Here is a 66,952-nt window from a genome sequence, read left to right on the forward strand (position 1 = left end):
AATTTAAACAGAATTTACAATAAAGGAAGTGTAAACATTAGGTAACTATTTACAGGAAGTGTTTAGGGAGGCAGTGTAAGTCACATGCAGGGAGATGTGACTAGGGCTGCATAAACAAAGTGATTTAATGGGACACTATAGTCACCAGAACAACTACAGCTTAATGTAGTTGTTCTGGTGAGTATAATCAATGCCTTCAGGCATTTTAATGCAAACATTGCCCCTAGGGACACCTCCAAGTGGCCACTCCTCAGATGGCCACTGGATGTGCTTCCTGGCGCAGTGCTGCACAGTATGCAGCACTGCCGTTCAGCATCTACACGCTTTGCATGGGGACGCTGAATTTTCCTCATAGATGCATTGATTCAACGCATCTCTATGAGGAGGTGCTGATTGGCCAAAACGGTGTTTGGCCCCGCTCCCTTGCTTATTTTAGCCAATCCAATGCTTTCCCTGTGGGAAAGCATTGGATTGGCTAAAAATTGGCAAATCTGATGATGTCACCAAGGGACGAAGCTAGCGCCGGCAGACCCGCGCGTCGCTGGAAATAAGGTGAGTTTTAATTCCTTTTAAGGGGGCTAAGTGGGGGGAAAGCCACCTAAATAGTGGGTTAAACTTTCTAGGGTCAGGAATACATGGTTGTGTTCCTGACCTTAGAGTGTTCCTTTAACTCTTAAATGACAGAGAATTGAGCAGTGATGCTGCAGGAGCATGTTCTGTACACCAAGAGCACTTCTTCATTAAGATAAAATTGTTCTGGTGACTGTAGTGTCCCTTTAAGCCAAATAGTTATCGCCTCTCTATCTATTCTCCCAACTTTGCAATTTTGTCTGACAGACACTTTAAGCACCATCACAAGTTTACATTAATGCAAAGTTGATAATGCAGAGAGTACCTGTGCTGGAATGGCCTAGAACTGCAGCAATTTGTAAAAATCCCACAGCTATAAGCCAGTCTCTGAGAGCTGCCAAACTGGCAATAAACGTGCTTGCTGTCTAAACCACAACTTGTTACAAGGTATGTAAGCATGGTGAGCACAAATCATGCACGACTTGGTCTGAGCTCACTGATCCACAGAGAGAGACATTCCCATTAAAATGAAAAAATGTGGGTGAAAAGAAATATACAAATTCTCATACCATTATCTTTTACATATTATTAAAATGAATTCTTACTAACGTTGAAAACATTTTTTTGCTTCCATCCTTCCCCAAACTATTTTTTATTTATTTTTATTTTTGCGTGATCCTATTTGGATATACATACAGAAGAATATTTTTTTTATTTTTTTTTTATTGCTATGGTAACCTGTAATTGTGTTTGTATTATAGTGGTTTGTTTGAAGTTTAATTGGATCATATCACTTATTAATGGGAATGCTATATATTCACTGTGTGCATATTGGGAGCCAGGCTTTACAAAGACTAACGTGGTTGAAACGTTGACTGGTCCATCCGTGGTGATGGAAGAAAGTTCACTTTGTAAAATATTTACTATTGTGTTTTTATCCTGTGTGATGAGCAGACATGCTCCTGGGTTGTTAAGGACTTCATATCTCAGTAAAAGCTGCTGAATAGGTGTTTCACGATAAGTATCATATTTGTTTAATTTAAAAAAAATAAAAGAATTTTCATGCATTATTAATGTATTGCATTAAACATAGATAATCATTTTCCTTTCATGGTTACTCTTTTACCATTGCAATTCCTTTATTGGTTTTCCACAATCTAATTTGGGTTAATGAATAAGTCCTTATGTCATTGGAGGTTGTAGCTCTGGCAAGCTCTCGCAGGGCTTGGTCAAAATATAGCGTTACACTTTAACTCTCCCAGCTCCCAGCAGTAAGGGATGTAAAGATCGTTCTCCTTCCTGGAAACATATTTTTGGGGGGGAGGAGGGAGAAAGGATGCCTCTTTGTGATGAGCTTTACATTCTTATACGATTATTCAGACATCAACTAAAAAGTTTGTTCTAAGTTATTATTATTATTATTATTATTATGTTATTATTTATTAGCATTTGAAATGCATTGTTGTGATTGCTTACATTGACAGCGTACCAGATGTTTACTCTGGCTATGCATGATGGGAAGCGTAGTCCACTTAGGTCATCCACTACTGATGTATAATAATCACCTGTGCACAAACTTGAGATAATCTCATTAACCCAAATCTTTTACTCTTATCGTAAGATTGTGGTACAGCATGTCAACTTTGAAGGGCTTGGAAGGACGAAAGATGACCTTGTTATGTATGAAATTGCTGATGTCTTTAAGGCGAAAAATCTTATTGATGTGAGTATTCCAGAGGTGCTCTATTTGTAGTTTAAAGTGATACTTTAAATCAAGTATGAAGATCAATATATACATATTACTGCACTATAGCGGATTTTTTTATATTTTTAATCCAGTTAGTGGTGCACATTTTACCAAACTATGTTCTACAGTTTAAGCCTAAAACAGATATTGTGACTTTATTGTATGACATCACTCGTTCCTATATCTATTGATTTCCGCTCGTATCAAGGGGATCGGTTTATAAATATGTGTACACACAAAGGTATTTGGTATGAAACACACAGAGAAAACAATAACTATCCCTTACTGAGATAGTGAGTGATATACTAAAGTGCCTGAATAAAAGCAGCTCAACACAAAAAGTGGAATACCTTAATCCACAATAAAGTGCAAAATATAAGAATAAAAAGGTATAAACAATATACCAGCGAGTGGCGCGCTATAATGAATATTAATATAAATAATGAGGGGGTATACTCACCCCTCCAACATAGTGATACAATGTGTCCAAATGTACATACAAAGTAAAACAACAAAAAGAGAGAATATAGTGCAGATGGTTTACAAAAATAAAAAATGAATAATAGTAGCAATTGGTTGAAACCACTCACGTGGGTTGGAGCCTATAAGCTATTGGCTCCGTAAGTGACTCCTTTTTGCTCTTGAGGCAGCAACACACTGCTTTATCCCAAACGATGTTCTCCCGAAGATATGGAACAAGCAGAGAGAGAGGGAACCTCATAGGTGGTATTGTACAGATAGTGTATACAAAATAGTGAGATAGTAATTGTTATGCTCACCTTAGACAGAGCCTTGAATTCCTGGCTCTGAGGTTTGTTGGCAATATGCTAATTTATTGGGATAGCATTCCCCACATAGTGTTCCTGGAGGCTAGAAAGGACTATATGGACTGATATAAAAAATAACGATTTATTGTAGAGATAAAAAATAATAAAAACAATATTAAGACTTCTCAAAAGCATATAAGCTAAATGGTAGAAAGTCCAAGTATAAAAATCCAAACTCCAGCTATCTGGAGCTATCTTTATTTTTTTTTAAATGTGTTTTTTAGGCCTTCTGGGACTTAAATGCCATAGAATTGTGTTTATACATTGGGCAAGCTAGTATATTATAAATAACTCTGACACTTCTATCCTCCCGGGTTAGAGGTATAAATTACAGGAATACTGGTCATGGAGGCCTTTCAAAAATCTCACAATGAATTCAACTCAATCCCAAACATGGCAGTATGCAACATTGATCGCACTATAATATTCTGTACATTAATCTTTTGATTGTTTTATTTATTTATTTTATCCCATAACTTCAGGTTATGAGAAAATCCCATGAAGCCAGAGAGAAGTTGCTCCGCATGGGGGTGTTTCGGCAGGTGGAAGTCCTGATTGACACCACTGAAGGTGAGAAATGACACGATACCACAACATGTAGCTTGACTCCTTTTCATGACCTCCTTTAAACTGATATGTCTCATGTATGTGCTACTGAATGCCAGCTGTACCATAGTTGGAGGAAATACATGTAGTGCTATTTTAGCATCTTTCCTACTTTTCAGACTGTGCAAAATAAAGAGGTTTAGTTCGTGTTTGATGTTCCTATTGCAGAACAGGTGACACAGCGCAGCCAGTGCCCCTCATGCAGCGCATGACACAGCGCAGCCAGTGCCCCTCATGCAGCGCATGACACAGCGCAGCCAGTGCCCCTCATGCAGCGCATGACACAGCGCAGCCAGTGCCCTGATGCAGCGCATGACACAGCGCAGCCAGTGCCCTGATGCAGCGCATGACACAGCGCAGCCAGTGCCCTCATGTGAAAGTGCCGAAGATGTCACACAGTGCAGTAAATTTCCTCGTCAATCACACATGTGCAAAAATTAAGTGCTTTCCTTAATTTCCTTAAATCAATGGAAGGCAGTTGCTTGTCTTCCAACTGATTATTCCTTTACTTGTACACAAAAAGCTGAACATATATACAGATCCTGCACCTTTACTATTCTTAATGGTGATCTCTGTTCCATCCCTGAGAAGACACTCCGTTTCCACTTTAATTTTCAGGTGAGGATGCTCTTCCCAATGGCTTGGACGTCACATTTGAGGTTAAAGAACTGAGAAGGTTAACTGGGAGCTACAATACCATGGTTGGCAATAATGAGGGCAGCATGGTAAGCTTGTGGAGTTCTGTGATCTTCTAATATTCTGCATCTCATTGAAGAGACGATGAGCGGTTACCATGCAGGATGCCGTCTATAAGTGACCTCCTTATTTAGCAGAATGGATTTAAGCTGTAGATTGCTCTAGCTAAATTCAAAGCAAATGTAGAAATGCATAGAACAAAATAATTTCTCACTTTTTTTTTTTGCCTCTCCTGAGTGCATCTTTTTATAAACCGTCTGTCACCTCCACCAAAAAACAAATGAGCATTTCAGAGATTGAAACTATATGAAATTCTTATAAAGACTGAAATTTCAATGCAGTAAAAAGATTTTATGAATCAAAGTAGGGACTGTTTTGTCTTTTGTTAATTTTCCAAAGCTTGACAAAAAGATGGAGTTACCTATGTCAAGCTTTGTCATGGCCTCAGCCGTCCTGTGTGAGAGCACAGCACTGACGTGGGCTGCCGGCAAGTGAAATGAAGCATCCGATCAAGATGGCAGCAACCCCTGCACGCCAGGACCCCTGCACTGCAAGCAGAGCAGTCACCATTAGGGGTCTTTGGAAAATCTGCAAAGACCCCCTAAGGTGACAGAGCCACTTTAAGCACTGTGGGATAGCAGATGGTGTTTGTGGTAGTAACCCATTTACAGGCAGTTTTGTGACTGATCAGAAACATTGCCAGAAAACAAGACAGCAAATTTGATGGTTATTTACTAAAGTGTGAATTGTCGGAATTCAAATTTAAGGCCGAAGTAGCTTGCTTGGAAAAACTCTCCAAATCAACTATGTATCCGGTTCAGCTATTTTGATTTAAAATTTAAATTCCTTTTTAATTCCCACCAATGCTCACTTTACTGAACAATCCTGGGAGTCTGGGCCACTTTGTATAGTAATTTACGATTTACAAAAACATTTTACTAAATGATTGTAAAAGGTTGTATAAAATTGTAATAGTTTTATTTGGTAAGGTTAGAGCATTATCCCATGTAATACAGGAATCCACCGCTGTCCTTATCATTGGAAAATAAAATGTACCTGCTTTGTAGGTTCTTGGGCTCAAACTTCCCAATCTCTTTGGTCGTGCTGAGAAGATGACCTTCCAGTTCTCTTACGGAACAAAGGAAACCTCTTATGGTCTGTCCTTCTTCAAACCCCAAGTTGGCAATTTTGAAAGAAAGTAAGTTTTAAAAGGTTTTTACTCCCATCATTGGGTTTTGCTCACTGACCGGTTGCATTTTACCTTTGTTGCTAAATAGCAAAAAGAAAATTCATAAATAAACCTCCTTGGAGGCTTCTTAAGCTGTTATTGATCAGCCCTATCGAGCAGTATAACAGTTCTGATCAATATACACACCGTAATTATTACATGATTGTAGAATGTGCCCCGCTCGTGGGTGCTTTCTGTCTAAGACATATGATTCAAGATACATCTCCTTAAAAAGATGCCTTTGTTTGTTGTGTTGTTAATCTTGATTGACAACACTGAAAATGGTCTCTGGGGCTGCTGGAAGGGAAGTGTGATGCTACAAGCCATCATGGGTATTCAGTAACCATGGGACAACATGAATGAAATCTCAAAAATAGGATGTGGGAGAGGGGAAAAATAATAAAGGATTGGAGCCTGAATGCGGGGCATGTATATGTTTATCTATTTCATCTGCTCCCTTACTTAAACAGCCCTTTCAATTCAGTCCTGAAAATCATGTAGCAGAATAAATATGGATTTTCTACAAAAACAAAGTGAGGTTTGATTATCTGGATCTGCATAACTTTAACTCTACAAGCTGCATTATAGGGGGTCATGGCACACCCCTGTGTGAGCTAAAGTAGCTGAGCAAGTTACACATGAAGTTTGTAGTTTTATTTCTCCCAAATAGTATAACGAAAAGAAATGCTTGGGGGCAACATTAACATAACTAAATCTTGTATTTTTTCTGCATCTCTGGTATGTTTTTAGTCTGTGAAATATTGTAAAGTTTTTATTTATTTATTTTTTGTGTAGTTTTTCTGTCAACTTGTACAAAGTTACTGGTCAGTTCCCGTGGAGCTCATTGCGAGAGACTGATCGTGGAATCTCTACTGAAATCAGTGTAAGGAACAGATTTTCTAAGTAAATACAGAGAACCCCTTTATTTCCTCCTACTAATTGGAAACCATTGCTTGAGCGACTTAGCCTGACATACAATGTCCACATTTACCAACAGTTCCCTATATGGAAAACCAGCCATACATTGAAATGGGAGGGGGTTTGGCGTGAACTCGGCTGTTTGGCGAGAACGGCATCTTTCGCCATCCGAGAAGAAAGCGGACACACTCTCAAATCGTCTCTATCTGTAAGGAGACATCCCTCATTTCATGAAACCGCACGTGAAGCCAATGCCTTTCAGAGTGTCACTAATCTCTGATTTCTGCTCCGTTTTAGCACTCAATGGTGATAGATTCTCGTAATTCTTCAATTCTACCAAAGAGAGGTGCCTTGCTGAAAATCAACCAGGTAAAAGCCATTGTTACACTGTATAAATACTCCCAAGCAAACTGCTGTGGGTTCGATTTGCCTTGTACTAGTGTAAATACATGCTCTATAGCTCTCTTTGCTATCCAAAGCCCCAAGTAGAATTACAAGATCAATCCAGATAAGCTTGTACATCCGGCTTCTGCAGAGCTGCACACACAGACTCCAGGCACCATGACCACCTAAATCACTGAAGCTCACTTTAAGCTCTGATGATTATTATGTGTGACCGTTCTATCATGTTTTCCAGTATGGGAATAAGCATTGCTTTCTCATGCCTCTGGATTGTTTACAGAGTTTTTTTGGGGGGGGATCTGTTTCAGTTATCCCCAGTGAAGAGATAAGATGGTTTGACAGTATTTATGCCTGTTGCCATAGTAACCCATGAATGCTTATTTGCAGGAATTGGCTGGATACACAGGGGGAGATGTCAGCTTTTTAAAAGAGGACTTTGAACTGCAACTGAATAAACAGCTTTCATGGGATTCTGTGAGTACTTCACCATTTGTACTACCCTACAGCATATGTTGGTGTATTATAAATCTAACGATGCCAGGTTCTTGTGTGTTTGGTACATTTGGAACAGAGGGATTTGTAAAGGAATTTTATGTACTTACCTGTGTGCTTTTGGTTATGTCCTCTCCCTGCTGTGTAAATTCGTATAATCGGTTTGTTTCTTTTATGTATTTGATCAATATATTCGTATACCGAACAGAGACCACCCTGGGTAGCAATTAGAACTTGGAACGTTGTGAAAACCGCAACTTATTTGCTCCTAGGTGGCCGCCATTCGGCATACGAACACGTGGCGAGAACAAAGGATGGCGGCCATCTTAAATCTCACGAATGCGGTCAGCGGGACTTACGCATGAATTGCCTGGAGCTGTTTTCGGCAGGGCAACCATGCGAACGCCCGGTCATCGTGGAAGTCCCAGCTGACTACTTTCCACCCCACAAATCAAACCGGCATTCGGGAGGTAGAATCTACCGAGTAAGGGGAGCATTTCCATATATAAAACTGCAACGTTCAAATGGTAGTTTTCGTGTGATTAGGCGCGAACGGAGACCGGCTCTTGCTGCTGATTCCATGGAACTGTAAAGCGGATACCACCACATGGCGAGCCGATCAAACTTCCACACAATGCAACACGGAAACTACCGAATGGAATTTCGTGAGATTTGAATATGTGACTCCCAATACCCTCCGCTACCCAGGGATGTTAATGTCATATTGGTATGTGTTGTAGAAAGTACTTTTCCAAAAACGTTAAAAATTTTTATGTTTCTGGCCAGCAGATAATTGAGTTTAGTATGTTGCTGAAACTCCGTTATCTAGCCTGGCCCAGAGGAGGAGTCTGTTACTGTATAAATTGAATGCCTGTTGCTTCCAGTAAATCAGTCTTGTTCCAGCATTAAGCTTTGGCTCATGTGTGGATTATTTGGCGATACCAGCGATATTTGTTCCTGTGGATTATTGGGAATATTCTTTTATGGGGAAAAAGAGAATATTGGACGGTGATACTGTGACGAAACCAACCTCGCCACTGAGAACTGGAGAAGCCTGGTTGCCCGCCTGCTGCCTTTGGACTATGGCCCTGGGAGATTGGGCCCTTTACAAACAGTATTCGGCCCTAACAGAGTGCATGTCACTCATTCTGGCCCTTTAAATACAGTGGGGCCATTCGGTACTTGCCCTGTGTGAGCAGTGATACCCCCCAGATAGCTATGCCATGGAGCCTATTCATATAATGAAAGACTATGGGAAAGACTTTGGCTCCATGGCAATTAAACTGTATTTGTGTGGTCTGCGTGCCATTCACCTAATAATGTGCACGCAGACCTGAGCTATCTGGGGATATGTTAAATGTCTGTGTTTAATGTATGAAAAGTAACTTTATATATTTTAAAGAGTTTTATGTTGTTTTGCAACCATGTGGTTAATGGAGTCTGCCTCTAGTCCTGGATAATTAGATTTCCTCTCCAATTATCTCCAGGGCAGAAGGGAGGAAGCCAGGATGCATTGTGGGGATGTTTTACTTTTACTGTTTGAGCCAGAAGGAACAAAAGATACTTTTAGTAACTTTTTAACCCCTGGTCGGATTCATGCCATTTTTTAATATGTTGTTCCCCTGAATGGATTGATTGTGGATATGTATTTTTATGTGAATGTGATGTATGGTTGTAAAGTTATGAAAGTTGTGTAAAAGTATATTTTAAACTGTATGCCTAATGGGATTATGTGTCACACTAAGGGGAGGGGATGTGTGGGAGGTAACATCTATGTTATTGGTTATTTTATGCCTCCCCCTGGGTGTGGTCTGTATGTGTACTCATGTAATAAAAACCAGGCTGGGTGCCCAGCACCTCAGACCACTGCTTGACCTTCAACACGGAGCCTTGTCTCGTTCTTGGGGGGATTCACTGTATGCTGTTGGAGATTTGACTGCTAGGAGTGTAAGCTGATGTCTGCTTTTCCTATTCATCTGCTAGCAGCTATTTGTGAGGTTCCAGCTGGAGTGCTACCTTATTCACCTATATCCAGTTCGTGAGTTCTGATGTTCTGCAGTAGCTGTGCCTTTCTGAGGAAAGGGGATTATCGCCTAAACTGGGTTTTATCCTCTTGTAAGTGAAACGGTCCGTTACAATTGGTGGCAAGCGGCGGGATCGTTCCTACAGCCAGAAGGACAGCTACAGAACACCATTTCTTTGGATTTACAATTTGAGGGCAACGCATGTCTGAGTACAGCGACCCTGACAGCACCAGGATGGAACCAGCAGTGGAGTACAATAAGGGTGACATGGATGACCGGGATGCAATAAGGAAAGGCATCTGGTACCAGGCCCTGGATAATGTACAATACCAGCGGGGTGAGAGTCTCCCCAGTGAAGAGCAGCGGTTGCAGAAGCAAGTGGCCCTGCGGATGCCCTTCCTGGGAGAGCAGCCCCTGGAGGAATGGGTGAAGGAACTAGAGCACCGGGTATGGCAGGAGCTATGGCTGGAGGATGCCTACCAGGCGCTCTGGTGGTATATGGCACAGTATATACCCTGGACAGCCGAACATGACAAGCCAGAGGGAGAGGAGTTTGATGGTCCTGGCTTGTTATGGGAGTCCTTTGCAGAGCCTGGCTTCGGGAGCCCTGCGCAAACCAGACTGCAGGACATTTTCTATGAGAGGGAGGCTAGGCATGAGTGGGATGACCCCCATGAGGTAGAGCAGCCCTGGAGTGGGAACTGGAGCAAAACTACCAAGATCTCTTCCGCTTCATTGGGAAGGCTCAGCAGGACAGTAAGGTGACAGACCCAGATCCAGACCCCTTCCGCTGGGAAGATATTGTAGAGATTTACTGGGAAGAACCCCAGGTGGCCTGTAGAGATGGGACCGAGGTCTCTCCACCGGCCCTGCAGGGAATTGGGAGCCCAGTCTCCATTCCCCAGCGGCAGGCTGAGTTACAGGGGGCAGAGGTAGTTGGTCCCACCCCCCAGCAGCAGAGTGATATGCCGGGAAGGCAGTGTGAAGTGCAGGGAGAGGAGAGCAGCGTCCTCCCTCCCCAGCGGCAGGCTGAGTTACAGGGGGCAGAGGTAGTTGGTCCTACCCCCCAGCAGCAGAGTGATATGCCGGGAAGGCAGTGTGAAGTGCAGGGAGAGGAGAGCAGCGTCCTCCCTCCCCAGCGGCAGGCTGGGTTACAGGGGGCAGAGGTAGTTGGTCCTACCCCCCAGCAGCAGAGTGATATGCCAGGAAGGCAGTGTGAAATGCAGGGAGAGGAGAGCAGCGTCCTCCCTCCCCAGCGGCAGGCTGGGTTACAGGGGGCAGAGGTAGTTGGTCCTACCCCCCAGCAGCAGCATGATTTTTTGGGAATTGGGAGCCCAGTCTCCATTCCCCAGCGGCAGTGTGAAGTAGAGGGAGAGGAGAGCAGCGTCCTCCCTCCCCAGCGGCAGGCTGAGTTACAGGGGGCAGAGGTAGTTGGTCCTACCCCCCAGCAGCAGCGTGACTTTTTGGGAATTGGGAGCCCAGTCTCCTTTCCCCAACAGCAGGACACTGTATTAGGAGAAGAGACAGTCGGTCTCCCTCCGCAGATGATGGAAGTATGCATGGGAGAGGAGCTTATTACCACCTCTCCCCAGCGGCGGATTATTAATGGGCAGAGTGTTCTATCGGGAGAGGAGCTTGTTACCCCCTCTCCCCAGCGGCAGTTTAATGTACCAGGGGGAGACTGTAAGCCCCCCACCGGTGCAGATGGGACCGTGGTCTCTGCACTTACCACACAGGGGGTAGGGATGGTCGGTCCTACCCCCCCACGACCCCTTCCGCTGGGAAGATATTGTAGAGATTTACTGGGAAGAACCCCAGGTGGCCTGTAGAGATGGGACCGAGGTCTCTCCACCGGCCCTGCAGGGAATTGGGAGCCCAGTCTCCATTCCCCAGCGGCAGGCTGAGTTACAGGGGGCAGAGGTAGTTGGTCCCACCCCCCAGCAGCAGAGTGATATGCCGGGAAGGCAGTGTGAAGTGCAGGGAGAGGAGAGCAGCGTCCTCCCTCCCCAGCGGCAGGCTGAGTTACAGGGGGCAGAGGTAGTTGGTCCTACCCCCCAGCAGCAGCGTGACTTTTTGGGAATTGGGAGCCCAGTCTCCTTTCCCCAACAGCAGGACACTGTATTAGGAGAAGAGACAGTCGGTCTCCCTCCGCAGATGATGGAAGTATGCATGGGAGAGGAGCTTATTACCACCTCTCCCCAGCGGCGGATTATTAATGGGCAGAGTGTTCTATCGGGAGAGGAGCTTGTTACCCCCTCTCCCCAGCGGCAGTTTAATGTACCAGGGGGAGACTGTAAGCCCCCCACCGGTGCAGATGGGACCGTGGTCTCTGCACTTACCACACAGGGGGTAGGGATGGTCGGTCCTACCCCCCCACGACAGAACTATGTATCCAAGGGGGAGACAACCGGTCTCCCCATTCAGCAGCAGAGCTATGCAACGAAGGGGGAGACAATCCGTCTCCAGCAACCAGGCTCCAACCAGACTACTCCGGTGGTAGTGCTGGCATCAGGACAGAGTACCGCTGGTCTCTGCCCACTCAGCAACCCACCAAGGCAGCCTACCAGTCCCCTGCACAGCCGGGGTGAGGCACCTGGACATGGACAACTTTCTCCTCTACCCAGGTGTAGTAACCATTTATTGTGGGTGGGCTGTACTGATGTTTCTGCTTTGTGGGTGGGTTGCTGGACTAACAAGGGCACTGACCGGCAGGAGGTCAGGTACCCTGTTAGTCTTTTTGGAAAGGGGGAGAGATGTGACGAAACCAACCTCGCCACTGAGAACTGGAGAAGCCTGGTTGCCCGCCTGCTGCCTTTGGACTATGGCCCTGGGAGATTGGGCCCTTTACAAACAGTATTCGGCCCTAACAGAGTGCATGTCACTCATTCTGGCCCTTTAAATACAGTGGGGCCATTCGGTACTTGCCCTGTGTGAGCAGTGATACCCCCCAGATAGCTATGCCATGGAGCCTATTCATATAATGAAAGACTATGGGAAAGACTTTGGCTCCATGGCAATTAAACTGTATTTGTGTGGTCTGCGTGCCATTCACCTAATAATGTGCACGCAGACCTGAGCTATCTGGGGATATGTTAAATGTCTGTGTTTAATGTATGAAAAGTAACTTTATATATTTTAAAGAGTTTTATGTTGTTTTGCAACCATGTGGTTAATGGAGTCTGCCTCTAGTCCTGGATAATTAGATTTCCTCTCCAATTATCTCCAGGGCAGAAGGGAGGAAGCCAGGATGCATTGTGGGGATGTTTTACTTTTACTGTTTGAGCCAGAAGGAACAAAAGATACTTTTAGTAACTTTTTAACCCCTGGTCGGATTCATGCCATTTTTTAATATGTTGTTCCCCTGAATGGATTGATTGTGGATATGTATTTTTATGTGAATGTGATGTATGGTTGTAAAGTTATGAAAGTTGTGTAAAAGTATATTTTAAACTGTATGCCTAATGGGATTATGTGTCACACTAAGGGGAGGGGATGTGTGGGAGGTAACATCTATGTTATTGGTTATTTTATGCCTCCCCCTGGGTGTGGTCTGTATGTGTACTCATGTAATAAAAACCAGGCTGGGTGCCCAGCACCTCAGACCACTGCTTGACCTTCAACACGGAGCCTTGTCTCGTTCTTGGGGGGATTCACTGTATGCTGTTGGAGATTTGACTGCTAGGAGTGTAAGCTGATGTCTGCTTTTCCTATTCATCTGCTAGCAGCTATTTGTGAGGTTCCAGCTGGAGTGCTACCTTATTCACCTATATCCAGTTCGTGAGTTCTGATGTTCTGCAGTAGCTGTGCCTTTCTGAGGAAAGGGGATTATCGCCTAAACTGGGTTTTATCCTCTTGTATGCTGAAACGGTCCGTTACAGATACAAACTACTACCGTCACAGGAATGACTTCACAACCCTCATAAAGTTTTTTTAATTATTTTTGCACATTACACAGACATGTATTTTGTGCACACGAAAATGCATCAATCAGGTTGTTTATTTTGTGAACTTTTATTGTGATACCCGTGTTACATGTGTGAGTGTTGGTGCAGTGTTTGTAACAGTAGATCTCCACATTGGAACTAACATTCCCTAATATATTGCACTAGGTACTGTCCACATCCCTATGGGGTGGCATGCTGGTCCCTATTGGAGACAGACCCTCCAGTATCGCTGATCGGTGAGTATTGCAGCACCATCTGCACTCTGATTCTGTATCTAGTTTATTTTTACAATAACAAGAATGTGACTTGTGTAAAGTAATAAAAGTATAATTCTGAGTGCTTTGAAAATGAAATGCTGAGAAACATTCGAACACATTAATAATTTGCCAAGCTCAGCATTTTCTGAAAACCATAAAACCATCATAGAAAGTTAAGGTAACATAGGTCTTATTCAACGTAGGGTTTCACTTGTATCCTCCTTGTTAAACGGCCTCTCAAACCACCATCACACCTCTGTATGGCTGCAACACTGTCAGGGTTCATCATTAAACCCGCAAATTAAATCTCAAAATCTTGGCAACAATAGCAGGCTTAAAAAAAAATATTCTCCAACTTGGCACTGGTGATAGCTTGACTATTTCAGTCTCCTTCTTGCAATTCAGACATCGGCCTTGATTGGAAATTGTTGGATAAGCTTTACAATGATTTTATATTTTTGGATAAACTGTACATTTTATTTTGTTTTTCAAATTCTTAAAAAATATATATATATTAAATCATTTGAAAAGCTTATCCAGATATCTGTAAATTTGAGGCCTTAATTTTCTCATATTCAGAGTTAGGTGTATAACACGTCCAACTTGGACTGAGCCAAACCGCGGTCCATGCGTGATCTGCGTCCAATCAATGTGAACCTTAAGCCAAACCGCGGTCCATGCGTGATCTGCGTCCAATCAATGTGAACCTTAAGCCAAACCGCGGTCCATGCGTGATCTGCGTCCAATCAATGTGAACCTTAAGCTTTCTGGAAACTGATAGGAGCTGTGTTTATATCTTCATTGTGTTCAGGTTTTACCTCGGAGGACCAACAAGCGTACGAGGCTTTAGTATGTACAGCATTGGGCCGCAAAGTGAAGGTATGTCTTGTAACCCAATTTGTTGGCGTTGTATACAGAACATCATTGGTTAATAATATACATTAATAAATATATCTCATCGATTAATAATGTGAACAAAAAGCCAGTTTTCTGGATGAATTCATCCTGAGAGGATATGATTCAAAACAAGCACATTACTAATACAAAATGGCTGGACTCTGAAAGCAGCTACTAAATATGACCAGGAGGCGGCACAGTTCTACTGTTTATTATTAGTTACATTTTCAGTTTCCTACTTTATAATCTACATTTTGTTTTAGACTTAGAATAATATATTTATATATGATTTACAGTGCACATATATTTCTGCTTTTCTTCAATGTAAAGACGTCTGTATTTTAAAATGCCATGTTCCTATATATTTGTGGAAATGAAGGGTCAATGTTTGTCCAAATTGTATTACAAGTAGCCTGCTGCTCCAGTTTGGGGGGGAGCAAAGTATCCCTGCGGAGGTAGCTGTAGTCTAGTGATGACAGGTCTGTCCGAGTTGCCACTTAGATTTATTTAAAGTTCTTGTGGCTCTTTGACGCAGAATTAAGCATTTTTAGCATGTTTAATAAAATTAATCCGCTCTAAAATAGCACTGCTATTTTAGCTTCAATTTTGCTATTTTGAGTTAACTTGCTAAAATTCGTTGTTTAGCAAAACAAATGGGTAAAAATTGTAGATTTTTTATCATTTTACATTATAGTGGCTTAATGATTATCAGTGATGATGTAGAAGTAATCTGCTTCAAATTTACGTGGTTTTTTTTTGTTTGTTTGTTTGTTTTAATACAGGTGACTACCTGGGAGGAGAAGCCTATTGGGCGGGAGGTGTTCACCTGTACACCCCTTTACCTTTCCGTCCTGGTCGTGGAGGATTTGGCGACCTTTTCAGAACCCATTTCTTCCTTAATGCCGGCAACCTCTGCAATCTAAATTATGGTAAATTTTAATATAATTTTTTTTTAATTGTTTTATATTGTGTATTTTCTAAATGTGTGGCTACTACATCATCTTTCTCAGCATCCAAAAGCTAGATCTGTGGCTGCATTGGACCCCGTAAGATTGACACCACTGTCTGTCTATGGATTACTGGCTTTTACATTGGTATCTTTTAATGCGTACCCGATATGCATTGAATCATTGGAAAATTATACTACATTGAAAAGGCATCATGGGAACATTGGAGACTCCTACCACTGATTTTGTGCAGTGGAGGCATCTGTGTGGTTAACCTGTTTCGCTGCACATGTCACCCTAGAACACCCTTCGAGAATCGGTATAGGGGTTAATAAAATGACAGTTCCTCTCTAAAGGTTATGGAGTTGTGCTAGGAACCGCCTGCTTCTCGATGCTCTCTTTTTTTTTTTTTTTTTTTTTTTATTTCTAATGACCACTCCACTCCACGTTCTAATCTCCACTCCACTCCACAGGAGAGGGACCGAAAGCTCATCTCCGCAGGTTGGCTGAATGCATCCGCTGGTCATACGGAGCTGGGATAGTTCTTCGCTTGGGAAACATTGCCAGACTTGAGCTGAATTACTGCATCCCAATGGGCGTTCAGAGTGGAGACAGGTATACGGTCTTATTTCGTGTGACTGTTTTAGCAGATAAATGTTTTAATTTTTTGGCAATGTGGAGCGTGAGCCTAAACTGCTTGCGTAGTGTTATGACAATATTTTATATTTCACTGTAGAACTTGTTGATCTTCCTAATTCTCGCTCCTATATTTTCAGAATATGCGATGGAGTACAGTTTGGAGCTGGCATAAGATTCCTCTGAATTCTGGATGAACAAATCTCATCTGAATGAAATCACAGCACTATATGGATATTGCAATTATTATTTTTTTCTTAACATTTTAAGATATTCTTTGTCTACTATATTTTCTGCGTCTGTTTGTACCAACTGCTGCATTATAAAAAGAAACCGCAGGATTATCACTTGTGTGTTACTTGATTTGATGATTTCAGTCTTCATTACTATATCACTGCTCTGATCCAGCTCGCTACCCGAATATTGTTCCATATATTAAACCTTGAGAGTATCATTTAAAAAAAAAAAAAAAAAAAAAAAAAAAAAAAAGATTTATACATGTATGCACTGCGTGGTGGGATAGCATACCTTGTATAACGATGTAACATTGTATTGTCTTTTCTACAGCAGTTTGATGGGGTCTCTGTCAATTAAAGAGGTCATGGCAGGTAGAATATTGTTGTATAAGCAGTGCAGAATGCACACACTAAAAGGGAGTAATACCGCCGGGGTGCTCCAGGAGGGGACAGCAATCTCTAAATACACACTGGGAGAGGGGGGTTCCAAGATGTTGATACACTGTGTCAAAGGGTTCCTCAGGAAAAATGAATTGGGAACCCCTGGAGCAGAGAAACTCCTGGGGTTGATAAAAGTGGTCAAGAACAATTCTGAGGGTAAACAAGATGGTGGCATGTGTAACATGCCAAGATATGGACATCAAAAGATATGCAAAACTCAATAAATCCAGACACCTCCATGTAAGGGTTAATTTAAAGCTGAAGAGCAATATAGTAAAATTAGTTTCATATAATCTGTAAAGTGAATGCAAGCTGTATTCTGTCAGCTGAAGGTTTAAACATCGCAAAAAGTAAAAAAAAGGGAAGCAATTATGCACCAAAATGGTTTGCTGCTAAACGTGTCCCTTTAATCGGTCATATGGATGGCATTCTTTGTCAGCATGGTGTCATGGGGGATGGGACTCCTCGTACGTGTTCCCTTAATTATACTTTGTATCGTCTCATCTAATATTCCCCTGCTTTCAAATGTAATTGTTCCCTTCTGTTCGGTTATCGAACAGACTCTATGTGATCACACTTGTAATCACCAACCACCCCTGGCTGATAACCACAAAACAAGCATTTCCTGGATGGCCGCCATTCGTATATACCAATGCACGTGTGCAAACAAGCATTACTTTCTTAACAGCCAGGGGATGCGTTCGTCAGTTTGTCCCGAAAGTGACCGACCACCCTGATGAATTCTCTGGAACCGTTTTGGGCTACCACCTCAAAATTTTGCACGAATATAACTTTCATTTTACTGAACGCTTTTTGGATATGTTGTGCGCTCAGATCAGGGCTATTAAGGAATATGTGTGTGTGATTCCTGTACTGTTAATGTATTTGTGTGATATGTAAGTTTTCCTATTTGAAAGATACTTGGATTAGCTTAATTGGAGCTAAACTATCTCTCAAACACAATGGCTTGTGGGAAGGAAACCCCTGTGATTTTGATTGGAAACCCCATGCTAGGGGCACTGCATTAAAAGTCGAGTGGCCTAATAAAGTTCAGATTGCTGCTTTTACCCAATACGACTGATTGCGTCAATTATATTGGGGAAATTCTACAACGGAAATACTTTCACTACATTCAGCACATCTGGAATTAGGACCAGTGGAGGATTGAAGGAATAACCGCAATAGACTCACGAACCTGTGACACATGGCGTCACCCAGAGAACCACAGGTAAGAAGTTCTAAAACGGTTGGACTACTTACATAGAGAGGTTTTCTTTTCAATGATTTGTGGTGGTTATGGTGCTCGGAGTGTTCCATTTGAATCAGGCAAACATTGTGCTAAGCAAAGACTATTCATTGGGCAATGGTTCAAGATAAGTTTCCTTATTTGCACACTGATTGAGGGACAGACTGAACGATTCCCCCATTCACCAATTCAGGGACAGACTGACCGATTCCCACATTCACCAATTCAGGGACAGACAGAGATTCCCACGTTCACCAATTCAGGGACACACTGACACGTTCCCACATTCACCAATTCCGGGACAGACTTCAGATTCCCACATTCACCAATTCCGGGACAGACTGACCGATTCCCACATTCACCAATTCAGGGACAGACAGAGATTCCCACGTTCACCAATTCAGGGACACACTGACACGTTCCCACATTCACCAATTCCGGGACAGACTTCAGATTCCCACATTCACCAATTCCGGGACAGACTTCAGATTCCCACATTCACTGATTCAGGAACAGACTGTCAGATTCCCACATTCTCTGATTCAGGGACAGACTTACAGATTCCCACAATCATCCATTCAGGGACAGACTGACAGATTCCCACAATCATCCATTCAGGGACAGACTGACAGATTCCCATGAGAACTGATTCAGGAACAGACTGACAGATTCCCATGTTCTCTGATTCATGGACAGTCTGACTGCAGATAGTAAATACCATGTATCAGGGACAGTCTGACTGCAGATAGTAAATACCATGTATCAGGGACAGTCTGACTGCAGATAGTAAATACCATGTATCAGGGACAGTCTGACTGCAGATAGTAAATACCATGTATCAGGGACAGTCTGACTGCAGATAGTAAATACCATGTATCAGGGACAGTCTGACTGCAGATAGTAAATACCATGTATCAGGGACAGTCTGACTGCAGATAGTAAATACCATGTATCAGGGACAGTCTGACTGCAGATAGTAAATACCATATATCAGGGACAGTCTGACTGCAGATAGTAAATACCATGTATCAGGGACAGACTGACTGCAGATAGTAAATACCATGTATCAGGGGCAGTCTGACTGCAGATAGTAAATACCATGTATCAGGGACAGACTGACTGCAGATAGTAAATACCATGTATCAGGGGCAGTCTGACTGCAGATAGTAAATACCATGTATCAGGGACAGGCTGACTGCAGATAGTAAATACCATGTATCAGGGGCAGTCTGACTGCAGATAGTAAATACCATGTATCAGGGACAGACTGACTGCAGATAGTAAATACCATGTATCAGGGACAGACTGCAGATAGTAAATACCATGTATCAGGGACAGTCTGACTGCAGATAGTAAATACCATGTATCAGGGACAGACTGACTGCAGATAGTAAATACCATGTATCAGGGACAGTCTGACTGCAGATAGTAAATACCATGTATCAGGGACAGACTGACTGCAGATAGTAAATACCATGTATCAGGGGCAGTCTGACTGCAGATAGTAAATACCATGTATCAGGGACAGACTGACTGCAGTTAGTAAATACCATGTATCAGGGACAGACTGCAGATAGTAAATACCATGTATCAGGGACAGTCTGACTGCAGATAGTAAATACCATGTATCAGGGACAGACTGACTGCAGATAGTAAATACCATGTATCAGGGACAGTCTGACTGCAGATAGTAAATACCATGTATCAGGGACAGTCTGACTGCAGATAGTAAATACCATGTATCAGGGACAGGCTGACTGCAGATAGTAAATACCATGTATCAGGGGCAGTCTGATTGCAGATAGTAAATACCATGTATCAGGGACAGGCTGACTGCAGATAGTAAATACCATGTATCAGGGACAGGCTGACTGCAGATAGTAAATACCATGTATAAGGGACAGACTGACTGCAGATAGTAAATACCATGTATAAGGGACAGACTGACTGCAGATAGTAAATACCATGTATCAGGGACAGACTGACTGCAGATAGTAAATACCATGTATCAGGGACAGACTGACTGCAGATAGTAAATACCATGTATCAGGGACAGACTGACTGCAGATAGTAAATACCATGTATCAGGGACAGACTGACTGCAGATAGTAAATACCATGTATCAGGGACAGGCTGACTGCAGATAGTAAATACCATGTATCAGGGACAGACTGACTGCAGATAGTAAATACCATGTATCAGGGACAGTCTGACTGCAGATAGTAAATACCATGTATCAGGGACAGACTGACTGCAGATAGTAAATACCATGTATCAGGGACAGACTGACTGCAGATAGTAAATACCATGTATCAGGGACAGTCTGACTGCAGATAGTAAATACCATGTATCAGGGACAGACTGACTGCAGATAGTAAATACCATGTATCAGGGACAGTCTGACTGCAGATAGTAAATACCATGTATCGGGGACAGACTGACTGCAGATAGTAAATACCATGTATCAGGGACAGACTGACTGCAGATAGTAAATACCATGTATCAGGGACAGTCTGACTGCAGATAGTAAATACCATGTATCAGGGACAGGCTGACTGCAGATAGTAAATACCATGTATCAGGGACAGACTGACTGCAGATAGTAAATACCATATATCAGGGACAGTCTGACTGCAGATAGTAAATACCATGTATCAGGGACAGACTGACTGCAGATAGTAAATACCAAGTATCAGGGACAGACTGACTGCAGATAGTAAATACCATGTATCAGGGACAGTCTGACTGCAGATAGTAAATACCATGTATCAGGGACAGGCTGACTGCAGATAGTAAATACCATGTATCAGGGACAGACTGACTGCAGATAGTAAATACCATGTATCAGGGACAGGCTGACTGCAGATAGTAAATACCATGTATCAGGGACAGTCTGACTGCAGATAGTAAATACCATGTATCAGGGACAGTCTGACTGCAGATAGTAAATACCATGTATCAGGGACAGGCTGACTGCAGATAGTAAATACCATGTATCAGGGACAGGCTGACTGCAGATAGTAAATACCATGTATCAGGGACAGTCTGACTGCAGATAGTAAATACCATGTATCAGGGACAGACTGACTGCAGATAGTAAATACCATGTATCAGGGACAGACTGACTGCAGATAGTAAATACCATGTATCAGGGACAGTCTGACTGCAGATAGTAAATACCATGTATCAGGGACAGACTGACTGCAGATAGTAAATACCATGTATCAGGGACAGACTGACTGCAGATAGTAAATACCATGTATCGGGGACAGTCTGACTGCAGATAGTAAATACCAAGTATCAGGGACAGACTGACTGCAGATAGTAAATACCATGTATCAGGGACAGACTGACTGCAGATAGTAAATACCATGTATCAGGGACAGACTGACTGCAGATAGTAAATACCATGTATCAGGGACAGACTGACTGCAGATAGTAAATACCATGTATCAGGGACAGACTGACTGCAGATAGTAAATACCATGTATCGGGGACAGTCTGACTGCCGATAGTAAATACCATGTATCAGGGACAGGCTGACTGCAGATAGTAAATACCATGTATCAGGGACAGACTGACTGCAGATAGTAAATACCATGTATCAGGGACAGGCTGACTGCAGATAGTAAATACCATGTATCAGGGACAGACTGACTGCAGATAGTAAATACCATGTATCAGGGACAGGCTGACTGCAGATAGTAAATACCATGTATCAGGGACAGTCTGACTGCAGATAGTAAATACCATGTATCAGGGACAGACTGACTGCAGATAGTAAATACCAAGTATCAGGGACAGACTGACTGCAGATAGTAAATACCATGTATCAGGGACAGACTGACTGCAGATAGTAAATACCATGTATCAGGGACAGACTGACTGCAGATAGTAAATACCATGTATCAGGGACAGACTGACTGCAGATAGTAAATACCATGTATCAGGGACAGACTGACTGCAGATAGTAAATACCATGTATCAGGGACAGACTGACTGCAGATAGTAAATACCATGTATAAGGGACAGACTGACTGCAGATAGTAAATACCATGTATCAGGGACAGACTGACTGCAGATAGTAAATACCATGTATCAGGGACAGACTGACTGCAGATAGTAAATACCATGTATCAGGGACAGACTGACTGCAGATAGTAAATACCATGTATCAGGGACAGACTGACTGCAGATAGTAAATACCATGTATCAGGGACAGTCTGACTGCAGATAGTAAATACCATGTATCAGGGACAGACTGACTGCAGATAGTAAATACCATGTATCAGGGACAGACTGACTGCAGATAGTAAATACCATGTATCAGGGACAGTCTGACTGCAGATAGTAAATACAATGTATCAGGGACAGTCTGACTGCAGATAGTAAATACCATGTATCAGGGGCAGTCTGACTGCAGATAGTAAATACCATGTATCAGGGACAGTCTGACTGCAGATAGTAAATACCATGTATCAGGGACAGTCTGACTGCAGATAGTAAATACCATGTATCAGGGACAGACTGACTGCACATAGTAAATACCATGTATCAGGGACAGTCTGACTGCAGATAGTAAATACCATGTATCAGGGACAGACTGACTGCAGATAGTAAATACCATGTATCAGGGACAGTCTGACTGCAGATAGTAAATACCATGTATCAGGGACAGACTGACTGCAGATAGTAAATACCATGTATCAGGGACAGACTGACTGCAGATAGTAAATACCATGTATCAGGGACAGACTGACTGCAGATAGTAAATACCATGTATCAGGGACAGACTGACTGCAGATAGTAAATACCATGTATCAGGGACAGTCTGACTGCAGATAGTAAATACCATGTATCAGGGACAGTCTGACTGCAGATAGTAAATACCATGTATCAGGGACAGTCTGACTGCAGATAGTAAATACCATGTATCAGGGACAGACTGACTGCAGATAGTAAATACCATGTATCAGGGACAGTCTGACTGCAGATAGTAAATACCATGTATCAGGGACAGACTGACTGCAGATAGTAAATACCATGTATCAGGGACAGACTGACTGCAGATAGTAAATACCATGTATCAGGGACAGACTGACTGCAGATAGTAAATACCATGTATCAGGGACAGACTGACTGCAGATAGTAAATACCATGTATCAGGGACAGACTGACTGCAGATAGTAAATACCATGTATCAGGGGCAGTCTGACTGCAGATAGTAAATACCATGTATCAGGGACAGACTGACTGCAGATAGTAAATACCATGTATAAGGGACAGACTGACTGCAGATAGTAAATACCATGTATAAGGGACAGACTGACTGCAGATAGTAAATACCATGTATAAGGGACAGACTGACTGCAGATAGTAAATACCATGTATCAGGGACAGACTGACTGCAGATAGTAAATACCATGTATCAGGGACAGACTGACTGCATATAGTAAATACCATGTATCAGGGACAGTCTGACTGCAGATAGTAAATACCATGTATCAGGGGCAGTCTGACTGCAGATAGTAAATACCATGTATCAGGGACAGTCTGACTGCAGATAGTAAATACCATGTATCAGGGACAGTCTGACTGCAGATAGTAAATACCATGTATCAGGGACAGACTGACTGCAGATAGTAAATACCATGTATCAGGGACAGACTGACTGCAGATAGTAAATACCATGTATCAGGGACAGACTGACTGCAGATAGTAAATACCATGTATCAGGGACAGACTGACTGCAGATAGTAAATACCATGTATCAGGGACAGACTGACTGCAGATAGTAAATACCATGTATCAGGGGCAGTCTGACTGCAGATAGTAAATACCATGTATCAGGGACAGACTGACTGCAGATAGTAAATACCATGTATCAGGGACAGACTGACTGCAGATAGTAAATACCATGCATCAGGGACAGACTGACTGCAGATAGTAAATACCATGTATCAGGGACAGGCTGACTGCAGATAGTAAATACCATGTATCAGGGACAGACTGACTGCAGATAGTAAATACCATGTATCAGGGACAGACTGACTGCAGATAGTAAATACCATGTATCAGGGACAGACTGACTGCAGATAGTAAATACCATGTATCAGGGACAGGCTGACTGCAGATAGTAAATACCATGTATCAGGGACAGACTGACTGCAGATAGTAAATACCATGTATCAGGGACAGACTGACTGCAGATAGTAAATACCATGTATCAGGGACAGTCTGACTGCAGATAGTAAATACCATGTATCAGGGACAGGCTGACTGCAGATAGTAAATACCATGTATCAGGGGCAGACTGACTGCAGATAGTAAATACCATGTATCAGGGACAGACTGACTGCAGATAGTAAATACCATGTATCAGGGACAGACTGACTGCAGATAGTAAATACCATGTATCAGGGACAGACTGACTGCAGATAGTAAATACCATGTATCAGGGACAGACTGACTGCAGATAGTAAATACCATGTATCAGGGACAGACTGACTGCAGATAGTAAATACCATGTATCAGGGACAGGCTGACTGCAGATAGTAAATACCATGTATCAGGGACAGACTGACTGCAGATAGTAAATACCATGTATCAGGGACAGACTGACTGCAGATAGTAAATACCATGTATCAGGGACAGTCTGACTGCAGATAGTAAATACCATGTATCAGGGACAGTCTGACTGCAGATAGTAAATACCATGTATCAGGGACAGACTGACTGCAGATAGTAAATACCATGTATCAGGGACAGACTGACTGCAGATAGTAAATACCATGTATCAGGGACAGACTGACTGCAGATAGTAAATACCATGTATCAGGGACAGACTGACTGCAGATAGTAAATACCATGTATCAGGGACAGACTGACTGCAGATAGTAAATACCATGTATCAGGGACAGACTGACTGCAGATAGTAAATACCATGTATCAGGGACAGGCTGACTGCAGATAGTAAATACCATGTATCAGGGACAGACTGACTGCAGATAGTAAATACCATGTATCAGGGACAGACTGACTGCAGATAGTAAATACCATGTATCAGGGACAGTCTGACTGCAGATAGTAAATACCATGTATCAGGGACAGACTGACTGCAGATAGTAAATACCATGTATCAGGGACAGACTGACTGCAGATAGTAAATACCATGTATCAGGGACAGACTGACTGCAGATAGTAAATACCATGTATCAGGGACAGGCTGACTGCAGATAGTAAATACCATGTATCAGGGACAGTCTGACTGCAGATAGTAAATACCATGTATCAGGGACAGACTGACTGAAGATAGTAAATACCATGTATCAGGGACAGTCTGACTGCAGATAGTAAATACCATGTATCAGGGACAGTCTGACTGCAGATAGTAAATACCATGTATCAGGGACAGACTGACTGCAGATAGTAAATACCATGTATCAGGGACAGACTGACTGCAGATAGTAAATACCATGCATCAGGGACAGTCTGACTGCAGATAGTAAATACCATGTATCAGGGACAGACTGACTGCAGATAGTAAATACCATGTATCAGGGACAGACTGACTGCAGATAGTAAATACCATGTATCAGGGACAGACTGACTGCAGATAGTAAATACCATGTATCAGGGACAGTCTGACTGCAGATAGTAAATACCATGTATCAGGGACAGTCTGACTGCAGATAGTAAATACCATGTATCAGGGACAGTCTGACTGCAGATAGTAAATACCATGTATCAGGGACAGACTGACTGCAGATAGTAAATACCATGTATCAGGGACAGACTGACTGCAGATAGTAAATACCATGTATCAGGGACAGTCTGACTGCAGATAGTAAATACCATGTATCAGGGACAGACTGACTGCAGATAGTAAATACCATGTATCAGGGACAGACTGACTGCAGATAGTAAATACCATATATCAGGGACAGTCTGACTGCAGATAGTAAATACCATGTATCAGGGACAGACTGACTGCAGATAGTAAATACCATGTATCAGGGACAGGCTGACTGCAGATAGTAAATACCATGTATCAGGGACAGGCTGACTGCAGATAGTAAATACCATGTATCAGGGACAGGCTGACTGCAGATAGTAAATACCATGTATCAGGGACAGTCTGACTGCAGATAGTAAATACCATGTATCAGGGACAGACTGACTGCAGATAGTAAATACCATGTATCAGGGACAGTCTGACTGCAGATAGTAAATACCATGTATCAGGGACAGACTGACTGCAGATAGTAAATACCATGTATCAGGGACAGACTGACTGCAGATAGTAAATACCATGTATCAGGGACAGACTGACTGCAGATAGTAAATACCATGTATCAGGGACAGTCTGACTGCAGATAGTAAATACCATGTATCAGGGACAGGCTGACTGCAGATAGTAAATACCATGTATCAGGGACAGACTGACTGCAGATAGTAAATACCAAGTATCAGGGACAGACTGACTGTAGATACTATGTATCAGGACATCACATGCAGAGATTCCCTCCCATCCTCCCTCCCTGGGTCTCCCCAGCCCCAGCCTCTCCCATTGGATACTGATAATAATTGTCTTTTGGTTGCTGCCCCTTCCTGTCCACATGTGATAACCCAGACCTTCCCTGATCAGCTCCCAGCACAGACCCCCAGCCATGAGCTCCCCCCAGGTCAGGACCCCCACCCTGCAGAGTAATAAGATGAAGAAAGATGAGTCTTTCCTGGTGAAACTGGGGGGCACCTTGGTCAGGAAGAAAAAAGCTAAAGAAGGTGAGTGTCTGGGACCCCTGTTTAAATGGAATCCAGGGGGCTCTTCCTGCTGGGACACATGATGCTGTCTGAGGATGATGGGAGTCAGAGCAGTCTGTTTAGATAGGCTGCTGTTCTGTTTGTACTGGGACCCCCAGTGAATGTCTCATGCTGAGACCACCCAAAGGAGAGTGAGGGGTTAACACAAGCTATCTGCTGTTGTCCAGGAGATCTGGTAACAATTGTGTCTTGCTTCACCATAGATACATATTCTTACTACCTCCACATGCTGATGGGTAGCACATGAAAATTGGTGGCTTGTGGTATATAGCAGTCGTATGCTGCAGGATACAAACCCAGTGATAGGAATTTCATAGAAACTGCTCTGATTAGTTAATTGGTGTCTATGATGAAGCAAGATACAGGGCAGCACTTTTCATGAGCTGTCCATCTTATGGGTGTGCATGTACTTACCACAGGATTAACTGCCACCCACCCCACCACAAGCATTGTCACTGACCGTGAGGGTATTAGAAATCATATTCCAAACACATCAGCAGGTATTGAGTGTTTAAACCTGAGCCAGGGCTGACAATTTAACCCTCTGTGTGCCAGAATGGAGAGAGTTCCCTTGTCTACCATTTCACTTAAATAATAAAATATCAAATATAGTAAAGGAACTTATAAAGTGTTACTTAGTTCCTGATTCACTGCCTTAAACTAAACATTAAGTTCATTTAAAAAGTGATGTTTGTGCATTGGTCTAACAGCTGGTTAAAGGGTTAAAGGGACAGTCATGGGATTGGGAGCTGGAGGATGCTGTCAGTCATGTGACCCTCAGCCCCCTGTTTGGTATGTGTCTTCATTATCAGCCAACAAAAGGGAGAGACATTCCTGACATTTTGTTGTTTAATGTGAATTGCAAGGTCTGAGCTGGCTCCCCTTGATCTGTGTAATGGCAGACCCCCTGGACACACACAGGAAACAACACTGAGGAGTTCATCCCAGAGTACTCTATAGTTCCCACTGCCTAGAGTGTAAGCTCTGGGGAATAGTCGATAATAATGTGATTCATCATTAATGGTGCATCCTCATGTTACCTAATAACTCTGCCTACTGTAAAAGTATAATTTAATCTTAAGGCACCAACACATACCGAAGCAATGTTCAGTTAGTAGAATCCAAACATACTTGAACAGACCAACTGTTTGGAATTATGCTGTGCAGAAGAGCTTACAATCTAATCTCTTGGTTCAGTAGGACCTGTATAGGTCAGGATTCTATTCCTCTGATCTTTGCGGCTTCCTTTTGATCTGACTTTTCCTGTCCCGATGTGTCGTTTTCCTCCTAGTTCAGAAGATTTAACAGGAAAGCTGTTTGTATATTTTTTAGACATCGTTTCGATGCTTTGGTTATATAAGGAAAATGTATTTACTCCCCCTAAATCTTCACAGGAAATGGAAACGAAAATAGCTGAATAACAGCAGAATTCCGCAGCCAAGGTGAAATAGTTAGGAGCCGTTCTGTGTAGGAAAGAATCACGTATCGAAATTCCACATATAAATCCCCAGCCGCTATATATTTATAGGCCTGACGCCCTAATGTCCCGTACAATGCGTAGTATCTCCGACAGAGGATAGCAGGAGATGCAGTCCCTCACTTGCATCACTACATGAACAAATATCCATAAATCGAAAACCTAAAACAGTTACCTGCTCATTATCCCAAATCTCTGTGCATGTATAAATAATATTCTGTGTAATTATACAGTCATCCGACTATTAAATCCCAGTTTAACCCCTTAAGGACACATGACATGTGTGACATGTCATGATTCCCTTTTATTCCAGAAGTTTGGTCCTTAACCCCTTAAGGACACATGACATGTGTGACATGTCATAATTCCCTTTTATTCCAGAAGTTTGGTCCTTAAGGGGTTAAGGTACTTACTAAACAACACCAGGCCTTACGCAAATAGAGTCGCTTTGATGGCTGTGTCTGTTTCAGAAGGTACGAGCTTCAAACACTTTACTTGATTTTATTTTCTCAAAATATTGTGGCGGGTTATACAGTAACATGTGAGCTGTTGCATCTCCCGCTTAGTTGCAATGCGTATTTAAAGTGGCACTATTGACCTGACCGACTCTCCCCCCCGCCCTCCTCCCCCTAAAAAAATAAATAAAAATTGAGTCTTTCACAAGAGAGAAATTATTTATTAAATACTCACCTTGGCTGTTTTAAAATTTCACTTAAATGCCAACACAGTCAAAAGATCTACTAAAACAACGGTGTGACAAACTAATATAACAAGTGAAAAAGGCTTTAACTTTAATTATTATTATTTATATAGCGCCATCAGATTCCGTAGCGCTTAATTACATACAGGAGACTCCTGCAGGATGTAGAAGGTTATTAACAAAACAGAAGATAAGAAATATTAAACAGACTGTTCAATAAAGGAAGTATACATATTAGATCTCTCTCTACAGGAGGTGTTAAGGAAGGCTGGGCAAGTCACACGCAGGGAGGTGTGGCTAGTGCTGCATAAAGAGAAACAAAGTGATTTAACTCCTAAATGGCAGAGACTAAAGCAGTGAGACTACAGGGGCATGATCTACACCCCAAAACCGCTTGATTAAAGGGACACTATAGTCACCCAGATCACTTCATCTAACAGATTTATGTTTCTAACACTATTTATTTGTAGTTGTTCTATTTATAGTTAAATCCCCTCTCATAATATTGTAAAGCGCTACGGAATCTGTTGGTGCTATATAAATGGCAATAATAATAATAATAATAATAATAATAGAATCCCTTTAAGCTAAAGTTGTTTTGTGTCCCTTTAATTCAATCCTCGCTGCTTGCATTATATCATTCAGGTGAGTCATTTTTCTTGCCTGATTTTTATTTGAAGACATTTTACTCTGAACTATCTGACACAGTATTGGCTTTTATTTGAAGGACTTTCCTTTGCTCTCTGTAGCACGGGCGATATTGTAAATGTGTCGGTCCTTGTGACAAGTGGAAAAAGTGACACATTGTGTTGGCAGGAGGAAGAGATAGTGGTATCTCCTGCTGCGTGACGTTAGGTTTATAACTGGAGTTTGTTAGAAGGAGCGATAAATTGCCTTTCTATATCTGCCACTATAGACAACTCCCCCCACACACCCCACCGTCCCCCGTCCCTCTGAGGCTTTCTGCTTGTGGTTTTCCAAACGTATACCTTATTCACCCTTACTTATACTTTTACTTTAATTTCCTGTACCTTTTAATATTGTCCACCATGAAAGTAATGCGAATGTCTGCCATGTGTGACAGAATGGTGCAACATTTTTATTCGCTCCAAATAGTTATTTTCTGCACCACTTATTTTTTTCTGATCCACCAACAATACGGAGCTCCTAGAGAAGACATTTAGATTAAAAACGGGGAACAGAGGAATTTAGGCACAAGATAGGGACTGTCCCTCGTATATAGGGACACTTGTGTGGTATGAGTAAGAGACGTGGAGCTTTTTATTCACTGACTGTAGCGACTATGAATAATAAGTAAGGGTAAATGGCGTAAGGGCAAAAAAAGTGAAACTCTAAAAGTGACTCCAAAACTTTGTTACATACCTCCCCAAATTATTTTACAATTTGCTGCAGGAAGATTCTAATCCCAGAGTTAGCCCTCTTGTCGTTTGGGGTATTTTCACAAACCTTTCAAACAGTAAGTTGGAGAGTTGATAAATTCGTCAAATTTAGGCCAAAATAAATGATTTGAGCAATCTCGAATTGTCGGCTCTGCTCTAAACATTTCCAGGATAATCCACTGAAGGGAGAATTTTCCATTATTCGCTAAGTTGGCTATGCTTCTGGTTCAGCTAAGTTTTGGCGTTTATTTTGAAATTCACGTTGAATCTGCGGCAAGGCTTGTGTTGGTGTGCTTTGTCATTTAGGCGACATGTTGCCGAACTGATCTCATTTAAAAAAAAATCACTTTATTGAACGCTGCTTCTCATTTTCCTTGACTTTCCAAAACTTAGATCATGAAAATAATCGCACTGCTTTGTATAAATGGTGAATGAAAAATACACAGATTTTAGGGCCAAATAGACAACCGGAGACTTGTTGGAATTTGGCTAGCTTGGCCTCCATTCTAGAATTCACTTAGAAGTCCTAACTTTGGTGAAAAACCCCACTTGTTTTTATTGTTCTGCAAGTGATCTTTACTTGCTGTGTATAAACTCCCCTCCATGTTACGGGTTTCGATGGTTGAGTTGCTAATCAGGAACATTACACATCATTTTATTATGATCTATTTTTCACGCCGGTTAGTACATACCATCATTCTCCATATTACACACTGTATTTTGCGACTTTATTTTTACATTACGCTGCAATCCTTCTGATAGGATAATCTGATGTCTGTGAATCAAACATTCTCTGTATCCGACGTGTCTAATCCTGTGTTTTTGATTTGCACTGTCAGCCAGCGGGGGTTTAGAGTTCCTTCATGGTGGTGGGGGGGGGAAAGTACGGTATTCGTTTTCACAGAGGAATTTGGTGCCTGGAGCTCGGGAGGTGGAGGCCAGCCTATAAATTGCTGGTTTTAAACCAATCTGTGCGAAGGGAGTGCAGAAACTGTGATTCATAAGAAAAAGGAACATCTTTGCAGACATTAACTGCACCCAACACAACCCAACACGAGCTGTGAGATTTTATTTAGCTTTAACATCAGAACGACATTAACACTACAAAACACCTAACATTAATGTGCTCATAGTGCGTGTTTTTTTTTTTTATTGTTTAATTATCTTAACTTCCATCCAGTTATCAACAGCAAACTACTTTCATTTAGATAAAGTTCCCCCCTCGAAATGCCAGCAGGTGACGTTCGTGCCTGGTAAGATCCCTACACTGTCAGGTTAACCCTTTGTGTGCAGACAGTAATGTTGGACCCCGCTGTGTGTTCCGTGCCATTTACGGGCCTCGGCCAGACCCCACGGCGGATTTCACATTGTGTTTTCTATGCCCGCACGCGTGTATTCCTGTTAAGGGATTCCCAGGTGGATTACTACACGTGCCATGTCCACATCAGTGATTGGAAGTGGTAATGGCCCCTCAAGTCTGTGAAATGCTACACATACTGAGATTAACCCTTTGTGCTGGAGGTGTAACTCCACCTCCGGCAGCGTCATCAGCCAGCCTGGTGCTAGCATTCTGGGCGGGTTAATGCAAATTCTGTACAAATCAACACAACGTACACTAGTAGTTAGTGATGGTTGTTAAACCACTCAACAGGATAGCAAATAGGCATGAACACGGTCTTTTATGGCCCATAGTCCTGAGGCTGGCAAACAGGCCCCTCCAAGAACCAGTGGCGTGGTTACTTTCACCACAAATACCTGTTATTAACTTTTACAAGGTCAGAATAAGTTAGGCTACGCCACTCAGGTCTAGCTAATTTAAGGGCTGCGCTGAGTGGGTGATGCACGCCATCCATGAAACAGTTAACTAGCTGTCTAGTGTACAGGAGGTCCCTTTCTGAATATCCGAGATTCTTTCACCCGAGGTGTAAATGGGCAAAGAATTTTTCAACTGACTTCCCTTTCTGTTGGGTAAGATCTGTGAGGTGTGTGTGTGTGTGTGTGTGTGTGTGTTTATTTTTTTCTCCTTCCACATACTGGGTTGGTGTGTATGTGAAAGGAAAGAATAAGAGGAAAGTGGTTATTACTCTGACCTCTCATTCATAGTGAGCTTATAGATGGTAGTTGATTGTTATTTTTTTTAATTTATTTTTTAAGGAACAGATGGTATTGTTATGCACTCATACTGAAAAGTATGATCAATGCTTACATTGGATTTGATAGAAAATATAAATACTATACCTGGAAGCATTGAAGTGATATTAGTCACCTATGTAAACTAATAGATAATAGAGGGACGGTAATATTTTAAGATTTATTATTTGGGGATTTATCGAAAACCTTCACGTTGAATAAGTAAACAAAATAAATGGGGGAAGGATGTGTAGGTACCGTATATATTTGTTATATGTGTGTGTTTTTTTTTGTTTTTTGTTTTCTCGCCCCCCCCTCTAAAGGTTATAACACTTACTTACATGATTTGATGAGTTAACTTAGCAATGTTTTAAACACACATATATGGCACAATAGAGCTCTTAGGAAATAGGGGATGGAATGAAAGATATTATAGGTATTACAGACAATTAAGGAGTACTAAGCACTATACTATAGTCATTTGTACAATTTTTGTAGTTATTAGAATAATAATTTAGAGATAAAATTTAAATACACTTTAAATGGATAAAAATATCTATAGACGACTTGAAACTTCACTTGATAATCACTTATACACTTAAAACTGTCTTATTTTGATATTTAGGTAGACAATTACATTATTGAAATCCGCAATTTAGGATCCAAATGAATCCACCTGAAACTACAAATATTTTTAAATTTTTTTTTCTCTTTCTCAATTTTTTTTTGCCCGATCTATATATAGATTTTCATGCTCACAGCTTCTAATTTTCCAATAGTTATTGGAGTCAATTAATTACTTAATTACTAGAGATAAAAACTAAATATAAAAGAGAGGAAAAAAAGGTAAATAATAACTATCGTTTTTTGATTGACTAATGACTCAGTAGGATGAAGACTTGAACATCCCTCCGGGGACTTACTTGGTGTCTTTTAGGGACATTGTATCATGTTGGCCTATACGGCCCATGAGGGGATAAATCTGCTAATAACCGGGATTATACCCCAACATGTCTTTAATCCTTTTGTATTTATTTGTGTAGATATAGTTTGGATGCCACTGGGGAGAGGGATGCCTTTTGTGTATCAGGATGTTTAAGATGATTACTTTGAATGTCCAAGGTCTTAATTCTCCAAACAAAAGGTCTTTGTTATATAACCTTCTAATCAAAGAACATATAGAGCTATTCTTTCTCCAAGAAACCCATTGGAGGCCACCAGACAAAGTAACATGGAGAGGAAATTTTTCCCCAAATATTATTCATGCATCGGATAATACAAAAAATAAATGTGAAGTGGCAATAATATTCAGACAATAATATATAAGTTGTCTGATCCAGAAGGTAGATACCTGGTTTTAATTTGTAAAATAAATGAAATAATCTATACTTTATACAATATACCGTGTGTGTGTGTGTGTGTGTGTATATATATATATATATATATATATATATATATATATATATATATACACCAAATAAATCTCGCGTTATATTTTTGAGACAGTTATTGGACCGAATAGAAGATATAAAAGTTGGACAAACTATTTTGTCAGGAGACCTCCATACTGTGTTGGATCCAGATATGGACAAAAAATTGATGAGAGGAGCTAAAATTAATAAAATGGTTATTAAACAGGCGAAATCGCTAAACAAAATAAAAATGAATTCAATATGTATGATATATGGAGAATATACCATCCTAATGAATATTCGTACACCCATTTCTCAAGAGTCCATTATTCTTATTCCAGACTAGATATGAACTGGTCTCCAAAATCTATATAATCGATATAACGTGGACAGACCACAATGCGGTGATTTGTGAAACAAAAGTATTTAAAAGACATAATTCAAATATCACTTGGCAATTAAATGATAATCTACTTAAAACCTCTACTAACAGGAGAACGTTTTAGCTAAATCTATAAAGATATTTTGAAGAAAATCTCAATGAACAAATAACTCTGTTAACTCTTCGGTGTGCTTTTAAAGCTGTTATTTCAAGGCCATTTTATTAAACTCCAAGCCCAATCTAATAAACGAAATCTTACTACGCTCCATGCACAGCTGGAGAAGTTTTCACAAATTAATAAACATAATTTACTGTAACTCCAAAAGACTCTAAAAAGCTGGCTGAAACAAAGGAGAAGATTAATATTTGTCTTATGGAAAGAACAGCTAAAAGTTTAGAAAAAACGAAATTAAAATACTATTTCAAGGCAAATAGGGAGGACAAATTAACGCATAAACTAAGACCACAAAAGGGCGCAAATAAAGTGTTAAAACTAGTTGATAAAGATATTCTATGTGACCTCAAGGAAATTGGACAAAATTAAATGACTTCGATAGTAAGCTTTACAATATCCCATCAGATACAAGAATAGCTAATATTAACCAATAACATCTGAACACTAATTTACCTCAGATAAGCGATAACGAGAGAGCAACAATGAAGAGAGCAATAACCATCAAAAAGAGGTTAATGTAGCAAAATCTAACTTGGACAGCGATAAGACTCCAGGCCCACATGGCTACAGTAATCTATTCTACAAACTCTATAAAAATCTGATAAAATATACATTTAGTAAATACCTTTTTAATTTTGCTGCTCAAGTTGGATCCTTCCCAGAGGAGATGACGAGCAAATCTACTGCCTATCTTGAAGCAAAATATACTGCCTACCGATGTGCGAAATTATAGGCCAATTTCTCTCATCAATGTTGATGTTAAGCTTTACGCCTCTATCCTAGCCTCAAGAATTAAGAAAGTCTTACCAGCGATTATTCATCCTGACCAAATTGGCTTTGTACCTGGGAGAACATCTTCAACAAATATATACGTAGAATAGTAAATATAATTATCGATGCTTCCAGACATACTATTCCTTTGTTGACCCTGTCGGTTGATGCTAAAAAAGCCTTCAACAGGGTCAAATAGAAGGTTTTTGGAGGCCACATTGAAATGTTTTGGCGTTTTTGTTTGGATACAAAGAGCCATTATGGCTTTTTATATACCAATCCTTCCGCCTGTACTATAGGCCCAAAAAACTGCTCTTTATGGTTCCCTTTTAATAATGGCACTCATCAAGGATGCCCTCTTTCCCTTATTTTATACCTTCTTTCCATCAAATCTTTGGTAACTAATATAAGGAATAACACTAGGATTTCTGGGTATAAAATATCCAAGGAGGAGTTAAAAACCAGTTTATATGCCGATGATATTTTAATTACTTTAACCCCATTAAATCTATGACTGCCCTTATGGAGGAAATAAAGCATTATATTAAGGTACCCAACTATAAATAAATACAAATAAATCTGTGATATTGGACATCAATCTGAATAAAGTAACCAGAGATGTAATTAAAATTAAATGTGATTTTTTTTTTTTTTTTTTTTTTTAATGGGCAGGGGAGAAAATAGAGTATCTTGGCAAAAAACTAGTAAGAGATATTAATAAGACTATGGAAGTACATTTTTTTTTAGAAACACTACAGTCTATGAATCGATGGTTGCAGGACCGTAAAAATCTAGAAATCTCCTTCTTGGGAAGGATTAACGTAGTGAACTCCTATGTAATCCCAAAGTGGCATTATACATTTCAGATGTTGCCTGTAAACATACCAGAAAGTTGGTTGGATATGATTCAACACCGTTTTAATCGGTTCATCTGGAAGAGCAAAAGGCCAAGATTAAGCAAAAATATGTAAGCCCAAAAGACTTCTAAAATAGGAATTAAATATCCTATTATTAAAAACAATTGTCTTGCATCCACAATACTACATATTCATAGAATGCAATTAAAAGACAACCTAGATGGAAGTTGGAACAGGGTAGAGGCAAAAGCAGGGGAAGTGACAAATTCAAACTGTCTAATTTGGATACCACAAAAAAATATTTCCCAATTTAATTACAACACAAGTTTTAAAAAATTGGGAGAAAATTAAAACAATATTAAACATTTTAAAACAATTAATCTTGACTTTCAATATGTTGAACAACAAATAAAAAGTGTAGAGTAGGTTAGCGCTAATAATATACAAAGGAGGCAGCAACCTTACAGAGGGTCACCCTCTAACCCTCTGGGATAAGGATGTACAGGAAAAAAGGGGAGAAAAGGCTGCGCCAAGAGATACAATATAAAAAGGATATATATAAATATATATAAAAGTCAATATAAAAAGGAGGATAAATGTCTATGTTGCGCTGGTGTTCTCTCTTCTTATGATGCTTTGGATCCTCCCGTGATATGTAAAATATAAAAGGGAAAAGGACCAATGGTGCAGATTGTGGGGTACGTGGAAAATGAAGAATAAAGATGTAATAAACTCACATTTGTATGAGCTATAACCAGCTCAGGTGGAATGGGCGTTCTGCAGTATAATCCCTGCTAGTAGGATATCAGGAAATTCTGATCCACTGGTGCTGTCCAATTCTCAGGAGAAGGGAGAAAAATATATAACAGATAGTGCTCTCTGAAGATAAGATGTGGTATATACAAAACAAAATAAATATACTCACAGTATACAGTGCAGATGACACTGCACTTGAGATATGGCGTGGGTGGTATAATCCCCACCTTAGGATATATAAAATGCCAGGAAAGGATAATATAAAATTGGAGTGATAAAAATATATATAATAAAAATATGAATGGCACAGAGATAAAGCCAAACGTAATTTATTATTAAAAGTATACAATAAAATCCATTAACGCGTTTCACCTCAAGGGTTTTATCAAAATGGAATAACCCACACCATATCTCAAGTGCAGTGTCATCTGCACTGTATACTGTGAGTATATTTATTTTGTTTTGTATATACCACATCTTATCTTCAGAGAGCACTATCTGTTATATATTTTTCTCCCTTCTCCTGAGAATTGGACAGCACCAGTGGATCAGAATTTCCTGATATCCTACTAGCAGGGATTATACTGCAGAACGCCCATTCCACCTGAGCTGGTTATAGCTCATACAAATGTGAGTTTATTACATCTTTATTCTTCATTTTCCACGTACCCCACAATCTGCACCATTGGTCCTTTTCCCTTTTATATTTTACATATCACGGGAGGATCCAAAGCATCATAAGAAGAGAGAACACCAGCGCAACATAGACATTTATCCTCCTTTTTATATTGACTTTTATATATATTTTATATATATCCTTTTTATATTTTTATTGGGACTTATTTTATTGTATCTCTTGGCGCAGCCTTTTCTCCCCTTTTTTTCCTGAACAACAAATGCCAGATTTATATTTAAAGGCCTGGATCCAGACTGGTATCACAAATATTTCCCAATTAGTAGGAGATCGAGAACTAAAAACTTTCCCACAATTATGAAATGAGTATCATTTGCCATCTAAATAAATATTTAATTACTTAAAGATTGAAGAGTTTTTTTGAAATCCTATTTGATGGAACAAAAGACCTCAACTATTAAAAAAAAAAAAAAAATGTTAATTCCAATATAAATAGATGGCATCTAGTTCCTGAGAAATCGAATAGGATGTTTCCTAATGCAGACCGGAGTGTTGGAGGTGCCAATTGATTAGAGGTACCTACCTCCATATTTGGTGGGAATGTGATAGAAAAAGAGACCTTAACCTTTAAATATCAAAATAAGGTTTCCAGAGGTTACTCTACTACATCTTAACTGGCCATATACAGTATGTCTCACATGGACCAACTGATTTTATCTCCTCCACTATTGGCTACCAAAATTGTAATCGCAAGACACTGGAAAGTAGAAATGATAATTCCTTGGTCATTGGTGAAAAATCAACTCCCATCTCAAGTCAGAATGGAACATTTACTGATGGCAAATAATAAAAATATAAACAAAAATACCTCCGTATGGGATAGATGTTGTGAGAAGATTAATAACGCTCTTGTAACATAGATGAGGGAAGGTCCTAAGGAGACTTAATGGATTTGAAATATTGTTGCATATAGAGGTCTAAATGACATCAGCCCATCTGAAAAGTTGATGAATTTTGTTGAGCCCTTGAGACGCCTATACATTTGTCCTATTTAGGTAAGCTGACTACCTGGGGGAGGGTGGTGATTAGATATACAAAAATAATTGTACTTGTCTCTATCTCCTTTTCTGGTCTGAGGGCGACCATGGTTTATACTCCCACCACTGGTATAATTGAGGGGTTGACACCTGACCAGGGGCATCATTTCCATTTGCACCAGATTGGTCCATATCCACAGTTGAGCCACTACTGGCAGGAACCAACTCACCCTTCAACTGCATAAGCATATGCTGTAGGGGGGCTAGGGAAACCACAGCTACGACACTTCTATTCCCACCAAGGATTATTCCACTGGCAGGTGGGGCAAGTAAGCGTGTCCAGTAACTGGATTTACTGTGGATACATGTGTGGTTTTTGTATTATAATCTGTACTGTGTGCCTTCTCTGAGTAAGGAGGGGACTGAATTTCCTTAGGGGAAGCATCATACAATGACCAATAACATTGATAATAGGTCAACTAGGCTGGAGTGTGGCTGTAGACAGACTACCAGAAGGGGGATAAAATGAGTGCTTACTGTGATATACAAAGTATAAAACATTATAGAGGTACTCATGATTTTTTTTTTTTTTTTTTTTTTTTTTTGCTTTATACCAGTTAGTTTTTTTGTTTTGTTTAGTTTTTATTATTATAAGGGTTCCACGTGTAGGGACTGTGAAATTTGAATTGCAGAATCCATCCATTTATCTATTACCAGAGGATGGCAAGGATTGCTTTAATGGCTATTTTATGTTGTATAAATACCGTAATCATTTTATACCAGGGCTGATTTCTGTGCTAATGAACCCATGGAATGTCAGTTGTTTGGCACAGTGTCTCCCTTGGTGTGTTATGGGTGAAGAGTTTGTGCTGACAATTTATCGTTGTCCTGTTTTTGTGGTTTTCCTATCTGTAGGAAGCAGCGAGAGCCCAAGGCTTGGCCGTGGTAAATGGCTGCAGATACTATAAATGGGGAGTGCATGGCATTATTTTCTGCTAGTCCCCAGCCCTTGTTTGAAGCCAGACTTCGGCGTCTTACAGTCCCCTTCAGCTGACAAACAGTAAGATTCTCTGGAAATGTCTGCAAAGTCCTTGTAGAGCACCTCCGTCACAAACTGTATTCCAATCAAAGGCTGCATGTTCTGTGTGTTGTTAGTGTGGTGCTGTCTCTGTCTGTGGCGGTATTGGTGTGGTGCTCTTGCGTCTCTATGGAGGTATCGGTGTGGCTCTGTGTGCGTGATGCATTTTTCTGTGTGTGTGTGATGCCCTGAGTGAGGTGGTATTAGTGTTGCATTCTGTGTCTGAAATATTCTATTCCATTGTTTCTGGTGGTATTCGTGTTATGTTTGTGGTGGTGGTAGTGTGGCACAGGGGTGGGCAAATGTTGGCAGGACACTTTGTCTAGATGAGCGTATTGGTGTCACATTTGTTGTGGCAGTAGTAGTGAGGTGTTGTCTTCGCATTCTGTGTGGTGGTTATGGTGCGATACTCTGTGTAAAGGAAAGCTTTAGTGTGATGCTGAGGTGTCTATATTATTGGTATTAGGCTTGCGCTCTGTTGTGGTGTGGGGGGAGTACAGATGAGATTTTTACTCTATCTAGCAAGCTCATTAAATACTTTGCACATATATCTCAATGCGTTCGATGAGCTTGGATTTTTTATTTTTTAGCAATGTTTGTTTTTCTAATGGGGATGATTTTATTTTTACTAAACTGGAAGTTTTGGGGTGCACATTGAGGTGTCTGTTTAGCACTTTGTAATTTTATTTTACAAAATCATGTTTTACTCTAGTTAGACACAGCTGGCATAGAAGTAATAATCAATTTTGTTATATTACCCAATTATCCGTTGTTTACATTAAACCTTAAATTATTTAGCTGTTTTTAATAAAGTATTCTGAGTGTTAGTTATAGTAAATATTTAAGTCCTGATGGGAATTGCAGTTAACCATAACACCTTGATGGATGGGTTTATTCCGGGGATTGATTAATTTCCCTAGGAGCTTGGCTAAGTGTTCATTAGAAAACAACAAACCTACTGCTTTAATTACCCAACGCTCGCTCACAAGGTCCGCGCCAAGCACCATCACAACTAAGTTACGCTCCAAGGGGTGTGTCTTCCACTCTCACAGTAAACCTGTCCTATTTTCTATGTATTTACTGTGTTTCGCAAAGAACTCCACCTTCTGCGCTTACTTATTGGCATCCAGTGGTTCGTACATTGTGAACACTCATAGCTTGATTGCACCAAGCACATGGCTGCTGTACCACCATCAGCTGTGTGTGACTTCATATACACGCATCATCACAAATCACCACCCTGCGACCTGGTACCATGAATGTCAATCCTTGGGGCTTTTTATGTTTTTTTTTTTTTTTTTTTTCCCTTCAATGGGCATGGCCTGGGCAAACATGACCCACGAAATGGCCCTCCAATTCTGCCCATGTTTCCTATATTTATCTGTTACATTTTCAGATGATTGGAATTTAAATTTGAGGTTCTTTTCCTGTTTGATATCCATGTTAATTTTTATCCATGCTGTGTAACCTTGTTGATAACTGAGGTCAGCTGATGCTTAAAGGGACAATCACCAGAACCATTACAGCGTAATGTATAAGTTACAGCTTATTGTAGTGGGTCTGGTGTCTACAGCCTGTCCCTGCAGCCTTAGTATTGTAGCAACAGCCCTTTCAACGAAAAGCCAGTGTTTACATAGCTGGTGAGTTGGTTCTCTAGTGGCACTCTCAGAGGGCCTCTAGCGGTGCATTCTGGGTCAGTTCAGCGTTTCCACGGTCTGCTTCCCATTAATTCCGCACACTGTTTGGACTTGCATGCACAATAGCCTCCTAATGCTTTTCTAAGGGAAAGTATTGGACTGACTGAGATCATCAAAACTGATAATCTCAGCCACAGAGGCGGAGCCAGCCCTTGCTGTTTTTTGTTTTGTTTAGTTTTTTACATGCTGAACTTCCTCACGCAAAGCGTTTTTTGCACAGACAAACTTCATGTAACAGCAGGTAGCACCTCTAGTGGCTGTCTGGTAGACAGAAACTTGAAGCAGTCTTTGCACTGCAGTGTTTTACATTGCAGGGTTATAGGGACAGGGACACTGCACACAGACCACTTCAATGAGATCAACTAGTCTGGGTGCCTATAGTGTCCTCTTCAAGCACAGAAATAATGACCTCCTTACCACGAGAAGCCAATAGTATAAAATGTATCCTACACTTACACAATAACCACTTCAGAACTGGACACATTGTGGAGGGGTTACACACAATATGGGCAGCAGAATAAACATTTACACAGAAACCTTCCATTTCCCCATGGAGGTCAGTGGCCGTGGGCCGTGTAATTACCATAGAACCAGGGTATGTGAACTGGTTTTATAGGAAATCCCATCCCAATAATGGCACGAGATCTACCTGGGTCCAGTCCTTATTCTGTTAATAATATATTCTGATTATATTTTACTACACTGCAGTTGTGCAATTGTGTGGGTTTTTAATGTGATTTCCTCCCCTTCCCCCCTGTTTGTTCCACGTTTCAGTCTCCCGGAGGAATATCTTGTCTGATCACGTCCTTCTCGATAAGTTGTGAGATGGTTTTTAATTTGGTTTTGCCCATTTCTGTCTCTCTAGCCTCAGGAAACTGGGTTCTAGATGAATAAGTGAAGAGACCAACAAATTACTTTTAAATGACAGCTAGTCTGAGTCCTGCACCAGTTGCCAATGATCAGTCAGTAATTGGGGTTTATGGCTCTCCTGGAGTAACCGGTTTTATTTCTGGAAATGTGCAATTAAAGATCTTTCTGACAGCAGTCAAAGTGTTAATGTCAAATGGCAGGCTCTCAGCTGTCCGTACCCTTCCTAATTGTAAAGAGCTCCTGTCTCATCCTGTCGTCACCGTGTCAGGAATAACCAGGGCTGGGCAAGGCCTCCTCCATTTTTATTTACGAACTTCAAGCACTGGAATAGGTGGGATGTCTGGCCTGCTCTGTAGGAAGCGTCGGAAGGAAGGCGTGGGTATGTATGAAAATGGGGATAAATTAGAGCTGGCTGTGATGGGTGTTAGGATCTGCATCTTGAAGCCTTCGGTGAGATGAACCCACGGCTTGGAAAAGGACCCGATTTATAGACTCGGTGCTGCTGTGTGTCTCCGTTGTGTCTCTGCAATTATTCTTAATGGGCTTCGGAATCCGGCCAGAAAAAATGGCTTGTGGCCCAAAAAAAACAAATGAGTTTAGTAACCATTAAGGGTTATGTTACTTACATCTCCTCGGCACAAATAACTCTGTATATTTTAACATTAAACTGGCGTTGGCGTGTGTGGATTAAAAAATACCTACATCTAACCTGCTATAAAGAGTCTATTTTTGTAAATCTTTTTGTGTCTATTTGATATTAAAATGTAAACAAAAAAACAGGGGGGGGGGTGTAGGGTTGGGGGGTCTAATTTGGGGAATGGAGGTAAAACCCTGTAAGCGTGGCATTAAAGTGGCTGCATTAAGCTAGACTTCTATTACAGATTAATGGCTATTCACTAATGTGGAAGTTCTCAGGAATTCAAACTGATCTCCAGATTGTAAGCCAGGCGTCCCCAAACTCCGGCCCTCCAGATGTTGCTGAACTACCACTCCCATGATGCTATGAATGAAATAGACTGAGAATCATGGGAGTTGTAGTTCAGCAATATCTGGAGGGCCGGAGTTTGGGGAAGCCTGTTTTAAGCCAACATCGCCAAATTTTATTTGGCTTTTGCTATTTTTTGCTAAAATTTCAAAGCCACTTGAATTTCTGACTTTTTTTTTTTATTCATTTTTTTTAATTTTTTTACAAAACACAGAAATGTAGTGAATTGAAATTCAAATTGTGAAACCGTAAAATTCAATGTTTGGAGAACCCTCACCCCACCCTACTCGTGGTGAATATTCCTGTGTGTGTGTGTGTCTGTGTGTGTGTGTGTCTGTGTGTGTGTGTGTCTCTGGTGCTTTAATATTAACATATCTTTTTCTCTAACTTAGTGAATGATCTCCAGGAGGAAGGTAAAAATGCCATCAACGCTCCGATGTCTCCAACACCCATCACCCTCGACCCAGAGGAGACATTGCTTGGTATGTAACGCTATTCTTGTAGACTGAACTAACCTTAACCCTAAGCTGCCAGATCTGTGCACTCCACGGGGCATTCGTACTTTAAAAGGCTGTTTAAAGTAAAATGATTTACTCATTAAAGTGTGCATTGTCTAGAACTGAAAATTAATTTCTGATTTTACTGTAAAATATCTGACTGAACACCTATAAGTACAGCCCAGGTCTGTCTGTTTTTGAATAGAGTTTGTGAATGAATGTGAATTATAAGAAATTCAAATAGTGGCTTAAAGGTCCACTTCACACCCATACGAACACTTCAAGTTGGCAAAATGCTTCATGGGCGAGGAGTATTCTATTCTATTCTATTTATTCCTATTTATAAAAGGGCTGATTTTCTATGCGCAATCAGCAGTTTTATAAATTAAATTCAGAAACAAGTTTGCTTCCTCCCCGACACTAACGGAGGTGCTTCCTCTGCTAGAGTCCACCTTCCTTCTCCCCACTGACCTCAGACTAGCGTTTACAGCTCTTCCTTGAGCAGACGGACGCGCAGACGCCTGCCTGCCTTCTCAATGAAAAGCCTCTGACTGGTTATGTCCCCATAAAGAGACTGAAAGTCTTCCAGGGAAAAGGGGAGGGCTTGTGGAGGCTGCAGTTTATAGGAATTACAGCATTTGCAGGCTGATTTAAGATCTAAATAAATGCATGCACTCACTCATTGGGGGTATATCTGCCGTAACTGCATTCAGAGGCCGCATGTGCAATAAGTCACAGTATGCAACGGACACATTGAGCTAAAAAAAAAAAAAGCAGATCCCCTGGAAAATGTTAGAATAAGCGAGGTATTGTGGAATGGGCAAGTCTGTTATCCTACCAGATCTCTGGGCTTAAATTTTAAATTCAGTTAGAATTTTTCTTTTTAGTGAAAAACCTTATTGACTTCTATTTGTTTAAATAAAGACTAAAGTTTCTGCAGATTTGAATCATATTTGGAAACTTCCTGACACCCCACCCAGGCGTTCTGCGTTTCCTTTTTCTCCCTTAATCCTTTTTTTAATTTTTATCTATATATAACAGTCATGGCATGACTGGACGGCCACTAAGAGTTTCCAGTAAAGGAATATTTCATTATTTCTCTGAGACTTTTTTTTGTCCTAATTCTGCAATTAGTGATTAAAGTGATGGCCGCAGCTAATATCTCTCTAATCCCTCCCGTGTTTTGTGATCACACAGAGGAAAATGAAGAGCGGACAATGATTGACAAAGCGTCCAGAGAAGATCCCAAATATATAGAACTAAAAAAGGTGAGAGTTTAACGTATTTTGTTCCTTTATTGGGGATATATTCACTAAACTGAGATTTACTGAGTGGGGGAAAGAATTGTGAGCCAGTACTCAGGGTTTTTGATGTCTAACATTTAATCTTTGCACAGACAGAGTGTGTTGCATTAAGGATAAGGAGCTGTCTTTATACTGCCAGATACTGTTACAAATTCTATGTGATGTATTTTAGAGGGGAGCTGTCACTTCCCAATTTCTTTTTTTAATTTAATATTGCATTGATCAGATATGGGTTTTGTGGCCTTAAAAATGCACACTGTTCTTTTTACTTCTACTCTGAAACTTGGGACCTCTGTCCTTTACAAAGTCATCGATGTTTGTCGTCGTCCTTATTACAATGTGCGCCTGGACTAAACTGAATTGTGTTGACAAACACTAGATCTTTAATCTACACAGAAAACATTGTAGCTACTGAAACAGCACAAGTTATTGCTGATATTAAATGTGGTTTGTTTGTTTTTTACGATTTGGCTTATGCAACAAGCGCAAGATATTTTACTTGCTGAAATCCCCGTATGGGGGCTGGATTCCCCCTCTAATACTGGTTTGGCTTTGGGTTCCTAGACACCTTGCACCATAACCACTGCAGTGAGCTGTAACAATACAACAAGCTGCAGTGGTTCAGATTAGAGGTCCCTTCGAGATGAAGGGTTTTTGCACTGTACAAATGGTAATGACAGTCAGTTTAATATATAACATTGTTTTCATTTAAAACCAGATCATATTTGTTGTTCTGGAATAGCCAAGGTGCGTGGAGGTCCGATCTGACCCCTCCCCCCACATACGGATCCTGAAATGACCCAATTTCAATAAACAGTAACATTCTACGGTTTCCTTGGTTACTACTCCCAATATAGGAATCCTATTGATTATTATCGCTATTTATTACTCAGAAACCTCTACAAACCTCATTATGAAGAGGTATCTATACTTTCCATTCAAAAAGGCATAAAACCCAAATTCAGCTCCAACCATATTTTATAAAGTCTGGGCACCTAAATAACACAGAAATTACTCAAACATTATAATACTGAATCTTTTTTTAAATCTTGTTTTGTTTGATATTGTAGTTTTTTTTATGAATATATTTTAGCCTACCTGCCGTGAAATTCATTTTATACCAGCAGTGGGTTAGAACATCCACAAATGCCTTCCTCTCATGGAGTCCTGCACCAGTTTTAAGCAAACGTAACGTAGATTCAGTTTATAGAAAGTAGAGCCTGATCCTTTAACCCTTTTCTCTCCTTACAGGTTCTCATAGATTGGATTAATGAAGTTCTGGTGGAGGAGCGGATTATTGTTAAAAGTTTGAAACATGATTTGTATGACGGACAGGTGCTACAGAAGCTGCTAGGTGGGGAAAACATATTAAAGGGGGGGCTTTTCTTAATTCCGCTTCTTTCCTGGCATATCGCTATCAGCTGACGTCTGCCTAACTCCCATCAATCCCTGGCAGCAACTGGGCATGTCTTGGTGCTGCCCAAAGACGAAATCGCTTTGAAACCCTAATAACTAAAAAATCCTGTAATATAAACGATATACAGCATTGAGACACATTGTGGGGGAATGGTGCTATCTCTGGTTTCGTAAGACCTTCTGTTTGTGGGGTATTATGAATCCCCTCTGATTCCCAGGTTTGGACTCATTTCATTCCTTTTAATTTGCAGAGACACTGGCAAACTGTAAGCTGAACGTGGCAGAAGTGACACAGTCTGAAATCGCTCAGAAGCAGAAGTTACAAACTGTTCTGGAAAAGGTTCAGGATCTCCTGAGACCCCAAGGGTGGCCGATCCGATGGACCATGGACGGTGAGTATCTCTGGACACCAATGTTCCGTAATTTATCTTGCAGCGATTTCCGTCTGTATGTCTCACGGTTGGCTTCTCTCTCGGCTTACTGTGTAGCGATCCATGGAAAGAACACGGCCGCTATTCTTCACCTTCTTGTAGCACTGGCGATGCATTTCTGCGCTCCGATTCGCCTTCCTGAACATGTCAGCGTCCAGGTCGTCGTCGTAAAGGTAAAAATAGATTCTTGATGTGTGATTTTTAATGATAAACAGTGTAATTTTTATTCAAAAGTAAAATTAGTTTTGTTTTTGTTAATAATTGTTGCAAAAATAGATGAATCGCAGCAATGTCTTCAAGGATAATGTGGACAGTATAAAGAGTGACATTGCACATTGTTTATTTTTGTTTTTTTCTTTGGCTTTATTTCAGTAATTGTGTTAAAGGAGCACTATAGGGTCAGGAGCACAAACATGTACTCCTGACCCCCTCTTGCCTCCCTAAATCTAGTAATATATTTCTTGTATTCAAGTCTGCAGCTGCTGCCTCTGTCTGCTGACATCACCAGAAGTGGTAGCCTGAGCCAATCACAATGCTTCCCCAAAGGATTGGCTGAGACTGTCAAGGAGGCAGATCAGGGACAGAGTCAAAACAGCCCTGGCCAATCAGCATCTCCTCACAGAGATACATTAAATCAATGCATCTCTATGAGGAAAGTTCAGTGTTTGTATGCAGAGGGTGGAGACACTGAATGGCAGTCACACTGTGCAGCACTGCCCCAGGAAGCACAACTAGCAGCCGTTTGACAAGTGGCCAATGAAGTTGTCACTAGGCTGTAATGTAAACACTGCATTTTCTCTGTTTAGGGAATTATTCTAGTCACCAGAACAAATTCAATAAGCTGTAGTTGTTCTGGTGACTATAGTGTCCCTTTAAAAGGACACTCTGAGTACCATAACAACTTCAACTAAATGAAGCAGTTTTGGTGTACAGATCGTGCCCCCTGCAGTCACACTGCTCAATTCTCTGCCATTTAGGCGTTAAATCATTGTTTATACAGCCATAGCCACACCTCCCCTGGCTGCCACTTAAACAGCCTCCCTATGCCTTCCTAAATGAGGTTACTTTTAATTGACATTTTTTATTTATTTATATATATATATTTTTTTAGCTTACCTTTATGTTGACAATAATTAAAAAGAAATAAAACTAGTGCAGCCCAGAGGGTATACAGAGGGTGTCAAATATTAGCAAATACTGAATGAAAACTTTAAACAAGCCAAGTCCTGTACCAGAAATACAAGGAAATAATGAACGCACTCTCTGGCTAATTTGTTCTCTAATTAGCATGAGTCATGTGTGACGTCACGCATTGTGTGGGCACATAGTACTGGAAAGGGGCCCACACACGACACGGGCCTAAAAGGGAACCAGGGCGGAGCGTTCTGCGTCACTACTGACCTAGGAACTACATTTGATGTCATCGCTGGCAGCATGGAGATCACCGGATCGAAAGAGAGCACCCAGGAGCCTCGTCGAACACAAACAATTTTAATTTTTCCATTTTATTTATTTATATTTTAGATTTGCAATTACAGGTTATCAGGTTAGTGATATTTGGTGATGTGTCATTAATCTGTTGTGTTCAAAATGGCTATTAGGATGTGTGTGTGTCTTTAAGGATCTTCAGAATGTACATTTACCATATAGTATGTGTTAATTATGTTCTATTTCTTACGAAGTTATATTGAAAAAGATGAGCTAATTTAGACTTGCATGAAACGGTTCCCAGCGAGTGCCACCATCATCTTTCTTCAGCTACTTGGGCTTCATCCACCAACATCTGTCACTACTGTTCTGTCGCGCATGTGCTGGATTACAGCATGGAGGTCTATGGAGCCTGATAGAGCCAGACCCGCCATAGACCTATAATCACAATCCACCAGATTCCCACAGTGAAGGCTCTATCTGTTTTTGTGAATTTCATTTCCCAATTTTGTGTTATGGTAACTTTTCAGTGAAATCCCAGTGCAGTCAGTTGTGTACATTATAAAGACGTCTTCATAAAATACTCAGAAATTATATTGTTGATAGAGACTCTTTAATGCCATTGATGGAAATAGAATTGTGTAAACGGCGAGATCAAGCCCCTGCTGTATTACAGTAATCCACTAGATGGCAGCAGAGGAAAGGCTTAAATCTGTATTTAGTGGTTGTATGTTTTTTTTTTTTTTTTTTTTTTGGGTTCTGTTTTGTAGTAAAGTAACTGGCAGAGTATAAAGTGAATTAAATGACAATCAGATTAAAGGAAACTCTTTGTGCATTTTTACTGTGCCATTATATTGCTTTACAATGTTCAGCATTTTCCAATCCCTTTCTGTCTTGGCCTTTATACCTCTACTGGGTAACAGTCCATGCAAGCACTACATCTATTTAAAAAGGATTTCCACTTAAATAGCTGAATATTTGATATTTATATATTTTTGATGGCCTGGTGATTTCTCTTTCGAATTGAGAGAATCTCTAGATTACAAGCGTCGCTACCTCTACAATTCAATTTATCTGATGAGGCTTCCATTCACTGAACAGTTCTGAGATAGTTCTGATAGTGTTTTATTTATTTTTATTTTTAGCCTTTCTTGATTCTAGTCGTCACAGCAGGAATAGTGGTGTTTTTTTAGAATAATTTTAAAACCCCCTCTGTCCCCTTCCCCGACCCCCACTCCCAACCAGACTGATAAACAATATATTTATGTTTGTCCCATATTGTCAATATTATTTTATATAACGCTGGCAAATTCTGCAGCGATTTAAAATCTTACAGTGGGATTAAAAAAATAACCAATTGTATGTGAACAGACGGAAATGAAAGCTCTGATCGAATCTATAGGACCAATGCAAGTGAAATTTCAGCTCGTAGCTGGTTCTTCTACAAACTTAAACTTTGCTTCCGTTGTTTCTATAAATCTAATGGTGGAGGTCTTGTGTGCCCAGTCCTTGTTCATTAACTGTGGCGGGTTTGTGGCTGCATTAGACTGCGTGGAACCCATTCGGGAGTCCGGATTAGTTGCAGGCTCTCCATTCTGAAGTTTGGAGGAATTTGTAAGGAGATTCTACTGAACATTTTATGAATGTACTTGTCTTCTTTTCCCCCTATTTTAATATATATATATATATATATATATATATATATATATATCTATCATTTGGATTATTTTAAGTTTCTTACTATTTTACACATGCTTTAAGTATTGGTTTGTACCAGAGAGGATGTTGGCAATTTATCGTTCCTATGATTTCTGTCTTCCAGAAACGAGAAGGCCTCCTGCACACATCCTATGTGACAGAAGAGCTTACGACCACAACAGAGTAAGTAATTTTACTGTGAAGTGTAACAGTATATTGTACTGTCTGCTTTATCCCTCCCCCATTATTATTTATATAGCGCCAACTAATTCCGCAGCGCTTTACAATTTTAATGTAATTTTAATGAGACCATTACACAGAAACAATAAGTAGATTAGGACCATGATCAATCGAGATTACAGTCTAGAGAAGATTGGGTACAAATACACAACAGGACAGCAAGGGTGACAGCCACCAAACAAGGCGGAAAAGTTGCATAACTGGAGGTGAGAGTGGAGTGTGGCTCTTTAGGAGAGCAAGGGACAGACTTGGCAGGGCTGCCATCAGAAATTTTAGGGCCCCTGACAGAGCTCAAGATCTGGGCCCCCGGGGCCAGCCTCGAGTCCGCCCACAAGGATGAAGTGTGTGTGTGTGTGTGTTAATGTGTGTAGTGGATGTGGTATGTGTGTCATGGATGCAGTGTGTACATTTTGTGTAATGTTTATATGCATGCATTAGATGCAGAGTTTGTGTGTATTGGATGCAGAGTGTGTGTTTTTGTAGTGGATGTAGTGTGTGTGTGTGTACAGTTAATGTAGAGTGTGTGTTTTTGTAGTGGATGTAGTGTGCATATTGCGTGTAGTGTGTTTGTAGTTAGTGCAAAGTGTGTATAGTTCATGTAGTGTGTGTATAGTGAATGCAGTGTTTGTAGTGAGTGCAAAGTGTGTTTAGTAATGTAGTGAGTACACTGTGTGTTTAGTGAATGTAGTGTGTGTGTGTAGTGCAGCGTGTGTTTAGTGAATGTCGTGTGTGTGTGTGTGTTTAGTGAATGTCGTGTGTGTGTGTGTTTAGTGAATGTAGTGTGTGTTTAGTGAATGTAGTGTGTGTGTGTGTAATGCAGAGTGTGTTTAGTAAATGTGTGTTGGTGTGTGTGTGTGTGTGTAAAATAGGGGGGAGGGGATTTTTTTTTTTTTTTTCATTTATCATTTATTTTTGTATATTTACATTTTTTCCCCCCTCCCAGCTTCTTACCGTGCCAGGGAGGGGGGAGATTGCATTCCCTGGTGGTCCAGTGGCATGGTGGAGGGAGCCAGCCGCGGTACATTGCGGAGCCCAGCAGCACACACTGCCTTCCTTTCCAGCTCCTCTCTGACGAACTCTCGTGAGACCGGCCTGCGTGCTGTGCGGAGCGTTGCCATGGTAACCCATGGCAACGCTCTGGCGGCCGCAGGGTGCAGGAAAGTTAGACAGAGAGCAGCTGGAAAGGAGGACAGAGTGTGCTGCTGGGCCCCCCTCTGCAATGTACAGGTAGCAGGGGCCCTCTGTGCATATATATATAGGGGGGGCCCTAGAGGCCAAAAAGCTGGCAAGGTATTTGACAGTGCGTTTGGCGGCTTTTATTGCTGCCCCCTGAAAGTGCCCCCCAAGGCAAATGCCTCTTCAGCCTCGCGGTAAATACACTGCTGCATGTGGTATAAGGCCCGCAGAGATAGGGTGTAAACGTGCTCAATAACATGAGCTCCTCACCCATAGAGGCAGAACATTTTATGCTTTATTATAAATATCGACAGAGAAATATGTCTTAAGTTATCCAACGTTCCCTTCCTGTTTTATTGTTCGATTCCTTCATTTGTATACCCATTACCCAGCCAGGGCGTTCTGTGCCTTCAAGTCTAGTAGCAGCTCACCTTGTATTTGGTTTTACACTGTGACATAGTGGTGTGTTTTTATTTATCTTTTATTGCCTTCTTCTGTGGCAATATAAATGGGATGCAGCAATACCAACCTTTAGAAACATTTTTTTTTTTTTTAATGTTCTCTCCTTCCGTTCTTTGATTCCCACCCCCACAGTTTCTGTGTTTCTGAATTCTGGATTATCCCAAAGCACATCGTATTGTATAAATTATTTTGACTGGCAGCAGGAAAGGGTGACCTACAGTCCTTTGGGAAGCCATGAGATGACTGTACAATAATGAATTGATTTTAATTACTAACCATTCGGGGACCAGTCATGATGCGTGGGGCAGGAATTGGCTAATCTAAATTCTCTTTCTAAAATTATCCATTCTAAATGGAATCCAAAAACCTGGTTTACATTTCATCCAGTCCTGCACTGTAGGATACAATGTAAACCCAACAGAATAGATTTCCATGCAAGCCTTGGTCTGACTTGGACACATGGCAAGAGAGCACCTCTGAACTATTATGTTTACACAATTCTCACAAAAGCAGAGAATCTGATAACTCTGAGAACGAACAAAAGCTTAGAGGAACTCAATAATTCGCCCGTTGGTACAGCCACGCTCAGGTCTCAAAATAGTTTTTGCTCACTTGTGCTGTTCCAAAGAACATGTGAAGCATACCAGACCGGCCCCACCCGTACGGTCAGTCCAGATCCAAAATGCCAGCAAATTCTCTCTGCATGAGAGATACAGCAACCTCAGACAATTGTTTCAGCCTTCTTTGGGCCTTGTCAGTGAGGTGCAGTCGATACCCCTCTAGGCACCGGTGAGCACAGGTTAAGGGTTAATTACCCTTTTCACTTGGGGAGAGCCAGGTTAATGTATTGCAACAAAAAAATGAAGATCTGAGAACTGTGAGAACAGACTAAAGCTTAGAGAAACCCTATAGCTTGCCCGTCTCGAAATAGTTTCTGCTTACTTGTGCCATTACAGAGAGGACCAGTGCTATTCTCCCAGAATGCCATGCTGAATATGCAAATGGTAATAGACCACTTCACTTTTTCAGATTTCGCACCCACTCTTGGAATGATGGACTATTCTAGGACCTCTCCATGGTTTTGTCAAGTCTCCATGATTTGTAGTGTTTTAATTTTATTTTTCTGTGTTTTCCCCCATTTAGGATGATGATGGGAAAATTTGGTAAGTAAAATCTCCCTTTTGTACCTTCCATTCATTTATTTGTATTATGTGCCGGTTTATGTATCCCTACAGATGGTTTACTGAAATCAGTAATTCACAGGAATGGAGAATACGTATTGCTGATGGAATAGTGCGAGGATTTGTTGTAATTCAAATTCAAAGGGTCGAGCTATTCCCCTCCCATCATTCCTCTGTGCAGTAATGCGGGAATCGTTGCTTGATCTGCATGGTGCCACGTGGGCCGTAATAAACGCAGGTTGTCTGCAAACTTTAAAAACAGCAGAACCTGGTATTGGCGCTAACGGAGTTAATTCATTAATGACAAAAGACACTTAACATGTCACTATCCCCGGGATTTTTACAGATCGAGCAGAAAATGTCATCAAGTTACTAATACGAGTGACATTTAGTATTTTTATTTACTACTTGGGGTTTATTTAGATAAAATATCTCTGTATCATTGTTTAATTTTCTCCCCCCAGAAAGGGATGCGTTTGATACCCTCTTTGATCATGCTCCAGATAAACTGAGTGTTGTTAAGAAGGTAAGACGATTTTACTTGGTGTTTTAGATGGTTGATGAAAGACGCAAAGAGATTTAATAAGTTTCATTCTTTCTTTTATTTCAGTCTTTGATTACGTTTGTGAATAAGCATCTAAACAAACTGAACCTGGAGGTGACGGAGCTGGAGACTCAGGTTAGTGGTGGCACGTGCTTTCTCGTGGATACATTTTAGAACATCTGTGACATTCTCGGAATATGGCTTCCTTGCGTCGTACTCCAACCCACATTCTGTCTCCTGGTCCTTCTACTATGAAAGGATATATAAACGCCCCAAACCTAAAAAATTGTTTTTTTTTAAAAAAGTAGTAATTTGCCATTTGTTATACAGATATTCATTGCCCATATTTTTTTTTTATTTTGCATTCGTCCATTTCAAACCACTTTCCATAGAGTCTGCCTGACTCTTAGTGATCTACCCGGAAACCATCCCAGTTTCTAAGCTTTTAAAATAGATTGCAAGCCTTGTGGGGGAGATTCTATCCTCTCTAATGGCCTCTTCCCCATTTTTGTCACAGTTTGCAGACGGTGTGTACTTGGTGCTTCTCATGGGGCTTTTGGAGAATTATTTCATTCCTCTTCACCATTTCTACTTGACGCCCGAGGGGTTCGATCAGAAGGTAAGCGGTTTGTAGTCTGCGCAATACGGCCATTCATTACACAGTGAAATAGTAATGTTACATTGTGACTGCCACCTGCTCTCAAACAGAATGTTTGGTCTATATACAAGGTAGAGTGTGTCTGTATGTCTGACTGTCTTTCTCACTGTGTGTCAATCAATCTATCCTAATAGGCTTTTTTTATTTCATTGAATATTACATACATGTAATGTGTATTCATTATCATTTTATAAAGCACCAACATGTTTCCCAGCACTTTACAAAAATAGAGATGAATGTCTTGCTCTAATTATTATTATTATTATTATTATTATTATTTATAAAGCACCAACACGTTCTGTAGCGCTGTACAATGGGTGGACTAAAACTCTAAGCTTACAGTCTATGAGGAAGTAATGAAGACAGATATAGAACGTTAGAAGTCTTTCCCAGGGACACTTACTGGGTCTAATTCAAACCAGAGTTTGTCACTACCACTACTCTAATCAGCCGATTATAGAATATCATGTTAATGTAATATGTGGATCCCATTAATTAAGTGTCGGATCCCTTACCTGCAATCCTTAGAGGTTCTTACATTACAGGACTAACTCGAATTCCCAAAGCCCACCGCCATAACTGTTAATTTCTGTGAATATTCCCTGGCAAATGAACTAGCGTGTGTTTTCTGGTAAGTAATATTTAATGTTTTTCATATCCAAATGCATAAATTGCATTTTATTTAATGGCAGTATCTTTATTGATCTGTGTTTTAACAGAGAGAGAGAAAAAATAAATTATGCAATCCGTTACCGAAAAATGGAGTTTGTTTTAAATTAAAATTATATCGGACTTTTTCCTGATGCTGTGATATTCCCGTCCTTTTGACGCAGGTTCATAATATTTCCTTTGCTTTCGAGTTAATGGAGGACGGCGGACTTAAGAAGCCTAAAGCGCGGCCAGAAGGTTTGTCATTTCAGATCTATTTTTTTTTCCTGCGTGTTATTCTGCTCTAACTACGCCAGAGGTGGGCATTGGATATACTGAGGGTTATAGGATATATAGAATCCGTTTTTGGGATAACAACGGGTCATGGGAAGTATTGAGTATTTTGGGATCTCTGAGATTGATGGTGAGTTGCCTTACTCTCCTGTGTATGTTATAAGGTATCAATGGCTCTATCTAGTGTTCTCCCCCCTCCTCCTAGGACGGTCGGTTTGACTCCAGTCGTGAGCAGATCTTGCAATGTGTGCTCCGCTGCAGGGTTTTTCAGTTATCACCCCTGTCCCTTCTCGCTTTAACAGCTTTGGCAGCGCTTATCTTTTGCAGCAGATATTGCAAGTTATGGCGATCGTTACAGCAATGTATCTGCAGCTAATGATACTAATTGCACAAGTGAAATAGGAAAATGGAAATCACTCAGTTTCTCAGTAATTCTAGATTCCCATCCCAGATTTGGCCGAGAGCGCACAGATTGCTCCGGTTTGTGTGGCCTTCGTGTGACGCACGTTATAAATACACCTGATATGTCTTTCTCATCAGAGCTTGACGGTTCCATTGTATTTGGCCTGGAGGTGTTTGTTGGGCTTTCAGAGATAGGGTGTCATGGCTGGTTCTATCTGCCATCCGACACACATTGCATTTAACTCTCGAAACACGTACACAGCTTCACTGTCCTCCTGAACCTGTATGAGAACTCGTGTTTTCAAATAGTTTGGGATCTGTCTACAACGTATAGTCTGCCTTTTATATTGATCTTTTTAAAAGTTTGTATTTATTGCTTTAGATTCAGAGCCCTTTCAAATTCAAATCAAAACTTGCGTGTATGACCATCGCCGGTCCTGCAATCTGACCCATCTCATAGAGTGCCACTCAGCGTTGTCATGAAGGGTGTGATGGTGTCGAAATTATAAATTGATCATAATGAAATACTTCTTGTGGATGTCAGTCTGACCGCCGTGAGAGGTGTGTTCTCCAACAAATATTACTATTGCCAGAGTAATAGGGGGGCAACATCCATGCACCAAAACCACTTCATTACAATGTAGAGAATCACTGTCCCATTGAAACATCCAAGTACTATGTGCACACACGTAAACAGTTAAAAATCCGCGGGGGCGGGGCCTGACCTTGCAGCAGAGCAGTCGCACGATACCAAAGCTCCTGCTCATGGTAGTGAAATTTATCGATTAATATCGACACCAAGCGACTACGGACTCGATACCAGCTACCGGAGGCAGGGGGAAAGCAAACCCTACCTACTGATACCAAACATGTGGCCCCTCGAGCTGCAATCACCCAAGCGACCTCTGCGGCCTACAAGCATGGTCGGAGCGGGGGAGACGGCCGCTCTCCCGCAGCGACATAGAGAGAAGCATTACAACAGGACTACCCGTTCCCCCCCCCCCCCCTATGGACCGGCGGGGGTTATCCCGGTCCCCATTGACAAGCAGCAAGTACTCACTTACAACCTCACTTTGCATGTAGGACTGTGCTCGAAACAAGACGGGCCTCGTGTACAGGCCACACCACAAATGGCGCCTGCAAACACAGGCCCCGGCGAGGACATGATCGAGCGCTCCCTCCGACGCATAGACGAGGCCTTCCAGCGCTTCTGGGAGAGACTGGAGCAGCGCATGGCTCTACAGCCACCAGAGTATGCACGGGAGGCCGCGGAGAAAGGGCCGAGCTCACCCCGCTCGGGCAGATCTCGACCTGGAGCACACGCTACCCAAGCTCCCTGCCTTCCTGGGCCGAAGGCCAAATGGGGTATACCCCCGCAGCATCACCCACGACGCCGGAGGACCACCCGCCGCTGGCGGCGTTTCACCACCAGGGCCCTCCGCAGCGCCCACAAAAGGGAAGACCCGGCTGCACTGCATACCCGAGTCTGTGGCACACTGATGCAGACCTTCCACAAGGCCTGGGGCTGGAGCGGGGTCCGCCACGGCCCACGCAACACTGACACCGCCAGCAGAGCCGCAGGGGCCTCTGGGCACCTCCTTGACTGGAGCATACGGCTACAACCTTCCTCAAGCCTAAACAGACTGCAGGATTACCTAGAGTCTGCATCACTGCTGCCAACCGTGGGAATCGGATGATCGGCAACTACTCCAGTGCCCTGGGATCAGCTCAGCAGGCGACAACGGGCACACACCCGCACCTCATAGGACATACGACTGCGAACTTGCCTTAAGTCCTTGTTGGATTGCTACCCCTGGTTTCCGAGCATCGGAACACAGGGACAGGTCTACGCTGAATTTGCCATACCAGTCATGTTATATTACACGCTTGCAGCACTGTGCATGACCCGCTTATTCCTGCCAAACTAAATGACCTTACATGGCTATCCTCTGGTTCCACATATGACTTACAGAAGTTATAGGGGTTTATAGGCCTAACACAACGGGTATGTACTAACATGCTATTGTGTTTTACTCCTATCTCGCTAGCATACACTGACCCCCGACACATGGCATGTCCCTGATACGCGCATTAACTCTTCGCATACGCCATGTTGGCCAAAGTTTCGCCTTGCTCTCCCAGCCACCCTACTTGGGCTGAACTGCTAAGTTGCTGAAACCCCGATTACTCAGATGCTCGGTTTAATACTCAACTAGTCTGTTCACATGGTACCACATGAGACAGCCTTACTCTGCATATCTAGCTAGACAACTCTGAGTTACTTGAAACATGAAAAGCCTGTATATCAATTGCTTGTTTATCTATACATGTCGGCCTCCGTTAGACACCTCTTGTTCTAGCAACCTGACCTAGACATGTTTGTTTATCTCGCTCACTGTTTAACTTTAATCTGTACAGGGTTATCGTTTGCCACTCTGTATTCACATAATTATAAAATGAGGCATTGTCACTCTGGAAATGTAATCTCTCTACAATGTTGATGTACTAATCCCTTAATGTGAACCGTTTTTACATTTCCCTCTCTTTACTTCTGTACCCCACTTGATATGCTTCAATAAAAGAAAGATTGACAAAAAAAAAGAAAAAAAATCCGCCCTCTCTGCTTACTCACTGCGCAGGGGGAGTGGGAGGATAGTGCCCACTCTGCACAAGTACTGGAGGAGAGGGGGACAGGGGTGGAATCTGGGTGTTGCAGAATAACTGATTGGAGTGCATATTCCTGTGGAACTAAATTTATGTTTCCCTATCATTTTTCTCACAGACATCGTTAACCTGGATCTGAAGTCAACGCTGAGGGTGTTATACAACCTGTTTACAAAATACAAGAACGTTGAATAACTGGACATTTAAAAAATATCTGCATCTGACGTGCCTTAATGTATATTTTTGTAAATATGGCACCAACCGCTGAGAGCCACGAACCCTGTCGCCCTGGGTAAAAAACACAGAGTTAATCAGGCCGCAGCGGCCGCCCTCAATTTTACGGTTATCTGTGAGCTCTATTTCCGAGGCTGCCTGAGAGTCATGGTAAAAGTAGTCCAGATATTTGCAGGACTTTTATTTAGAGATTACTGCTCTACATGGTAAACTGGTGAATTGGTACACAGTGGCTTCATGGAAATGGGATGATGGCGTCTGGGATTAAGGGAATTATTTAACACAACGTTAATAAATGTATTAATATATAGCAGTTCTATTTATAATATGTGCGTCTGTGTTGGATTAATGCAATATTGAAATCTATTTGTTCTGTGTGGCTGAATCTCCGCAGCCGATCTCAATAAATCTTTCTTCAGTCCTGTGTTGCATTGCAGGAAAACAGAAAATGTGTGGATATCTGTGAAGTAGGCGCTTATACAATTTAGAAACAACAGTAGTACAGTAGCAGCTACCACCAAAATAGGAACCCTTCGTCCTAATACAAAGTAACAAATAACAAAATAAACACCATAACCTCACACAGTGGGAAAATGGTGCTCAAAAGTGGAGCGCTGAAATCGTGCACTTACCCCTCGAGGTTATAAAGAGGAGTGTACAACTGTGATGGAATCCTAAATGGGTATATAAGGTAAAAAATATAGGGTAGTACTGTATAACATATGTACTTATAGAATATTTAACAAGAACGCACTCACGTGGTTCAGAGCCTATGAATGACCGGCTCTGATCTTGTATGCGGACGTGTACTCTAAGGCGACACACACCTTTCTTGTATAGAACACAACCTCAGAAAGGGGAACAAAAGCGGAGAGAGCAGGGAAGCCGGACCAACCCTGGTGTAGATACCTTTGATATATTCAATTCACAAATTGCTAATGCAAATAGTTGCTCACCTTCTAAAGAGCCTGTAACTCGGCTCCCAGCGTGTGCACAGGTATATCAATAAGGGGTGATATTAGCCCTTCTTAGTAGCAGAGAGTGGAGTTCCTTCAAACCGGCTCGTAATAAAATATTTATTCAAGTATAAAATACATACAAATAATGCCGGTGTCGGTCCTCCGTCCAAAACGCGTTTCACTGATTGGATTCAGCTTTTTCAATTGGTGATACATTTTCTGCTACATATGGTTTAAATAACCCACACGGTCACACCATTGGTGCGTCAGGCCGATATTCTAGCCAATCGCTAGTTGTAGTTACCTCGCCTGTCAGGTGATGCTAGTAGTGCGTGATCTGTCCCCCTTGTGATGACATCACGCACCATACGCCGTGCGGATGACGTCACATATGGGACGCTAGTCTTGCGTTCTTCTGAACCCGGAAATGGAAATTCTAGCCGATCGCAATATCTTCATTAGATGGTCCTTAATGTTGTGTTTAAAAGTCCGGTTTCTTTGTACAAAAGGTGGCCATCTTAGTTGCTGGCAAAGTCCTTTTAACAGTGTAGACATGCAAAGACCAGCTCATTCCCAGATAATGAAATATGTAAAAAAATGGGAAATAGTAATAGGGATTACCATAATGTGGAAAAATAATAATTTTTTAAAAAATGCATAAATGTATATACATATACTGTTTTCTAAAACTAGCTAACCTTCTATATATAATGTGATCCATATAATGGTATTAAAGGACGACCTCGAGCTAGTGTATATCTATACAAAAGATTTAATAAAAATACAATAACATTGTTCCAATAGTATATAATAATATTGTTGTATTCTGGCAGCACGCCTATTATCGAATACCAAAAAATATACATATGTAGTGCATTGCTCATGCATGGCTAAAAAACACTTAAACAAAAAAATTCAATTATAAAAAGTGACATAACTCGAAGTCGTCATTTAGTCCATATGGTTGCATAGTCTCTAGACCAAAAACCCATTTCATTTCTGCTCTTCCTATGGCCTTAATTAAATCACCTCCCCTCCAATTGGTGTTAATTTTTTGTATACCTAAAAAATCTATACCACTTGGGTCGCAATTATGGTGGTCTCTAAAATGTAGGGACACACTCTGTTTATCAAAGCCCTTTTTCACATTTCGCACATGCTCCTGTATTCTGGTTTTTAATGCTCTTGTGGTTCTTCCAACATACACTAAATCACAAGGGCATTTTATCATATATATGATTTTCGTAGAATGGCATGTAATTAACTCTTTGATTTTAAATTTTTTTGTGTTGTCTCTAGGGTGTTGGAAGTCTCTTATAACACGCTTTTTGCTATTTGTATTCTTACAGGCCGTGCATGAGCCACATCCATAAAACCCAGGTGTTTCATTAAAGTATTGTTTCATTTGTACTTTAGGGGGAATGTGATTATGGACCAAATTGCTTTTTAAACTTGGTATACCCCTATATGTAATCCTTGGTTGTTCTGGTAATAAAGGGTAGAGGGTGGGGTCATCCCTCAAAATTGGCCAATGCATTCTAATTATTTTTTGTAATTGTCTATTGTCACTATTAAAATCACAAATAAAGTTGAAATCAAAACTCTGAGAATCTACCTTAGTGTTCCTTTCCTTATACCGTATTAGTTCCAATCTATTTGTTTGTTCTACTTCTTCGTAAGCTTTGTTTAAAAGGGTCTGCTGGTAGCCCTTTTGTTTAAAATCATTAATTATCCTCACTGATTGTTCCTGAAATGTATCGTTGTCCGTACAATTACGCTTTACCCTCAAAAGTTGTGCCTTTGGGGCGTTAAACAGCCACGGGGAGAAATGACAGCTTGTTCCCCCTATGTAGCTGTTGACATCAACTTTTTTAAAAAAGGTGCACGTCTTTAATGTGTTATCCTCTACGTATATTTTGAGATCAAGAAATTCAACTGAATTTTTACTGTAATTACAGCTTAATTTAATCCCCCAATTATTGTTGTTTAAATGTAATAAAAAATGGTTCAAGGATTCCTCACTCCCTTTCCAAATAAAGAAAATATCATCTATGTAACGGCGATAGGTCACGAGGCTCGCGCCCCATTCATGGCCCTGGTAAACAAACTCTTGTTCCCAAAATGCCATGAATAAGTTGGCATAACTGGGCGCGAACCTCGTGCCCATCGCCGTCCCACAGGTCTGTAAATAAAATTGATCCCCAAACCAAAAATAATTATGCGTCAGTATCCATTTGATGCCCTCTATGATGAATTCAATCTGTGTTTCCAAGAAATCGTTTGACCTCTCCAAAAAATATCTTGTAGCCTTGCATCCCAAGTCATGGGAAATGATCGTATGCAGCGAACTAACGTCCGCTGTAACTAAAAAATAGTCGACATCCCACGAGATAGTGTGTAGAATCTGAAGGATATTTATCGTATCCTTCAGGTAACTTGGGCATGTGTTGACTATTGGTTGGAGGCATCTGTCGATATATTGTGATAATTTCCCTGAGATGGAACCGATGCCGGAGACTATAGGTCTCCCTGGTGGTTTGTTACTATTTTTATGCAATTTTGGTAAGTAGTAAAAAACTGGGATCTTAGGGAATGGAACATCCAAAAATTTGTGTTCTTTTTGGTTAAGCACATTCAGCGATTTACCCTTTTCCACTAACTGATTATAGCTTACTTTAATTTCCCTAGTTGGGTCTTTCGTTAGTTTACTGTACGTTGTAGAGTCACTTAGTAATCTCTGCGCTTCCTCAATGTAATCTTCTACGTCCAATATAACAATCCCCCCACCCTTGTCTGCCGGTTTAATTATTAAGGAGTGATCCTCTCTTAGTTCTTTCAAGGCATGTTTCTCTTTTGGGTTAAGGTTATATTCGCATATTTTTGGTTTTTTGATTTTGTTCACGTCTCTCATGACAAGTTTTTCAAAAGTGGTCATCTCATTAGAGACACACCACTTGGGAAAAAATGTAGATCTTTCCTTGAGGTCCGTGTGTATTATCCCAGGTTCTTGTGTAATTACTTGATTGGTCTGAATTGGGTTCTTTTGAAAGAATTTTTTGAGACATAATTTTCTCTTAAATCTATTTAGATCCAGGAAGATACTGAATTTATCAATTGGTTTTGTGGGTACAAATTTCAATCCTTTCTTTAGTATTTCAATTTGGGGTTCAGTTAGTTTTCGTTTCGAGAGGTTGAAAATTCCACTCTGTGTGGTTGTTTGTCTCTCTTTTCTTTTTTGTATAAGTACGCCTCCTCTATTTCCCCTTCTTCTACACTCCGTTGCCTTTTCGTATGGAAGGTCCGGTAAGTGTTGGGGCTTTTGTGACGCTCTCTCATTTGTCCGAACCAAAAATCCTCATCGTTTGGGATTGATGCTAGTGGTTGGAACCTATTTGTGCCACTACGCCTACTATCAATTATTTTAGATTTGTGGACGTTGTTATCCCTTTCAATGTTCCCATTTAGGGTCCTCATTCTTGGGGATTTACATTTGTTTATTGGGGATCTTGGATGTTTCCTCCTTACCACTCTTTCCCAGTGATCATTATTAATTACTGGTGATTTTGGTCTAGGGGGTGATTTCCTTGGAGTTTTATCAATTGGTTGTTTATGGTAGTTATTGTACGGTGCGGGTTCCCTGAATGATTCTCTACTCCTAACTCTTGGATTGTACCGAGTTCGTGATCTATTTCTACCTCTCCATTCCTCCTGATCATATCTTTCATAAATTTTGGACTTCTCTTGGTTTTTAGAAAATGTTCTCACTTGATCCTTTGCGTAGTCTTCTTTATCTCTCAAATACTTCCTTCTTTTTATTTCTATCACGTTTTTCTCTAATCGCTCCAAATTGTTTTGAATTTCATCGATCGTGTTAGAATATTGATCTGGTGTCATATGTTCCACTAGGAATTTTCTTAATTCATCAATTTCTGTATCTAATTTTTGTAGGGTGTTGGTCCTTCTTTTTATAATCAAACTCATCATACCAAATGAGAAGCTTTCTAATAAATCCGTCCACTCTTGAATAAAATCACTTTCTTCCTGATCAAAAGAGGGACTTTTCATAAACCTTAGGCCTCTCGGGGTGATTTGTTCCCTCTTATATTTCTCTAATGTGGCAATCTCCCATTTAATTTTAATCTCTCTTCCTAACGTTTTTTCTAGTTTAAAACAGGAATTGCGTATTTTGATTTTTACCTCAAATTCATTGTTACCCCTTGTTGTTACGGAGTTATTAAATAACGTGTCGATATCCTGTCCATATCTAGACCTTTTGTCAAACAGAGACATAATAAATTGAGCAGCTCTCACAGAATTGAAGGGAAATAGAAAGTAGAAAATGTGTGGATATCTGTGAAGTAGGCGCTTATACAATTTAGAAACAACAGTAGTACAGTAGCAGCTACCACCAAAATAGGAACCCTTCGTCCTAATACAAAGTAACAAATAACAAAATAAACACCATAACCTCACACAGTGGGAAAATGGTGCTCAAAAGTGGAGCGCTGAAATCGTGCACTTACCCCTCGAGGTTATAAAGAGGAGTGTACAACTGTGATGGAATCCTAAATGGGTATATAAGGTAAAAAATATAGGGTAGTACTGTATAACATATGTACTTATAGAATATTTAACAAGAACGCACTCACGTGGTTCAGAGCCTATGAATGACCGGCTCTGATCTTGTATGCGGACGTGTACTCTAAGGCGACACACACCTTTCTTGTATAGAACACAACCTCAGAAAGGGGAACAAAAGCGGAGAGAGCAGGGAAGCCGGACCAACCCTGGTGTAGATACCTTTGATATATTCAATTCACAAATTGCTAATGCAAATAGTTGCTCACCTTCTAAAGAGCCTGTAACTCGGCTCCCAGCGTGTGCACAGGTATATCAATAAGGGGTGATATTAGCCCTTCTTAGTAGCAGAGAGTGGAGTTCCTTCAAACCGGCTCGTAATAAAATATTTATTCAAGTATAAAATACATACAAATAATGCCGGTGTCGGTCCTCCGTCCAAAACGCGTTTCACTGATTGGATTCAGCTTTTTCAATTGGTGATACATTTTCTGCTACATATGGTTTAAATAACCCACACGGTCACACCATTGGTGCGTCAGGCCGATATTCTAGCCAATCGCTAGTTGTAGTTACCTCGCCTGTCAGGTGATGCTAGTAGTGCGTGATCTGTCCCCCTTGTGATGACATCACGCACCATACGCCGTGCGGATGACGTCACATATGGGACGCTAGTCTTGCGTTCTTCTGAACCCGGAAATGGAAATTCTAGCCGATCGCAATATCTTCATTAGATGGTCCTTAATGTTGTGTTTAAAAGTCCGGTTTCTTTGTACAAAAGGTGGCCATCTTAGTTGCTGGCAAAGTCCTTTTAACAGTGTAGACATGCAAAGACCAGCTCATTCCCAGATAATGAAATATGTAAAAAAATGGGAAATAGTAATAGGGATTACCATAATGTGGAAAAATAATAATTTTTTAAAAAATGCATAAATGTATATACATATACTGTAAAAAAAAAAAAAAAAAAATTTAAAATCAAAGAGTTAATTACATGCCATTCTACGAAAATCATATATATGATAAAATGCCCTTGTGATTTAGTGTATGTTGGAAGAACCACAAGAGCATTAAAAACCAGAATACAGGAGCATGTGCGAAATGTGAAAAAGGGCTTTGATAAACAGAGTGTGTCCCTACATTTTAGAGACCACCATAATTGCGACCCAAGTGGTATAGATTTTTTAGGTATACAAAAAATTAACACCAATTGGAGGGGAGGTGATTTAATTAAGGCCATAGGAAGAGCAGAAATGAAATGGGTTTTTGGTCTAGAGACTATGCAACCATATGGACTAAATGACGACTTCGAGTTATGTCACTTTTTATAATTGAATTTTTTTGTTTAAGTGTTTTTTAGCCATGCATGAGCAATGCACTACATATGTATATTTTTTGGTATTCGATAATAGGCGTGCTGCCAGAATACAACAATATTATTATATACTATTGGAACAATGTTATTGTATTTTTATTAAATCTTTTGTATAGATATACACTAGCTCGAGGTCGTCCTTTAATACCATTATATGGATCACATTATATATAGAAGGTTAGCTAGTTTTAGAAAACAGTATATGTATATACATTTATGCATTTTTTAAAAAATTATTATTTTTCCACATTATGGTAATCCCTATTACTATTTCCCATTTTTTTACATATTTCATTATCTGGGAATGAGCTGGTCTTTGCATGTCTACACTGTTAAAAGGACTTTGCCAGCAACTAAGATGGCCACCTTTTGTACAAAGAAACCGGACTTTTAAACACAACATTAAGGACCATCTAATGAAGATATTGCGATCGGCTAGAATTTCCATTTCCGGGTTCAGAAGAACGCAAGACTAGCGTCCCATATGTGACGTCATCCGCACGGCGTATGGTGCGTGATGTCATCACAAGGGGGACAGATCACGCACTACTAGCATCACCTGACAGGCGAGGTAACTACAACTAGCGATTGGCTAGAATATCGGCCTGACGCACCAATGGTGTGACCGTGTGGGTTATTTAAACCATATGTAGCAGAAAATGTATCACCAATTGAAAAAGCTGAATCCAATCAGTGAAACGCGTTTTGGACGGAGGACCGACACCGGCATTATTTGTATGTATTTTATACTTGAATAAATATTTTATTACGAGCCGGTTTGAAGGAACTCCACTCTCTGCTACTAAGAAGGGCTAATATCACCCCTTATTGATATACCTGTGCACACGCTGGGAGCCGAGTTACAGGCTCTTTAGAAGGTGAGCAACTATTTGCATTAGCAATTTGTGAATTGAATATATCAAAGGTATCTACACCAGGGTTGGTCCGGCTTCCCTGCTCTCTCCGCTTTTGTTCCCCTTTCTGAGGTTGTGTTCTATACAAGAAAGGTGTGTGTCGCCTTAGAGTACACGTCCGCATACAAGATCAGAGCCGGTCATTCATAGGCTCTGAACCACGTGAGTGCGTTCTTGTTAAATATTCTATAAGTACATATGTTATACAGTACTACCCTATATTTTTTACCTTATATACCCATTTAGGATTCCATCACAGTTGTACACTCCTCTTTATAACCTCGAGGGGTAAGTGCACGATTTCAGCGCTCCACTTTTGAGCACCATTTTCCCACTGTGTGAGGTTATGGTGTTTATTTTGTTATTTGTTACTTTGTATTAGGACGAAGGGTTCCTATTTTGGTGGTAGCTGCTACTGTACTACTGTTGTTTCTAAATTGTATAAGCGCCTACTTCACAGATATCCACACATTTTCTACTTTCTATTTCCCTTCAATTCTGTGAGAGCTGCTCAATTTATTATGTCTCTGTTTGACAAAAGGTCTAGATAT

The 66,952-nt window shown here is 40.9% G+C and overlaps 2 protein-coding genes across 3 annotated transcripts in view; both read left to right on the plus strand.

Annotated features, from left to right (window-relative positions):
- SAMM50 (SAMM50 sorting and assembly machinery component) overlaps nucleotides 1-16,535 on the plus strand; it is a 31,569-nt gene extending 15,034 nt beyond the window's left edge. The window contains exons 3-15 of the mRNA XM_063445052.1: nucleotides 2,192-2,293; nucleotides 3,627-3,714; nucleotides 4,369-4,475; nucleotides 5,514-5,644; nucleotides 6,470-6,557; nucleotides 6,672-6,800; nucleotides 6,890-6,961; nucleotides 7,382-7,468; nucleotides 13,620-13,690; nucleotides 14,523-14,590; nucleotides 15,391-15,537; nucleotides 16,029-16,170; nucleotides 16,332-16,535. Of these exons, the coding sequence (XP_063301122.1) occupies nucleotides 2,192-2,293; nucleotides 3,627-3,714; nucleotides 4,369-4,475; nucleotides 5,514-5,644; nucleotides 6,470-6,557; nucleotides 6,672-6,800; nucleotides 6,890-6,961; nucleotides 7,382-7,468; nucleotides 13,620-13,690; nucleotides 14,523-14,590; nucleotides 15,391-15,537; nucleotides 16,029-16,170; nucleotides 16,332-16,377 (1,278 nt within the window). The 3' untranslated portion in view covers nucleotides 16,378-16,535. The remainder of the gene's footprint in view (nucleotides 1-2,191; nucleotides 2,294-3,626; nucleotides 3,715-4,368; nucleotides 4,476-5,513; nucleotides 5,645-6,469; nucleotides 6,558-6,671; nucleotides 6,801-6,889; nucleotides 6,962-7,381; nucleotides 7,469-13,619; nucleotides 13,691-14,522; nucleotides 14,591-15,390; nucleotides 15,538-16,028; nucleotides 16,171-16,331) is intronic.
- Nucleotides 16,536-26,727: 10,192 nt separating this feature from the next.
- On the plus strand, nucleotides 26,728-59,013 carry PARVB (parvin beta). Of its 2 annotated transcripts, none has more exons than XM_063446720.1 (13): nucleotides 26,728-26,898; nucleotides 43,691-43,780; nucleotides 44,993-45,063; nucleotides 46,351-46,453; nucleotides 46,767-46,907; nucleotides 47,004-47,119; nucleotides 50,197-50,255; nucleotides 53,094-53,113; nucleotides 53,596-53,657; nucleotides 53,742-53,810; nucleotides 54,193-54,294; nucleotides 55,167-55,239; nucleotides 58,460-59,013. In XM_063446720.1, exons 1-13 carry the CDS (start codon nucleotides 26,784-26,786, stop codon nucleotides 58,534-58,536), a joined length of 1,098 nt encoding a protein of 365 aa, XP_063302790.1. In that variant the 5' UTR covers nucleotides 26,728-26,783; the 3' UTR covers nucleotides 58,537-59,013. The 2 variants fall into 2 exon arrangements, with proteins under 2 accessions (XP_063302790.1, XP_063302789.1); XM_063446719.1 differs by lacking the exon at nucleotides 26,728-26,898 and adding an exon at nucleotides 42,561-42,692.
- The last annotated feature ends 7,939 nt before the right edge of the window (nucleotides 59,014-66,952 follow it).

The sequence above is a fragment of the Pelobates fuscus genome, chromosome 3 (assembly GCF_036172605.1).
Source record: "Pelobates fuscus isolate aPelFus1 chromosome 3, aPelFus1.pri, whole genome shotgun sequence".
Taxonomy (NCBI): Eukaryota; Metazoa; Chordata; class Amphibia; order Anura; family Pelobatidae; genus Pelobates; species Pelobates fuscus.

Bases quoted from the DNA above. Each gene is read 5' to 3' on its own strand.
- PARVB (XM_063446720.1), top strand. From the start codon at position 26,784: ATGAGCTCCCCCCAGGTCAGGACCCCCACCCTGCAGAGTAATAAGATG. The intron at 47,120-50,196 runs GTAAAAATAGAT...TCTGTCTTCCAG, and splicing joins TCCAGGTCGTCGTCGTAAAG to AAACGAGAAGGCCTCCTGCA. The intron at 53,114-53,595 runs GTAAGTAAAATC...TTCTCCCCCCAG, and splicing joins GATGATGATGGGAAAATTTG to AAAGGGATGCGTTTGATACC.